The following is a 60948-nucleotide window of genomic DNA, read 5'->3' as shown; positions in this document are numbered from 1 at the left end:
GCATATGTTTATTTATCATATTATTTTCAAGGATTTTGTTGGTATGAAATATTCTCCTGCAGATACATCAGGAAATGAATCTGAGCATATTTTATCTTCTAAATCTATGCCTATTCAAAGCAGAAAAAGGAACAGAAATGATTTCGATGGTGATTGGACCAATGTGGACAAAGTTCATGGCTTAACTGTGTACACAGGAGCTGATGGATTGAAACAAAATGAAGCACTTGATGAATCAAGTGAGCCTTCGTATACTTTCTATTATATCTTTAATCTTACTCTAATAACACCCATTCACTTTGATTTTGGGTTGTGTGTGTCCATCTGCATAGTAAATATAAACAAACTTAATCAGAAACGTTATGTTTGCTTACGTATATAAATACTGGAATTCTTTTTCAATTTTTTACTGCAATAAATACTATTGATTGGAACTGTCATATGTGTATTCAACACTAGCAATACCAAAATTAATCTGTTTAAAGTAGAAAGTCCAATAAACACAAAATATGCTGATATTATATGCAGAAATTATAACTTAAAAGAAAAAAAGATTTTAACCAATCTGCAGGTAACAGCAGCTACTTCTAAGGCCATAAGTGTTAAGCATGAGCACTGAGCCATCTGAAATAAGGAAGTTATATTACTACACATGTAAAGAACCTGAGGTATACTGTGAAGCCATATTATGTCCACCATGCAAATTCTAGATTACCAAAATGATTTTATTGAACAGTAATACCTGAACTAAACATTAATATTGAAGAAAATGGGAAATAGATTTATGAATGCAGCCAAATCACCATGCCATTAGTTTTTAATTTTTGTATAGTACAAAATGTAACAAAATAAAGCAATTACTCAAATTCTGCCTGCATAACATGCCAATAAATTCTACATGTTAATATAGAAAACACCGTATCGCTTGCACATCATTGTCAATTAGTCTTAAATTGACAAAAAACTAGATAGTCCATAGCTACACAATTGAACTATAAATATAATTTCTCTACCTGATAAAACTAAGGATTCAGTGGAATATAACAAAGAAACAGGGGAGGTAGCAATAAAAAATCTCTCATATCTGCTTCAAACTAATAGTACTGGTTGGAGATGATCAATGCATCCAAGTGGTCAAACAAGCATCCAGATCACCACAACTGGACAACAGAGCCTGTTCTCCTGTAAAATACAATGTGCTGGCAACACATTATAGTTAATATAAAGAACTACATTAAAAACAGACAATGTTTTACTCACCTGCACCCAGCTGAGGAGTCTGTATACCCGAGACAACATGTGTTGGTAGAGGTAAGTTGCGAGACAGCATACGGTAGGCCATGATCTGCATCCGTAACTGATACAACTGATTAGTGTTGTATTGGAACTGCTTCTGCTGCTCTTCCTTGAAAGTTATTATTTATATTACACTACTTTACATGTAACTGAGTAAATAACAAAAAGCAATGTCCCAACATACTTAAGCTTTCAGAGTAGAAAAGATAATGATTCTCATTCATCTTTTAAATCCAGTGAGTTTGGTATGGAAACAACATGAAAAATGGAACAACAAAATTGCTATTTCCAAGGCAGATTACAAATACTCAGAACGTAACATTCTTCATGCTGACCATCACTAATGTACAATGTTGTCTACCAATCGTTTTCAAGGTAAACAGAAAGATAAAAATATCATCATCATCATCATCATCATCATCATCAACATCATCATCATCATTTTGGTACCACAAGAACAAAAATGTGACAATAAACATACAGTAAATCACTAAGACATTAAATGTGTTTGCTGCAATTAGATGAGATGAATATACTAACGTATGTGTGAAACAACCTACTTTCAAAATGTCACAAGTCAACCTACTTATCTATCAAATTAATTAAATTTGGTAGTGTGTCAAGCATACAGTGTCTTTCTTCCATTTCCTCATACTTCAGATTATTTCAGCTGGTTGGTTGGTTGGCTGGTTGTTATAGAACTAAAAAGTGAGGTCATCAGTCCTTTGTTCATGGGATAGTACATTGGCAGTATGTGAAATCAACCATAAATATGATCAACTTGTGATAGTACTTACGAGTGATAAAATGAAGACACAGAAAGTAATACTGATGCCAGAGATGAAAACTAACTGCATGAGACATAAGAGTAAATGGGTCGAGCAAATCTGCATGCCAGAGAAAAGGCAGATTGCTCCTTAAAGCTCGCATTCAGCCAAGGCTACAGATTGGAAGCTATACCAAATGCAGAAGATGTCAACAAATAGTGAGTGAGCAACTACTGGTCCGATTGAGGTCAATAGCCTGTTGATACTGATAGGGTAGAGTATAACAGTCAGCATACAGCCCTGAGGGACACTGTTTCCTTTAATCCACGGGGAGCTGAGCAATAAACTAACTCTTCACACTAAACAATTGGAGAGAGAAAAAGCAGTAGGGAGCCTCGAAAGCCCAGTCATGGCGAGTAAGTAAAATGTGATGGCGCCACACAGTATCATATGCCTTATGTTGGCATTTAGAAGAAACCTGCCAGATTTTCAGATTTCTATTTCCAACTTGTGGACAGTTGCTGTGGATTGTCTCTCTCAAAAACTACACATGGGATGAGGTGGGTGGCAATGGGGAGGGGTGGGGGGGATGACCCCACGATTCGAGAACTCGGCATTGTAAAGGGAAAACATCTTCTAGTCAAATATTGCTAAAGATCCTGAATATGAGTTACTATCATATGATGTTAGGATGAACTCCACTTACAGCTGGTAAAATTGTTGTTTATTAATACATGACCAGTAGTTTTGAGCCGCATCATCAGGTGATGCAGTTCACCGTATGATGCAGGGCTTCAAACCAAGAAACCATTCCTGTTTTGATAAATAACAATTTTACCAGCCGTAAGCGTAGTTCTTCCTAACATGCCTTTCAACAGCTGTGGTTCCCAGGAATATAAATCAGTTTGTGATACAATCATATGTTGGGTGTCAAACCGGGGCTTGGGGCCATCGATGCAGCCAGTCAAGAGCCTCGAGCAGTTCCCAGTCAATAAAAGGTTCACTAAATAATTCAAGGTTATGGGGATTAAAGGATAGAGGGAGGTCTTCAACACTTTTGGAAGACAGCTAGGTAAGAAGATGGTTGCCATTACTGTCACAAGGTGTTTAGCGAGAACCGATGCATCAGTAAAAATATCACTACGAAGGAGACGACCTAGAACAGCTATTGATTTTTAGTGGCCCATTAGACTAAGGAGCTTGACCCATACCAGGGATGAAGAGGCATACATTCCAAACAAACTTCTTGCTCCCAGCATGTCTCATGTCTGTCCTATACGTATTCTCTCAGAGCTATCATATGTTAACTAAAAACACCTGAACAGGTGAATTTACAGTACTGTTCTAGAGAATGGCAAATTAGTGATCATACAGTGCTGTGTGTTCGGAAGCTTTTCTCAGTGGTTTTTTTTAACGAAATTTGATTTTATCTGAAATTTCTCTCACATATGGTATGAAGGTGAAATGAGCTTTTTGATTATCATGTGACTTAGCTACAGTAATGCTATCTGTTATTTGGTGGGATTGTAACCATTGCTTTTTGCCATTTATCATAGTGGTTTTAGCTCAGTTGTTACATTATCTTTAGCAAGTGAATATTTTATTAGTCACTCTATGCAAATCTGAAAATATTCTTCCTTATGCATTTCTGGATGGCAAGAACTATTGGGAATTACGCAGCCTGTAGTTCTTTTTCTCTGGAAGATGCTGAATAGTGCACTCATCCACCTGTTTTGATTTCGCACTCTAGAAAGTTTACTTTTTTATGATATTCATGTTTGATTGTAAATGTGATATTTTTGTGTACCTTAATCCACTGTAAGTGGAAATGTGTCCATTTCAGTTTCTGTTCCTTGAAATAAAATTAGTGTATCACCCAAATATCTTCCACAATAACGGAATTTATTTGCCCATTCAGCATGGGTTTTAAAAGAATTGTTCTCAATTTTGTGTTGGAAAATATTAGCTAGTGAGCCAGCAATGCACTGTCCCATTGCCACAGTGTGTTCTTGTATACAGTTATTCAGCTGCACCAACCAATGTCCTTTTATGCAACCCACAATGTTATATCTGTCCTTCAAAAACCACGTGCAAGATTTTCATGTTCTCTTGCTCGCTCTCCAAAAACTGTTACTCCTACAGGAAAAAATGAACAGGGCCTTTTTGTAGGAAATTTAATGTAATTAAATTTTTTACTGCTATACAGTGTCGCTAGAGGTCATGGTTTTCAAGTAAAAGCATACACAAGTGACCTTCAAATGCAACCCCTCTCCCACCTTTGGCCCCCACCAGTAAGGATTTCTAGTATGTTGTTCATGCCACTCCCACCCACCACTGGATAAAAAATTGTGGCTGCACAAATTATTTTCCACATACGACATTTTTCAGTCTGGACTGACTGGCCTTATTATGCCACTGACTTAGTCAAGTACTTACAAATCGTAAAATTGACATTTATGTAAATTTTCGTAACAGTTTTGTGAACTGTAACAGCACAAAACAAACAGTTACATCGTAGTGTTCGTCAGGCCTTCAGACTACGTAACTACTGTGTTGTAAGGTTTAAGTTTGGATCAAATTTTCAACATAATTAATTTTAGCATAATATTTACAAAAGTTGTTTTTCTCTCATTACCCCCAAGGGCACATTTAAATTAATAATGTTAATAAAATAGCCAACTATACTGGTAGTGTAATAGACCAACCAACAGAGACCAAAAAGGTAAAATATCAGTAACTGTTCGTGCAGTCAGAAATTTTTGTGCAGTGGTAAGAGGAGTGCCACAAACAACATACTAGAAGTCTTGCTGGTGCTTTAAGAGTGTGGGAGTGGAGGTGCATTTGAAGTTTATTTTTGTACATTTTTTTGAATAGCAAAAAAGTATCCCAGTACAAAATTTAACTACATTAAATTTCCTACAAAAAGACCCTGTTCATTGTTTCTGTATGTGTGTAGTGAGCGATAGAATATGAAAATCTTGCACATGGTTTTTGAAGGCCAGATATAACATTTTGGGTTGCATAAAAGGAGATTAGTAGGGGCAGCTGGATCACAGGAGGAATGATCAATACTCAGGGATACAACAGAAATGATAATTTGAAGCAAAAAAGTCTTTTAAACATGGCCTCTAGAATATATACCTAAAGAACTATAAGCACTACTTCATTTCCGACACTGTGAAACAAATGTCTTCTACTGCGGGCTTGTTTCCCGTATTTTGGGAGAAGGTACTATGGACCAAAAAAGAAAAAAAAATGTTTAATAAAGATGGGCTCTAAAATGCGCACTTAAGAGGCACTTGTTCAGTCTACTAGAAGTGTGTTTCACAGCAGCAAAGACTGACAAGTTCTCATAGCTCTGAAGGTATCCACTTCTGAGATCATGTTTACCAGATTTTTTCCTTGTTTTGGTCCACACTACCATTTCTCTATATATGGAATACTTTTTAACGTGTGTGCATGTGCGTGTGCGTGTGCGTGTGTGTGTGTGTGTGTGTGAGAGAGCACTTGCGTCCAAGCTACAGAACACTACTTGTTGAAGACATAGGCCGAAAGTGTTAACATTTATAGCCTCACACTGGGGATAAGAAACACGGCATCAGAATGAGATTTTCACTCTGCAGCGGAGTGTGCGCTGATATGAAACTTCCTGGCAGATTAAAGCTGTGTGCTGGGCCGAGACTCGAACTCGGGACCTTTGCCTTTCACGGGCAAGTGCTCTACCAACTGAGCTACCCAAGCACAACTCACGTCCCGTCCTCACAGCTTTACTTCTGCCAGTACCTCGTCTCCTACCTTCCAAACTTAACAGAAGCTCTCCTGCGAATCTCCTGCACCGGTGGTGCCATCTCTCGGACTTTTCAAATGCCCCTCATAGATCAATATACCAACTGTTGGTTGAAAACTTTTCCTGTTAATTTTAGTGTCAACATTTCACTAAGTACTGACACTTATAAAATAAACAGTATGTTTAAAAATGCAGTAGAAGAAAGAAGAATATTGAGAGAGAAAAGAAAGAAAGAGAGAGAGAGAGAGAGAGAGAGAGAGAGAGAGGGAGGGGGGGGGGGGGGGGGGGGGGGAGCCAGCAGTGAAACATCTATATGAATTAAATTATGTGATTCAGATGGCTCCTTAGTGCACTCATGATTTGGGTCCGGCACAAGTGTGTTGCTGAGTAAATGCGCTGAAGTACATGTATGTAATAAGGCAAGTGGCACATTCTCACTTTGGTACAACCATCACTCACTGACTCGGATATTAACACATTTCGGACATTAGAAATGGCACCTAACAGTATAGATCAAACATCTGCAATAATTTCCCTTAAATATTGTCATCAGAGGGACAAAATTAAAATGTTAAATAAATAGTGCAACGGTATGTCTCTATTCGAAAATTTTAAAGTAAGAATTTACCTTTACGGTACCAACAAAATAAAAGATTAATGAGTTGCATTTTACGCATACCTCATAAGTGTCACTACTGTGCATGCTAATTCTGATATGGGGAGTAAACACGTTTGTTATTCAGATAATTACTGGCAAAATTCCTAATATTTAAATGATTTATGAACATGTCTACTAAAACAACTTGTTTCCTTATATTCTATACTTTTCTGACTTCTTCCCTGTAATTATGATTCTACAGCCACCAGAAAAGCAATATGATAGCACCTAAATATATTTATAAATGTGCTAAGTAAATATAAATTGCTATAATTTCTAAAATGGTAAATTATGGTAAAAAAGTTTATAGGAGTGTTATTTACAAGATCGAATATTTATTTTAATCTCCTGGAAATGTGGAAACATTGTCGGTAACATCACATTTCTAGTAAAGGAAATCTTTTTTTGTAGAAATGATTGAAATTTAACTATTCGAAACAATGAAACCTTCAAGTAACATGGAAATAAAGTAATAGGAATTAATTTTTGCGTTAACATTTTAAGTGTACTAAGAAATACAAACGCAAAGGGAACAAACCTGAGAACTGATCTGAACACACATCACCACCCATTTAAGATTGTTATATACTTGTCACAAGAAGTCAAATAAGCAATTATAAATGTAAAGCATTGGATTGTTTGGGGGAAGAGACCAAACAGCGAGGTCATCGGTCTCATCGGATTAGGGAAGGACGGGGAAGGAAGTTGGCCATGCCCTTTCAAAGGAACCATCCCGGCATTTGCCTGGAGTGATTTAGGGAAATCACGGAAAACCTAAATCAGGGTGGCCGGACGTGGGATTGAACCGTCGTCCTCCTGAAAGCAAGTCCAGTGTGCTAACCACTGCACTTCCTCGCTCGGTCTATAAATGTAACAATGGCATTTGCAGTTAACTAAGTAATTTGGATAAGAGATAGAAGTGAGTTTGTAATTCTTCAAGATTTACTATGTTGAGAAAGGAGAGAGGATAAGCAACTTTGTGTTGCACACTGGGCTAGACAATGTCCCAGCAGAAGCAGAAGCATAATGGATGTGTACAGCTGAAGACTGCTATGTATGAAGAAATCTAAAAGAAGCTTTTATCCTGCAGTAGGTGTTAAATGAATGGTGGTGGTGGTGGTGGTGGTGACAATCACTGATACATGCTTTGGTCAAATAATATTTTACTAATAAAAACCAGTAAGTTATACTCAACAGAGTAAGTTCATCAGAAACTGAAGTTATATTATGTTTCTCCTAACAAAGTATAACAGGCCTTCTAATGTTCTACAGGGTTATACCAACACACCTCTGTGGTATCAGAACATGATTGCACAAAAGCTACAACACATTCAGAAAAATGACAATTAAGTGGATAGACCATGTCTCCAATTTCTGATTCACAGTGCATGCTATGGCACTGTTACAGAGAGCAACACTATGGGACAGGTGTGTCCAAATATGTAGACAAATAATGTGCTCTCTATTACCACAGTAAATTAATTCGCACCTTCAGATAGGAAACTCTGTGCACCACCTTGAGGGGTTCACCAACAATGCAGCTGCCTACTGCAAAGTATTGTCATTTGATGACAGTAAGTAAATGAGAAACAGCTTTACAAGAATTTACACTGGGTGTAATGAAGGGATGCTCTCTTTAAGTGTGAACAAATGCAATATAATGCCCATAAAAAGAAAAAGAACATGACAGTATCCAATAATAATATTTAGTGGTCAATTTCTGGAGACTGTCATTTAAATATTTAGTGGTAAAACTAAGAAATGATATGAAATGGGGAAAAAGACAAGAAATAATATGTAGGAGGGAAAATAGAAAACTTCGATCTGTTGGAGGGGCGCTGTGAAAGAGCAGTGCATCTGTAATACAAGACTCTAGAGTAGCCAATTCCACATACTGATCCAGAATTTTGACTCCATTAGACAAATTTTGTGATTCAGTGCTAGAATTGAGAGACATGAACACAACCAATACATAAATGTAACACAGATTGTCATGGAACTTCAATGCAAATCTTTGGAGGAAAGGCAACAGTGTTCTTGCCAAACCCTGTTGGGTAAATTTAAAGAACCTATGAAGATTTGGTGAGATAGGGATCACAAGAATAATACGAGAATGATCAAAGCATGTACCGAGGCACACAGACTGTCATTCCTTCCCTCACTTCATAAACAAGTACAACAGGGCATAAAATTGCTAATAATGGTATGGAGTATCTTCCTCTATGCACTGTACAGTTGTTTGTGGAGTACATATGTGTAGCTGTAGGGCTTGAAACTAGTGTCAGTGTGGTGCAGGTTGAGAACTGTGAATGTAGCAGTCTAGGAGAAAGACATTGCATGCCCTTGAATTGAAAAACAAAACCATCTAAACCAATTAAAGTACTTGATTTTGAACCAATATATTTAAGAAATTAAAAATCATTTTTGACTGGACACATAATGAGATGCAGCTACGGTGATAATTCTTACGTGGAAGGAGCTAAGAAAATTCTATATTAATAATAATTTATTGTGTAGATACCACATATTGTGGCAGGATAATAATAGTTTGTTATGTTATACTGGATAGTCATGTGATTGTGATACCTATGTCACATGTTTATATGTGTAAACATTGTGTACTTTATATGAAGGAGGGGGGAAAGAATTAAATTTTTTATTTATATTCAAGTATTCCCTCTTGTCATTGGAATGAGTCACAACAGTCAGGTATCTACAACCAGCTTACAAAGCTGTTTAAGATCGAACAACCACACAAAAATGGCCATAGTAGCTATGAGGAAAGCAAATACCTAAAAGAAATGCAACATTTATTAACATAGTTTTCATTATTCAGCATAAAAGTGTCAGAGCAATGTTCAACAATGGGAGATGTTGCATCTAAGGTGATATCCATCATGTAAAGGATTACCCTCAAAATCACGGGAGCTCAAATTTTAATTTTATTGAAAGAACCTATTACTTGTAGGTACAGATGCCTCCCACAGCTTATCTACTCCAAGAAAGATGCCAAACATTTTTACATTTAAGTGATTTTGGTGAATAGATAGTCAGGAGACTGATGCACAATTTACAGGACACAAAGAATACTCAACACTGAAGTCATTGCTTCAGCATTAGGATCTCTAATGCACAAGTTAGGTTTCTGGTATACCAGTATCTTCACCCCCCCCCCCCCCCCCCCTCCCCAGCCCAACCACCACCACCACCACCACCACCATTCCTCTCCGCCCCAGTACTCTGGTCAGAGACTAAAGATTTTGGACATCTGTATTTGTCAAATTATCTTTGCAGACACACCAAATGTAACTTCAAAGTTCTGTGACACAGGCGACAGATGTTTGTGGATAGGCGTTACATGCTGGACTTACTCTCCCCAACTGAACCACTCAGTTCGCAATGGTCACCACTATCTTTGTCCTTTCCCCTGCCATGACCCGTGCACAGGAGGTACAGGCCAAATTGATTGTGTGCACTCCATATCACATACCTTCTACCACACAAAATACATGGTGGCTTAAAGATTACTGATGTGGAAGTGGGAATACTAAGTTATCAGCAAATGCATAGCAGTTACTAATGAATCTCTCCCATGTGTGTTCAGGTAGAGCAGAGTTGAAAAATGTTCTCTTGTCCAGCTCCTTCTGATAATCTCCAACACTTCATTAAAGAGTAGAAGGGAGATGCTATCTACCTTAAAATGGAGGCTCAACCACCTTTCACAATACCAAAGCACTAAACCTGAGGCATTTCAAACAAGCAAGCTGTCATCATAAGAATTATTATAAAAGAATCTACTCAAGTAATGAAGGTGTGTGTGTGTGTGTGTGTGTGTGTGTGTGTGTGTGTGTGTGTGTGTGACAAAGATGATGTGACTTACCAAACGAAAGTGCTGGCACGTCGATAGACACACAAACTATTTGTGTTTGTTTGTGTGTCTATTGACCTGCCAGTACTTTCGTTTGGTAAGTCACATCATCTTTGTTTGTAACCATATCTTCTTAAAATGTGCTTCCACGTCATTTGTACAGTAAATAAAATAAACTGACTGGACAAATAATGTGGAACCACATTTTAGGAAGACAATGACAGAAGAGAAGTGAACATGAAATTTTAATATTTTTAGATTTTTATCTTTATTATTTTTACAGGTCCTTGTATAATAATTCCTCAATGAAGCTTTCTCCTTCAAAACAGGTTTATTATAGGGCTTTTGCTTGATGAAAGGTGGTTGAGTCTACATTTTAATACTGAATTTAACAACTACGAACTCTTATCCATTACAAATAAAATCAAAGGGAACCTGTCTATTTGACAAACTCCAACTGGCTTAAATCTTTCTGAGAATGCTCCTCTGAATCAACGTGAGCTTTGGTGTTACACCGATTTGTTGAATACTGCTGTGTGTTTTCTTATACAGACTCAGATCTATTAGAAATCTCACGGCATTATGTCCATCAACAGCAGTACGTTTTCATGATGTTTTCAAAGGTGACAACATACATTTTATTTTTCACTATTTTAACTAGACTTAGGATACACTTGAGATTTAGAATATGATGTGCACCATAATAATTCATTACCACCACCACCACCACCACCACAACCACCATCATATCTGTAACACGGAATCAGTTTTTCACAGAATGACTAGCGTTATTTAACACGCCAAAACAACAAATCAGCTTGAATGTGCATTGTAAAGAACAAAAAACTTTAATAATAAACCAAACATGTCACAACATTATATTTATGCCTGCTGTGACAGTTCATATCATCTGCACATAGTACAAATTTCGTAAGTATTTATACCCATTCTGCGTATCAAATTGCATCACATTGTATGAAATCGTAATATATAACATTCTACATTCTCATTCTATGAAGATTTTCAAATAATTTTTACCAGATCAGGAAATATATGTAATAAGAGAAATTCTTTGTTAGCCAGACATGTATTAAGTAGAGTTCACTAGTAGGAACACTGTTCAACATTCTCATCAAATACTTACACTTATTCTGTCCACCACAAGTTTTTTGAGATCCAATAATTTGCTGTAACGTGCATCATTCTGCAAACTTAGTTCATCCAGTCTTCTGATAGCAACATTTAATCCATCAAGTACCAGTCGCATTTTCTCGATGTATGTCTGTTAAATGACAATAGAGCAGTTATGATTACATAAGGATGTAGAAAATAAAGTATGGTAATACATTAACACTAGAACCAATTTTACACAAATGTAATCAACAGCCACACCTCAAATTAGTAATTCAGAATAATAACAGTTTTGATTTTTCACAAATAAATCTTCCGATCAACTTTTAGAAATTAAAAGTAATTATTTCTCATGGTACTTCCATGACAACCATGGCACAATGGCAACGCACCAGTTAGTAGCTCATAAGAAGTGCTGTTCAGAGTTCACCCTTCTAAAAAAATTCTAAAGCTGCCTTCTCCATATTACTACACATCAAATATATTTCACTCTTCTCTGGAATAACCTGTTCAGGAGTCAAACAAATAACTGAAGGAGTATGACAAAAGTTGCAGAATTTGATTATTTTGATATTACTGTGTTTGTTCCTATTTGGACAATGTACGAAAACATAGACGTAAGAACAATGAGGACAAGCGGAGCAATTGAGAAACATCGCACAGCCTAAGTGAGAAAACCTTTAGCAATAGGTACACAGTTGCCTGCCTAAAAGAACAACTGAACAACTGAAAAACAGAATTATGTATTTGTCTGTTCCACAATCTTGTCTTGTTACAACATGAACTGCATCAACTGATTTACAAAAATAGCACATTTGCTTACTGCCTCCAAAGCTCTGGCCTTCTGGCCAACCCCCCCCCCCCCCCCCCCGCCCCCCCTTCCTCTCCTTCTGCATCCCCCCCCTCTCTATCTCTCTCTCTCATCCAGAAAAACAGCCAACAAGCTACAAAATCCCATACAAGATGCATCCAGAAAGTAATGCACTTACTGTCCAAGTATTTTCTGCATGCTGGAACGCTTGAAACCAGTCTCTGCTGCTATTCTTCAGACAGATTTCCTTAGACTGCACCATTCCAGAAACTGTGGCAACATTTTCAGGAGCAACTACAGTTTGCCTATGGCCAACATTCTCCATTAAATCATAAGCCACACTGCCTGACTTCTAAAATTTGGCAAAAAGCTTGCAAATGGTTTTCGCATAGGGTCCTTTTAGAACATTAAATGTTGCTTGAAAACTGCATCTTGTTGCCACACAGGACTAAGTTCTAATCTGTGGTATTCCAGCTCCATAAAAACATGTTGTTCAATGGAATGTTCCTCCTCTGATACACTAATCTCCTTTCATGTTCCAACAGTGGAAGTGACTGCTCTGAGCTGGGGAGCACTATTTATAGGTATGACATATTGCGATTACAGACCATCTGTCAGCAGCTATGATTCACCCAAATACAAGCATATTACAAGTTCATCCTCTCCATCATGAACAGACCACAATACGAATTTATCCCACTCTTGAGACAATATCGTCAATGCCTTCACAGAAAAATGTTTGCAGCTGCCCATGGAACCATGATTGTACCCTGAAATGCACATCTTTGTACAAAGCAAATCGGTAGCCATGACTGTCTTTCTTCAGGGCTCCATAAATATCGAAAATGTGTGGGCAAGGATGAGGACTGTACAGAGGATGCGTAAGAGCTTCACAGTAAAACTTCTGGTTGTTTCAAGTATGCTGCAGAACTTTTCACTGGGAAGCTCTCACACATATTCTATACAGTAGTGATCTCCCCATGCGATGTCCTGAACAAAGACATTTGTGGCTGTTTATCTACTTTGGACGAAGAAGTGTACGTCTGGGTTCAATCTTGGTTCTGTTGGCAAATAAAAACATTTTTCCATGACAGCACTGACCAATTTGTCTAATAGGGGAAAAACGTATTATCAGTCATGGCAATTACTTTTGAAACAGTAAACAGTTTACTTATAAACAGTTTACTTACTTTTTTTACCATCTGTCTCATTTGCATTTCCGTATAGATTGAAAACATCGAAATGAGAAGACATTGTAGAGAAAACTTGTTGAAGCCTTTTGAGAGCCTTGCTATCAATAGGATCCTTCAATAGCAAGTACACCAAATTATGCCACCATGAAATAATCAAAAGTAAATGAATTTTAGTACACTTATGTATATAACATCAGTATACAGCAACTGGTAATATCAGTATGCTTCTATCATCGTACAGAATCAAACAAACTTATAATGTGTTCCTACAGAATATAATTCCATAAAACTTCTATTTAAGTTCACCCATAGGAAGATTATGACTTAACATCTCATCAATGATATAGTCATCACAGATGAGACATGGGCTCCATGTCTGCACGTCTTTCAGGAAGTGGCTGTACCTTCAGTAGCAATGTAACAGAGAACATGAGTGTTATGCTCACCAGAAGGCAACAGCTGTGAATCAAATGTACAGTAGCTAGCAACAGTCAACCAGTGATTGAAAAGCAAGCCCTTTCTGAGTAAAGGCACAAAACTGATGAACACTGGAGTTTTGGAGGGTCAGCGAAGTTGACAACTATAGAATAATCTCTACCTCAATCTACATCCACATCCATACTCCGCAAGCCACCCGACGGTGTGTGGCGGAGGGTACCCTGAGTACCTCTATCGGTTCTCCCTTCTATTCCAGTCTCGTATTGTTCGTGGAAAGAAGGATTGTCGGTATGCTTCTGTGTGGGCTCTAATCTCTCTGATTTTATCCTCATGGTCTCTTCGCGAGATATACGTAGGAGGGATCAATATACTGCTAGACTCTTCGGTGAAGGTATGTTCTCGAAACTTTAACAAAAGCCCATACCGAGCTACTGAGCGTCTCTCCTGCAGTCTTCCACTGGAGTTTATCTATCATCTCCGTAACGCTTTCGCGATTACTAAATGATCCTGTAACGAAGCGCGCTGCTCTCCGTTGGATCTTCTCTATCTCTTCTATCAACCCTATCTGGTACAGATCCCACACTGCTGAGCAGTATTCAAGCAGTGGGCGAACAAGCGTACTGTAACCTACCTCCTTTGTTTTCGGATTGCATTTCCTTAGGATTCTTCCAATGAATCTCAGTCTGGCATCTGCTTTACCGACGATCAACTTTATATGATAATTCCAGTTTAAATTACTCCTAATGCGTACTCCCAGATAATTTATGGAATTAACTGCTTCCAGTTGCTGACCTGCTATTTTGTAGCTAAATGATAAGGGATCTATCTTTCTATGTATTCGCAGCACATTACACTTGTCTAAATTGAGATTCAATTGCCATTCCCTGCACCATGCGTCAATTCGCTGCAGATCCTCCTGTATTTCAGTACAATTTTCCATTGTTACAACCTCTCGATACACCACAGCATCATCCGCAAAAAGCCTCAGTGAAATTCCGATGTCATCCACAAGGTCATTTATGTATATTGTGAATAGCAACAGTCCTGTGACACTCCCCTGCGGCACACCTGAAATCACTCTCACTTCGGAAGACTTCTCTCCATTGAGAATGACATGCTGCGTTCTGTTACCTAGGAACTCCTTAATCCAATCACACAATTGGTCTGATAGTCCATATGCTCTTACTTTGTTCATTAAACGACTGTGGGGAAATGTATCGAACGCCTTGCGGAAGTCAAGAAACACGGCATCTACCTGTGAACCCGTGTCTATGGCCCTCTGAGTCTCGTGGACGAATAGCGCGAGCTGGGTTTCACACAACCGTCTTTTTCGAAACCCATGCTGATTCCTACAGAGTAGATTTCTAGTCTCCAGAAAAGTCATTATACTCGAACATAATACGTGTTCCAAAACTCTACAACTGATCGATGTTAGAGATATAGGTCTATAGTTCTGCACATCTGTTCGATGTCCCTTCTTGAAAACGGGGATGACCTGTGCCCTTTTCCAATCCTTTGGAACGCTACGTTCTTATAGAGACCTACGGTACACCGCTGCAAGAAGGGGGCCAAGTTCCTTCGCATACTCTGTGTAAAATCGAACTGGTATCCCATCAGGTCCTGCGGCCTTTGCTCTTTTGAGCAATTTTAATTGTTTCTCTATCCCTCTGTCGTCTATTTCTATATCTACCATTTTGTCATCTGTACGACAATCTAGAGAAGGAACTACAGTGCAGTCTTCCTCTGTGAAACAGCTTTGGAAAAAGACATTTAGTATTTCGGCCTTTAGTCTGTCATCCTCTGTTTCAGTACCATTTTGGTCACAGAGTGTCTGGACATTTTGTTTTGATCCACCTACTGCTTTGACATAAGACCAAAATTTCTTAGGATTTTCTGCCAAGTCAGTACATAGAACTTTACTTTCGAATTCATTGAATGCCTCTCGCATAGCCCTCCTCACACTACATTTCGCTTCGCATAAGTTTTGTTTGTCTGCAAGGCTTTGGCTATGTTTATGTCTGCTGTGAAGTTCCCTTTGCTTCCGCAGCAGTTTTCTAACTCGGTTGTTGTACCACGGTGGCTCTTTTCCATCTCTTATGATCTTGCTTGGCACATACTCATCTAACGCATATTGTACGATGGTTTTGAACTTTGTCCACTGATCCTCAACACTATCTGTACTTGAGACAAAACTTTTGTGCTAAGCCGTCAGGTACTCTGTAATCTGCTTTTTGTCACTTTTGCTAAACAGAAAAATCTTCCTACCTTTTTTAATATTTCTATTTACGGCTGAAATCATCAATGCCATAACCGCTTTATGGTCGCTGATTCCCTGTTCAATGAGGTCCATGATGTAACCAGTCAATCTGGCAGAAATGTAACAGCGCAACAAAAGTTGGCATTAGGTTTAGGGTTTGGTCACCTGCAGATACATCATGCAAATGAACTAGTGTTGAAGTGTTGCTTTCTTACAACCTGTTTTACTCCAGTATTGCAACTGATCCAGCTTTCTCTTGAAAACTCAACTTTTTTTTCATCAAATCTCTCACTGCTGTTATATTAGTTGGAGTAATAAACAACTTGTTACACTGCAGTGAAATATTCTGAACGACAAAATAACTTACAATTGCAATAGAAACATAAGTAACTACAAGAAACATACTCATGAGCAATTGAATTAGTGACCTGTACAATCTCTACATGACAGAATAAGAGGGCTGGAGAATATCTGGGGCTTCCACCCTCAAAGATAGTTTTTGAGGTTTATTAAACAGGTCCTTCAAACATGTACTGCATCTTTCTTCAAATGTCTTTCAGTAGACATTTATCAACATTTCAGCAACATTCTCCCACCAGTGAAACATGGTTGTGGCCATTCGCACCACCACAAACTGTAGACTGAAAACTAGAAAATCTGAAAATCTTCCCTCCCCCCCCCCCCCCCCTCTCCCCGCACAGCAGCTTCAACTGCTAACAAATACAAATGTTAATTACATGTTGCACAAATTTATTTGATAGTTACTCATGTTAACTTTTTGCCTTCTAGCAATAACTACCTAAAAACAGCTGTGGCTTGTTTCAAGCACATTTTGCAAAAATAAAATAAATATCTATCTACATCGACTTACTTCTGAGGAGTCTCCACTTTCTGTAGGTTTTGCTGATTCTTGGGGAGATGGTAAAATGGTAATATCTGCACTGGGAGAGTCTGCTTCAACTTGTTGAACTGGAATCTGTGTCACATTTACATCTGCCATATTTTCTTCTAATTCATTTAGTTCACTCATCTTCATGGAACTGAAAAGGGAAATCAAAAAAAAACTTCAAGACAGTTTCCATCACATTTACGACCAAATCTGAATTAAGTCCAAATGTTACACAACCATAAAAAATGGTGCATGTTAAAAATGAAAATGGTGTATAGTTGATCAGTCTATACAAACATTGTGTAAGTAATGCCAAATCCAGCTTAATAAAGAACATTCTGTTTGCATTTCTAAAGTAAAAACCATGCGAAATTCAGCATTAAATAAACTAACGTCCACCAATGAAAATACAGCAACGAAACAAACTATCAGACAAGGAAGGAGTCAAAACTTGATGGATTTCTTTCCAGAAATTAAAATAATTTGGAATTATTATTTTCTCAGAACTGAGAAACTAACTGGTTTGAAAATAAATCAAAGGCATGAAACAAAAACATGCCAACGAAAAAATATTAAATACAATATTATAAGATTTTATACGCCTTTACTTAAAAAAAACTGAAGGCAATATGTTGTTCATCATCCTGTCAACATCAAACTAACTATGAAAGTAGTACAGCTTGGCTTTGCTCAGCATGACGAAAGGGACTGGCCATAGTCTAATTCATTTGTTCATTGAGTTCCACGAAAATCATCATGAAGAATAAGCTACCTAAAAGTGTACATTAACAAAGTGAAGCAGCTGTTACAAACAGTGTTTAAATTGTCATGGAGCTGCCATATTACTTGCAGTTGGTTAAATTATATTACACTGATGTAATAAAAGTCCTGAGATACTTCCTAATATGTCGGACAGCCCACACCACTATTATGCCACCACCAGCTTGCACAGTGCCATGTTAACAACCTAGGTCCGTTGCTTCGTGGGGTCTGCACCACACTCTAACCCTATCATCTGCTTTTACCAACTGAAATTGGGACTCATCTGACCAGACCATGGATTTCCAGTCATCTTGGGTCCAACCAATATTGTCACAAGCCCAGAAGAGGCACTGCAGGTGATGTTCATACTGTTAGCAGAAATACTGAGCCAGGCTGACTCTACAGCTGTTCATAATTGTGAAAGTGTTGGCAGGGCAGGATTTTGTGCACAAACTGACCTCTCAATTATGTCCCATAAACGCTCAATAGTATTCATCCTTGGCAATCTGGGTGGCCAAATCATTCACTCGAATTGCCCTGAATGTTCTTGAAACTAACCCCGAACAATTTGGTCCAGCGACATGTTTCAGGAAGATGGAGCCCAAGAATGGCTGCAAATGTTCTCCAAGTAGCCAAACATTACCATTTCCAGTCAATGATCGGCTCAGTTGAACCAGAGAACCCAGTCCATTCCACACAAACACAGCCCACATCACTATGATGCCACCACCAGCTTGCACAGTGCCCTGTTAATGACCTGGGTCCGTGTCTTCATGGGGTCTGTACCACACTCTAACCCTATCATCTGCTTTTACCAACTGACCAGACCATGGATTTCCAGTCGTCTAGGGTCCAATCAATATTGTCACGAGCCCAGAAGGAGCATTTCAGGTGATGTCATACTGTTAGCAAAGGCACTGTCATTTGTCATCTGCTGCCATAGCTCATTAACACCAAATTTCACCACACTGTTTAAACAGAGACATTTGTCATTTGTCCCACACAAAGTTTTGCAGTTATTTCAAGCAGTGTTGCTTGTCTGTTAGCACAGACAACTCTACATAAACAGTGCTGCTCTCAGGTCATTAAGCAAGGGCCGTCAGCCACTGTTTTGTCCATTATGGGACGTAATGCCTGTAATTTGGTATTCTCAGCACACTCTTCACACTTTGTATCATGGAATGTTGAATTCCCAAATGATTTCCGAAACAGAATGTCCCAGGCTTCTCGCTCCAACTACCATTCCGCATTCAAAGTCCATTAATTCTTGATGTGCAGCCACAATCACATCGAAAACATTTTCATATGAATCACCTGAGAACAAATGACAGCTCTGCCAATGCACTGCCCTTTTATACCTTGTGTACACAAAACTACTGCCATCTGTATGTGTGCATATTGCTATCCCATGACTTGTGTCACCTGTGTGTGCTTCACTGGCTATTGTTCAGTCCATGTGACCAACCATTTTATTTAAATCAAGGGAAAGGATTAATACTTTTTGCATATGAGACATCAGTTGGGTAATAGAAATTTTCATAAAATGCATGTTGGACCATCAGCTGCTTTTTTAAATTTAAAACCCAAACATCAAGTGGTTTCAGTCACAGACCATCTTCACAGATTAGTGTTAAAACAGTTTAAGCCACAACATCACATCTGTCATTAAATAAATAATGGCCATGTCTCATATGTAGAGCATGTCATAAATTTCAGTATATCACTCAGGACTGTCCCCAAGTGACAGCCTTCTCTTTCTCATATCTTTCTTTCATATTGGTTTCCTGGATTTTTTTCAGTGTGCTCTTTTGGGGCAAATTTAACTTTGATGCTGACGAGGTATGGACCCAAGTCAACACTTTTACTACTGCAGATCTGTGCATTATCAACTTCTTTCTAAGAACTGTATATGATAGCATTGTGAAGGATTTGATGCTTTACAAGCAACTTTATGGATTACTTCCATGTTTTTGCTTTCAAAAATGTTTCCCCACGGAAGTCAACACAGTTTTCAAATTCTTTTGTTGAGACAATGCAATGAATTTGGTTCCATTCGTGTTTGTGGATTTCTGTGCTGTAATTTTGCTAACAGTTTTTTTCTATACTTTTTCTCCACCAATTTGGCGATGGTTCATCCAGCAGGATTTTTGTACAGGTTTTTTTATTACACATCACACTAAACCCAATGTTTGGCAGCTCCATAAAAAACAATACTAATTTATTTATTTTTTTATAATTTTTGTGCTACACTAAACTCTCACTAACCTAGCCCTCAGTAGACTGGTCCACATCCAGCCTTAAGTCACACAAAAAGAAATGACTCTTACAGTAATGAATTCTCATGTGCAACAATTTAAAAACAATGCTATGCATGCTCGAAATTGTGGCCTTCTTTATGGTTCAGAACCATGGCTCCTAAAAGGAAACATGTTATGCTAGACTTCAAGCGGAATCTCAAAAATAGACATAGGTTGAATTGAGGTTCTTCGCAGAAAGCCATTGCTGCTCAGTACAATGCTGGACAAGCAACAGTTTATGATTAAAGTTTAACTGACAAAGAGATAATCGAAAGCATACAGGTAAGTTATGATGAAAGTGGTGAAGAAGAGGACATAGCAGGAGACAACATCAAGATATCCCACACTGCTTGTGCTGAAGCTGCACACGTCTTCCTGAAGTACGTTACGCAACAATCAGAAACATACAGTACCAAAGGCCATCGTGTGATAAGGCCACCACATATCATTGATGTGGCAGCTAAAAATATGAGACATGTTTCATAGTGAGTGATGCTACCGTGTATGTACACACTCAAGGACTAAGTTTTCAGGGAAAATCAATGTATCTTTGGATTCAATAAACTATAATGCCTATGTGCTTACACTAAATTTAAGACACCTTCAATAATCTGGCATTTCCACTAATCCAACAGCCGTATGTGCAAGGAATAGCCAGATTAGCGAGTGTCTAGTGTACCAATGGTTCATTTACTACAATGGCACATTTAATTTGCTGTGTATAATATTTTATATAAATAATATTTTTCAATTATAAAAATAAGTAGACTTCGGAGGAAAATGCAGAAATGTAGTTTGATGGCTGGGGATAGAGTGCATTGCAGATTTGGCAATTCTGTCAAGAGTGGAGGATCACCTTAGTATGACTGACTCAATACATGTTATGTATGGCTTCCCATGCATCACACGAGTTCGAACAGATGAAATATTCCAGAATGAGATTTTCACTCTTCAACGGAGTGCGCACTGATATGAAACTTCCTGGCAGATTAAAACTGTGTGCCGAACCAAGACTCGAACTCAGGACCTCTGCCTTTCGCGGGCAAGTGCTCTACCAACTGAGCTACCCAAGCACGACCTCACGCCCCATCCTCACAGCCCTACTTCTGCCAGTGTCTCGTCTCCTACCTACCAAACTTTACAGAAGCTCTCCTGCGAACCTTACAGAACCAACACTCCTGAAAGAAAGGAGTGCTAGTTCTGCAAGGTTCGCAGGAGAGCTTCTGTAAAGTTTGGAAGGTAGGAGAGGAGACACTGGCAGACGTAGGGCTGTGAGGACGGGGCGCGAGTCGTACTTGGGTAGCTCATTTGGTAGAGCACTTGCCCGCGGAAGGCAAAGGTCTCGAGTTCGAGTCTTGGTCCGGCACACAGTTTTAATCTGCCAAGAAGTTTCAGATGAAATATTGTCAGATCTGGTCCAATGCTTTCAGCACAGCTTATAAGTTCAGTACTGTGTATAGAAAATTCATTCAATAGCCCATTCCCACATGAAGGGTGAGAAATGTAAAGTAAGTACAAATTCAGAAATGGAAAACAGAAGTGTCCAGTTTCCTGTGCCTCACTAAATCTAGTCTTATGTTGGTACACAGCAACCATGGGGCTATTTACTACAATGTTGTGTGCATATTAATGTCTACCACAATCCAGTAAATGAATATTTCCTTGGTCCACATCCAAAATCATGCAGTTCATCTTGGAAAATGGACACACTAGCATACTAGCAGTTCACTGGTTGGGAATAAAATTTTAACAATCAAGATCTACTGATACAACAGTTTCTGGTATTCATACATATTATGCTATGCATCTTCACTGAAGAACGAGATAGGTACTGGTAGACTGAGGTTTGGTAATGCGACATGTCTGGACATGGTCAGTAAGAGTGTTTCCTGTTTTCATCTCTGAGCTGGTTGACAATTTTAACGTTACAGGAAGTTTTAACATTCTTCTTGATCTCTGATTCCTCAAGTTTTGTAGTAAATGCAGCTTTTGTCAAAGACAAAGGCTGGGATATTTCTGATTTCATACAAACGACAGAAGGATCTACAGGCATAGATCACCTCAGATACAAAAAACAGACAAATATAAATTGACACACTACCTCCAAGTCATATCATAAACGTTAGCAACGTTAAGAAACACATTCAGCTGGCGTCCATACGATGGCAGCGAAGTAAGCAAAATGGAAGTAATCACATTTGTGAGATTAAAAATGGATCAAAAGCTCTCATGAAAGACACTCTTTCACTAACTCCCCCAAAAGTTGTAAGCTGTTACTTTTATAGTCAGACTGGTATCAAACTTCAGCACCTTCGGTAGTTTTAAGTTGATTTACATCCCTTACTTTAGTTTTTTGATATAATGTGGGGTAATATTATGGCACAACTGAGTGTTTAATCGAAAATCATGACATCCAAGACTGACGTAGTATACTGTATATCTTATAGCGGAAAATCCCCATCACACCCCCTTCGGATTTAGTGGTGAAATGGTCCAATGGATACCATGTCAAAAACTGAACACACATCAAGCATGAAAAGAAGCAAAATATGAACAGTGGACAGTCCAAGCTCAAGATGTGCAACATCGAGCAACTCGCAAGAACCATGGCATCATGGTTGGTCACGGTGCTAAACTCCAAGGCAAGGTGGGAAATCTGTGTTCAGAGCTCCCTCATGTCCCACTCCCCCCTAGAAATTTATAAACTGTCCATCTGGTCACTGACGTATCTGTTCTCCTTCTGTAGCATTAGCAATTATCATACTATACATCAGTTACAGAAAATGAGTCATGAGGTAAGAATATATTACCATCACAAGTAAATGTGATGAATCGCAAGAGCAGGTGAGAAACCTCACAGACCTCTCACAGGAATGAAAACAACAAATAAACAGGGGTGAATTATGTTACAACAAAGGAATTCAAGAGACAAAATTTCCATAACTGAACAGAAGAGGCATAACATGAGATACTCGTGTCGAACAAATAGGAGCTATGTACGTCTGAAGTCCCATTGCTACATGTTGCTGTTGCAAGGAGATGTTACACCTCCATACAGACACAAATTTGAATACAGCAAACAGACACTTCAGACAGGATGGACAGTTCATAATTTGGGAGGGGGGGAGTGAAGCACGAGGGTGATTTGAACCCGGATCTCCCACTTCACCATGATCACATGACCAAAACACCATCATCATTCAAAATCACTACATGTTGCACATGTCGATCTTCGACTGTTCACTGTATCCATTTTGCTTCTTTTCCCACAGTTTAATACATCTTCTTCCCGTTTTCATGCTTGATCTGTGTTCAGTTTCTAACAGGCTGTCCAATGGACCATTTAACCACTAAATCTGAGGTGGGTAGGGGGGGGGGGGGGGTGATGGGGAGTTGTCCTCGTTTGAAGTGTGTTGACAGCTGTGAATATTACCAAACTGTCAATTTACAAAGTCCTGGTTTCAAAGTACTGACACAAATTATTTACAGAAGAATGAAAAAACTGGTAGAAGCCAACTTCAGGGAATATCGTTTGATTTTTGAAGAAATATAAGAACACGCAAGGCTATGCTGACACTGCTTTTTATCTTAGATGATGATTTAAGGAAAGGCAAACCTATGTTTTCAGCAATTGTAGCTCAGGAGAAACCTTCTGATGGTGCTGACTGGAATACATTCTCTGAAATTCTGAAGATAGCAGGGTCACAATACAGGGAGTAAAAGGTTGTCTACAACTACGAGGAGGGGGGAAAAAAAAAAACACACACCTGAAGTTATATGAGTGAAAGGACATGAAAGGAAAGCAATAGTTGAGAGGGACACAAAATTTTAGCCTATCCCTGCTGTTATTAAATCTGTACATTAAGCAATCACTAAACAAAACCAAAGAAAATGTGGATAAGGAATTAAAGAAGTAGAAACTTTGAGGTTTGCCAATGACATTGTAGTTATGTCAGACACAACATAGGACTTGAAAGAACAGTGGAATGGAATGGATAGTGTCTTACCAAGGTGATATAAAACGAACACAAAAGAAAATTAAATCAATAGTTATAGAAGGTAGTCAATTTAAATCAGGCAAATCTGAGGAAATTAGATTAGGAAATGAGACACTAAAAAGAGGTGGATGAGTTTCGTTATACCTGGACACAAAAATAAGTGACAATAGCCAAAGTAGGGAGGATATAAAATACAGACTGCAATAAGCAAGAAAAGCATTTCTGAAAAAGAGAAACTTCTTAACAATGAATATAAATTTAAGTGCTGGAAACCTCTTCTGAAAAACCAACATGTTAACTCTAAGGGACAATTTCTTTTTTTTAGTGTTTTCTGAAGGTATTTGTCTGGTGTGGAGTCTTTTGCAGTAGTGAAACTTGGATAATAGATAAACATTTCAGACAAGAAGAGAATAGATTTTTTCTGAAATATTGTGCTATACAGGAATGCTAAAGACCAGATTGGTAGATTGAATAACTAATGAAGAGGTGCTGAATCAAACTGGGGAAGAAAATTATGGTGCAACCTAACAGGAGTGTGTTGATACGGCACATCCTGAGGCATCAAGGAATCATCAGTTTCGAAATGGAGGGAAGCATGCAGGATAAAAATTGTGTGATGTAAGCCTGCATACAGAAATCAGGTTCAGTTGCATTTAGGTATCAGTAGTATCAGTAGAAGTAGTAGTTGTTGTTGTTGTTGTTGTTGTTGTTGTTGTTATCTTCAGCCCTGAGACTGGTTTGATGCAGCTCTCCATGCTACTCTATCCTGTGCAAGCTTCTTCATCTCCCAGTACTTACTGCAACCTACATCCTTCTGAATCTGCTTAGTGTAATCATCTCTTGGTCTCCCTCTATGATTTTTACCCTCCACACGGCCCTCCAATGCTAAATTTGTGATCCTTGATGCCTCAGAACATGTCCTACTAACCGATCCCTTCTTCAAGTCAAGTTGTGCCACAAACTCCTCTTCTCCCCAGTTCTATTCAATACTTCATCATTAGTTATGTGATCTACCCATCTAATCTTCAGCATTCTTCTGTAGCACCACATTTCGAAAGCTTCTATTCTCTTCTTGTCCAAACTATTTATTGTCCATGTTTCACTTCCATACATGGCTACACTCCATACAAATACTTTCAGAAACGGCTTCCTGACACTTAAATCTATACTCGATGCTAACAAATTTCTCTTCTTCAGAAACGCTTTCCTTCCCATTGACAGTCTACATTTTATATCTTCTCTACTTTAACCATCATCAGTTATTTTGCTCCCCAAATAGCAAAACTCATTTACTACTTTAAGTGTCTCATTTCCTAATCTAATTTCCTCAGCATCACCTGACTTAATTCGACTACATTCCATGATCCTCGTTTTGCTTTTGTTGATGTTCATCTTATATCCTCCTCTCAAGACACTGTCCATTCCGTTCAACTGCTCTTCCAAGTCCTTTGCTGTCTCTGACAGAATTACAATGTCATCGGCAAATCTAAAAGTTTTTATTTCATCTCCATGGATTTTAATACCTACTCCGAATTTTTCTTTTGTTTCCTTTAGTGCTTGCTCAATATACAGATTGAATAACATCGGGGAGAGGCTACAACCCTGTCTCACTCCTTTCCCAACCACTGCTTCCCTTTCATGCCCCTCGACTCTTATACTGCCATCTGGTTTCTGTACAAATTGTAAATAGCCTTTCGCTCCCTGTATTTTACCCCTGCCACCTTCAGAATTTGAAAGAGAGTATTCCAGTCAACATTGTCAAAAGCTTTCTCTAAGTCTACAAATGCTAGAAACATAGGTTTGCCTTTTCTTAATCTTTCTTCTAAGATAAGTCGTAGGGTCAGTATTGCCTCACGTGTTCCCATATTTCTATGGAATCCAAACTGATCTTCCCCGAGGTCAGCTTCTACCAGCTTTTTCCATTCGTCTGTAAAGAATTCGTGTTAGTATTTTCCATCTGTGACTTATTAAACTGATAGTTCGGTAATTTTCACATCTGTCAACACCTGCTTTCTTTGGGATTGGAATAATTATACTCTTCTTGAAGTCTGAGGGTATTTCGCCTGTCTCATACATCTTGCTCACCAGATGGTAGAGTTTTGTCAGGACTGGCTCTCCCAAGGCCATCAGTAGTTCTAATGGAATGTTGTCTACTCCTGGGGCCTTGTTTCGACTCAGGTCTTTCAGTGCTCTGTCAAACTCTTCACGCAGTATCGTATCTCCCATTTGATCTTCATCTTCTTCCATTTCCATAATATTGTCCTCAAGTACAGCGCCCTTATATAGACCCCCTATATACTCCTTCCATGTTTCCGTTTTCCGTTCTTTGCTTAGAACTGGGTTTCCATCTGAGCTCTTGATATTCATACAAGTGGTTCTCTTTTCTCCAAAGGTCTCTTTAATTTTCCTGTAGGCAGTATCTATCTTACCCCTAGTGAGATACGCCTCTACATCGTTACCTTGTCCTCTAGCCATCCCTGCTTAGCCATTTTGCACTTCCTGTCCATCTCATTTTTGAGACGTTTGTATTCCTTTTTGCCTGCTTCATTTATCGCATTTTTATATTTTCTCCTTTCATCAATTAAATTCAATATTTCTTCTGTTACCCAAGGACTTCTACTAGCCCTTGTCTTTTTACCTACTTGATCCTCTGCTGCCTTCACTACTTCATCCCTCAGAGCTACCCATTCTTCTTCTACTGTATTTCTTTCCCCCATTCCTGTCAATTGTTCCCTTATGCTCTCCCTGAAACTCTATATAACCTCTGGTTTAGTCAGTTTATCCAGGTCCCATCCCCTTAAATTCCCACCTTTTTGCAGTTTCTTCAGTTTTAATCTACAGTTCGTAACCAATAGATTATCTGCCCCTAGAAATGTCTTACAATTTAAAACCTGGTTCCTAAATCTCTGTCTTACCATTATATAATCTATCTGATACCTTCTAGTATCTCCAGGATTCTTGCGTGTATACAACCTTATTTCATGATTCTTGAAGCAAGTGTTAGCTATGACTAAGTTATGCTCTGTGCAAAACTCTACCAGGTAGCCTCCTCTCATTTCTTAGCCCCAATCCATATTCACCTGCTATGTTTCCTTCTCTCCCTTTTCCTACTCTCGAATTCCAGTCACCCATGACTATTAAATTTTCATCTCCCTTCACTACCTGAATAATTCCTTTTATCTCATCATACATTTCATCAATTTCTTCATCATCTGCAGAGCTAGTTGGCATATAAACTTGTACTACTGTAGTAGCTGTGGGCTTCGTGTCTATCTTGACCACAATAATGCGTTCACTATGCTGATTGTAGTAGCTTACCCACACTCCTATTTTTTTATTCGTTATTAAACCTACTCCTGCATTACCCCTATTTGATTTTGTACTTATAACCCTGTATTCACCTGACCAAAAGTCTTGTTCCTCCTGCCACCAAACTTCAGTAATTCCCACTATATCTAGCCTTAACCTATCCATTTCCCTTTTTAAATTTTCTAACCTGCCTGACTGATTAAGGGATCTGACATTCCACACTCCAATCTGTAGAACGCCACTTTTCTTTCTCCTGATAACTACGTCCTCTTGAGTAGTCGCCGCCCGGAGATCCGAATGGGGTACTATTTTACCGCCGGAATATTTTACCCATGAGGACGCCATCATCATTTAACCATACAGTAAAGCTGCATGCCCTCGGGAAAAATTACGGCTGTAGTTTCCCCTTGCTTTCAGCCATTCGCAGTACCAGCACAGCAAGGCCGTTTTGGTTAGTGTTACAAGGCCAGATCAGCCAATCATCCAGACTGTTGCTCCTGCAACTACTGAAAAGGCTGCTGCCTCTCTTCAGGAACCACACATTTGTCTGGCCTCTCAACAGATACCCCTCCGTTGTGGTTGCACCTACGGTACGGCCATCTGTATCGCTGAGGCACGCAAGCCTCCCCAGCAACGGCAAGGTCCATGGTTCACGGGGGGGGAGTAGTAGTAGTAGTAGTAGTAGTAGTAGTAGTAGTAGTAATGCAGAAATGAAGAGGCTTGCACAGGACAGACTACTGTGGAGACCTGTATCATAATAGTCTATGGATTGAAGACAACAACAGCAACGACGACAAATGAGTTATATGTAGGGATTCTGCCCCTGCCTTCATTCAGAGAAGCGTTTGTTGTTCTGTAGTACACATTTTCAACAGGCTTATTGAGAAAGAGCACTTTTTAAGCCAAAGTTGTAAAATTCCTACTTTCTGCATGAACTACTAAGTTTCATACAATAAGGATTGTTATTGTATAAAGTGAGTTGCACACATCCAATGCTAAGACCATAGTGTATGAAGACTGGTGCTTTGTAAATAGATAGTAGATGTTATAGAGTGTCCTGGGAAGAAAGTTATGCTGTTGTATGGATAACGGTGCATCACAGTGTATAAACGAACTCGTGGATGTACTCCAAAGTTGAAGTGCACATGACAGTATGATTCTTGTGGTCAAAATATCTAATTCCACACAGATTCACCATGACGTTTCTGGTAGTATGCAGGCCAAATACAATGTCGTATCCAACCATAGTGAATTGGTGTGAACAATTTGACCAAGGAGACATAGACATGGGTGATGCTGATGTGGGAGACCAATTCTTGCACCATGCAAACTGAAAGAACATCTGATCCGGGGTTGGACGGGGGGCATCTTTGTTGGGGTGGAGGCTTTTTCCAATGATGAGCACATTTACACAGTAGTTCTAAATGGCTTCATGACCTAGGAGTGAATTTGTATCATTGAGGAACTGAATGATTGGTAAAACATTCCGACTGTTGTTTACAGAGACATGGTGACAGTTGAAAAATAATGTGATGTATCTGTGTCGCCGAGTGTAGTGTAGCATTCAGAAATAGTTACTCAGCCTGTCATGACAATGCATAAGTTATTTTTTGAAGCCCCCTTGTAAAATGGATGGAATTTTCGATGTCATTTTTTTGCAATGAGAACTCAGGTTTGTTATCTGATCCAGCCATTCGGATTTGGATTTTTCACATTTTTATCAAATTACTCTACAAAAATGCAAGAGGATTCCTATAAACAAGCTCTAGCTGCAAGCTCCTTCATTTCCTGCTATCTGCTAATTGTCAGCAATTTGAAATTAACAGTTTAGACAGTAAGATAATTATTTTCTTCTTTGTCAATCAGGTGTTGTCGGTTCTAGTGATCATCTGATCATCTTTCCTGTAGGTTGATGATTGTCAATTAAGAGTTCTGAATTTAGTTCTGTCCCGTATAACATCCTCTGTAGTGACATTTCCTGAAAATCTTAAACTTCAGGTATCCAGTTGTTCTTGACCATCACTGAAGGGGAAAGTTCATGAATGCCTTTCGTCAGTTAGAAATCATTCATTACGACAATATGGTCATAAAGTTTCAGTCACCTCTTCCTTCCAGCTGGACACCATTTGGGCATACTGGTACAATTCATGCAGAACTTCCCCAGCACAGAGTAGGGAAAAATTATTCTAATGTGGAACATACTACTTAAAGCATAACAACAGTTAAAAAAATATAACATTTTCATTTAGCATTCCATAACTTGTTTCAAGTCTATCCTGCTCATCTTGGATGGTTTTATGCAAATTTAGCTATACTTAATTTTATTTATTTGCACATATCAAGTGTGATTTGTGTGTGTCATTTCCTTTGTGAAAACTAGAAATTAAAATAATGTACTCAAGATATCTCAGTTACTATCAGGCTCTCGATTAGTTACCCAGAATTATATGTAAATAAAGTCCCACAGCAATGGCAGTTATTTAAACAATGGTGAAAGCTTTCCTCTCAAAAAGATCATAAGGAAACAAGAGCACAATTTGCTGTTTGGTGGCGACTGTTACGAAGTTCAAACTTCACATGCTCACTCAAAGTTATTTTACAGCAAAAATATAAACTATTTGTATTTGTATTTCTTTATTGGTCCTGTAAATTGTGTTTAGGTAAATATTTTGCATAAACGATGTAGGACAAGTCAGGTTGGTACAGTGTATACAACATCATACACATTGTTATTTTGAAAGGATAAATAATTAAAAATTATTCAATACATGTTGAATATTGATGACAAATTTAATATAATGAAACAAAATGATAGACTTATTAAGAATTTTTGAGCAGTTACACTACACTTTTCTGGTATTCTAAAAAACTCGGAAACAGAATAGAAGTAGTGGTCAAGCAAGTACTGTTTCAGTTTCACTTTAAACTTTTGTAAATTTTGCATCTGTTTCAAATAGGGTGGCATGTGATTGTGCAGCATTATGCCAGTATGATACACTTCTCTCTTACAAATGTTTGTACTTACTGTATTGACATGCAAGTAATGCTTCTGCCTAGTATCATGAGGGTGGTAATCACAGTTATACAGCAAGGAAGAGGCAGTATACTGAGATTTTTAATATTGGTCTACAGGAGTCTCTGTACTTAGCATGGTTTATTATTCTAACAATCTTTTTCTGTAGCCTAAATGTTTTGTTAGTACCTACGGAGTTCCCCCAAAAGATAATGCTGTACATCAGCAGTGACTGAATACTGCCATGGCACATTGTGATCACAGACACACAGCTTGTATTTTGTGCGAGGATTCTTACTGTGTACGTAAGTGTGTGTAGCTTCTTATTTACATGGTTAAGATGTGTCTCCCATTTTAGCTTTTGTTGAATATGTATGCCTAAAAATTTTGTGTCGTTAACAGATGAGACAGATTTTCCATCAATTTTAAAAATTGGTCTTGCAGGATGTAGCTTCTGTGAATTGTGGAAATTGACTGTCACTGTTTTTCATTATTTATTATTAGCTTGTTTGTTCTGAACCATTGTGTCAAATTTTGTATTATACCTGTAGCTGTTTTCTGTAGGCTTTCTTCATCACGTGATTTGATTAGGATATTTGTGTCATCTGCAAAAAGTACTGTCGTCCCTTTAGTTATTTTTTCCGACAAATCATTAACATAAAGAATGAAAAGAATTGGCCCAAGGACTGACCCTTGAGGAACTCCATATGTAATGTTTTGTGCATTACTGTAAAAATTACAATTTTTATGTCTTTGTATTTTATTTGAGAGACATGTTGACAGTCATGAAGGTAGGAATGTATCCACTTGTTTAGCAGGCCTCATATTCCATAATTACCTAGCTTCTGCAACAGAGTATTATGATCAATTACATCGAAGGCTTTACTAAGGTCAAGAAATATGCCAGACACATGTTGCTTATTATCTACTGCAGTTAGAATTTCATTTAAGAAGGTATAAATAGCTGACTGTGTTGATCTGCCAGTTCTGAATCCGTGTTGCGCATCCCTTATTATGTTTTCTAAGACTGACGCATCCCTTATTATGTTTTCTAAGACTGAAGCACATTAAATTCATTCATTGCCTTTGAGAATGAAATCAATTTCATTATCTTTAGCGCCTAAATTCAGGTGTGACCATTCCACAAGGGCAAAGCAAAAGACTGATAGAGACCATTTTCCTTGCATAAAAAGGCACACTTATTTTGCAACAAATTCAGCTATTACATTAACACAGTTAGTCCAGTTTTCCAGTGAGTATATTAATTCCCTAATGTCTGATTCTGGTAGGTTTGCAAAAAATCTACTTATGGTTGCCACCTTTCCAGTGGAAGGAATGAGGTCATTAACAGACTAAACACAAGCTTGGAATTCAGAAGGATACCATCCATGCCAGTTTTCAAGGAAGCCTTTTGATATTTGCCTTAGGAAACCTAAAGGAGGAGGAAGGGAGGGAGGGAGGGAGGGAGAGAGAGAGGACTACAAAACAACAGAAAACCTCAATCAGGGTAACGATGAGGGAATTTGAATAACCGCCCTCCCAAATGAGAGTCCAGTTTTTTTTACATCTGCGCCAACTCACTCAGTCTTCTCACTAGATTTGAATGTTTTCTACCTACAATTTTTCCTACAAAATTATGTGGCAATTTGTGGAAGTGAAGGACTATCAAATTTTATCTAGCTACAAACAGGCATGAACTTATAGATGTCAGTATATAGACAATGAGTAGTGATCATATCACAGCAACAACGGTTACTAAGACTAATGAATGCAACAACGGTTACTGGGGCTAATGAATCCATCAAGAACGCTAGGAGACTGTTTTTGCTAGAAAGAGCAGATAAGCAGCTCTTAGCATCCCACTTAGACAATGAATGGACATCATTTAGTTCCAGCATGAAGGTTGTAGAGGTATTATGGGCAAACTTGAAACAGATTATAAATCACGCTACGGAGAACTAAGTGGTTGGATTAAGGTCGGTAAAAACAAACCACAGTTTAATAACAAAATCCGAATAATGCTAAGAATGGAGTGACTGTCGCACTTTCATTTCAAAAGAGAATGCACAAAGGACAACAGGGAAAAGTTAGTAGAAATTCTTGTGCCTGTAAAACTATCAATGCACAAAGCATACAACTACCATCATCATATCTCGGCAAACGATCTTGCCGGCAACCCGAGAAAATGCTAGTCCTATGTAAAATTGCTGACCAGTGTGGTGTGACAATAGATGACGCACAACAGGAAAGCTGAAATTTTAAATTTTGTGGTTAGGAAATCACTCACGCAGGAGGATAGTACAAACATGCAGTAATTTGGCCATAGCACATACTCCCGTACGGAGGACATAGCAACAGACATCCTTGACGTACAGAAGCAACTGAAACAGTTGATAAGTAAGTCACCAGATCCAGATGGAATCCCAATTCAGTTTAACAGATAGCACTCTACAGCATTGGCCCATTATATACCTCACATTTAACACGAATCTCTCAACCAGCAAAATGTCCCAAGCAACTGGAAAAAAGTGCAGGTGACTCCCGCATAAAAGAATGGACCAGCAGAATTACAGACCAGTATCCTTAACATCCGTTTGCTGCACAGTCCTTGAACATATCCTCAATTCAAATATAACAAATTTTCGTCTAGGTATGTACTGTCTATGCCACTGATTGAAGGCAGTTTGTTTATTGCCACACACATTTCGCTTATTTTATTTAGGAAGCATCATCATGGCCTGTAATACAGGTTTCCTTTTATACATACAATAAAGGTATTATGTGGTAGATATAATATGCTGCTATATGCTACCACACAATACCTTTATTGTATGTATAAAAGGAAACAGGTCACTGATGATGCTTCCCAAATAAAAGAAGCAAAATGCGTATGGCAATAAACAATTAGTTGCATAGACGGTATGTACCTCCACAAATTTAAAGCAACTAAGGGAAAGACAGAAAACAGAAAAGATGACGATAACAAATTTTCTCAAGGCGGAAAAGCTTCTGTTCACATATCAGCATAGATTCAGAAGCATCACTCTTTGGAAATCCATCTTGCCATCTTCTCACATGGTATCATGTGAACCACGGATGCAGGGCAACAGGAAGATTCCATTATCCTAGATTTCCAGAAAGCATTTGACACGGTGTCCCACAGCAGACGGTTAACGAAGGTACAACTACACAAAATAGGTTCCTAGGTATGTGAGTGGCTCAAAGACTTCTTAAATAATAGAACCCAGTACGCTGTCCTCACCACCGAGTGTTCGTCAAAGACAAGGGGATCATCAGAAGCGCCCCGGGAAAGTGGTATTGGATTGCTATTATTCTCCATATACACGAATGATCTGTCAGACATGGTGAGAAGTAATCTGCAGCTGCTTGCTGATGATGCTGTGGTACATGAGAAAGTGTTGTTACGTAAGACTTTATGAGGATACAACATGACTTATACAAAATTTCTAGTTGTGATGAATGGCAGCTTTCTCTTACTATAGAAAAATGTAACTTAATGCAGATGAGTAGGAACAGCAATCCCATAATACTCAAACTGAGCCTCAGTAGTGTGCTGCACGACACCGTTACATCAATAAAATAGCTAGGCATAACATTGCAAAGTGAAACGAAATTAAGCAAGCACATAAGGACGGTAGTAGGGAACGTGAATGGTCAGTCTCAGTTTATTGGAAGAATTTTAGGAAAGTGTGGTTCATCTGTAAAGGAGACCACATATAGAACACTAGTGCAACCCATTCTTGAGTAATGTTCACGTGTTTGGCATCCCCATCAAACTGGATTAAAGGAAGACACTGAAGCAATTCAGAAACAGTAACAGAATTTGTTACTGGTAGTTTCGATCAACATGAGAGTGTTATGGAGATGCTTTGTGAGCTCAAATGGGAATTGCTGGGGAGCACACAACGTTCATTTTGCAAAACGCTATTGAGAAAACGTAGACACCCGGCATTGGAAGTTGAATGCATGACTATTCGACTGCCACCAATGTACATTTCACATAAGGACCATGAAGATAAGAAAAGAATAATTAGGGACCATGTGGCATATAGAGGGTCATTTTTCTCTTGCTCTGTTTGTGAGTGCAACAGGAATGGAAATGACTATTAGTGGTACAAAGTAATCTCGGCCATAGTGAAATATATATGTAGATGCAGAGATGAAACATCCTTCATGAGCACTTTTTCACGAGAAGTTCAGCTAAGTTTTAATTCAGCTGCACATTTTTTTACACATTGAAACTACCAAGTTTTCTATAAATCTTCAACAACTTTGTTTGAGATGAACCGTATAGAACATTTTTTACCACAGCACTTTATTCTTGTTTATCAATTTGACATAAAAATGACTACTTAAATAACCTATTTAGCAAAACTGCCCTGCATTTCAAATTAATACTTCACTTTCTTTGTTGTGTAAATTGTACAAAAATCATGACGACAACACTCACTGATACAAACACTATCTCTATGCCTCATAACTTTTCCCTTTGCCCTTGTACAACAAGCACATTGTATGTTGGCTGAACTGCTATGTAATATGGTAATAACCAAGAGGGTGAACTTTGCTTCCAAGCTTCCATATGAACATTCCACGAGCTGAATCCAATGAATGTGCAAATTGCTGGCACTGAAAACAGCACACTGAGTTAACATTAATGCAATTCATTCAAGTCATAGACAGCATTGGGCCAGTTCAGTAAGAATCAGCAAAGCAGTATGATTGAGCTCACCATTCACTAGATTCATAACATGATTGAAATTCCATCACAATACTACTTTTCCAGCCAAATTGGAGCTTTGTTGCTTATAACTTGGTTGCATATGACCAGTCCCTTGTAATAGTGGAGCACATTGCACATTTTTTCAGCAACAGAATATCCAAAGTTTTCTGGATTGTAAATGTTTGGGAGCTTTACTTCAGCTCACTATCTCTACAGGCATAGTATCATTCAGTAAACATTTAATAGCTTTTAATTTTCCACCTAAGCCAATTATACATTCTTTGATATCTAATTAGAGCATTTTTTAATATGCCCTCTTCTCTCTTCATAACAATAAAGTCATTAATTAACGAAAGTAGTGTTACACTACTGTTTCTATATTTGATGTCTTCACTTCAAAATAACTACTGATAAAATTACTTTGTTAGTTATTTATATGTTCCATAGGCGATTCTTCTATCAAAATGATATAGTGTGAGTCAGTTTACAAGATGCGTGTTTATTATTAGTATTAACATTAATTAACACATCATGTTTTAGTCCTACTCATGCAACTACACTTAAAAAAAGGCTATCCTTTTCAGGCTACCAGTTTTTAAATACACATTTGTCCATAGAATAGGAGGAGTTTTACAGAAGCAATGATTTTATGTTAGATTTAAAACTTGCTTTGCTACCTGGCACACATTTTTAGTTATTTGGCAGATGATATGAAAATTTGCTGTTACTTATTTTACTCTTGTCTGAGCCACTGACACCTTTAATAATGTATTGTATTGTATTGTATATTTATTGGTCCTGTGAATCATGCACTGTACAGATGTACATAATGATATAGGACAAGTCAAATAATTTGCAATAAAGTTTAAAAGAAAAACCATTGTATCTAGTAATATAACTAACATATGGGAATAACATCTCACAAATACACAAATTAATTTTACACGCACACATTTCATACTTTTGGCCTTGATTAAACACACACACACACACACACACACACACACACACACACACACACACACACACACACACACACACACACACACACGTAATAGACCACATATAATACACAGATAAATCTACATGCACACATTTCTTATTTTGGCCTTAATTGTATAAACTATTTAAGTTTTTCACATATTTACATTGTCGATAAAAATTCATGAACACTATAGTAGAAATTCTGTAGCAAGTAGTCACTCACTGCAGTTTTGAATTTATGCATGCCAGTTATTGCCTTAATTTTTTTAGGTAGTTTGTTATACAGTTTTTTTCCTGCTTGCAAGGGTCCTTTTAGTTTTAGTGTTGTATGTGAAAACTGCATATGTAAATCTTGATTATTCCTTGTATTGTATGAATGGATATTTTGGTTTTTTGGAGCAATCTTGCTATTTTCATCTATGATTTTCCTTATAAACATTATTGTTTCTAGGATATATAGGCATGGTAATGGAAGAATATGAAGCTTTATAAATGAGGGTTTGCATGAAGATCGAGGTGCTGAGCCTTCCATGGCTCTTATAATTCTTTTTTGTGCAATAAAACAGCTTTTGCTGGGTGGTGAATTTCCCCAGCAAATTAAACCACATCTTAGTAGTGATTCTTCTTGGGCATAGTACACATTTTTTTATGGCTTGCATTGATGTGCATCCAGCAAGAATTTTTATACTTAAACAAATGGTATTTAATTTGCTACATAGGTGTTGTGTGTGTTTCTGCCATCTTAGGTCATCTTGGATCCACTGTTTAACACTGTTTTTCTGATTGATAAGAAGTTAAATTTTTTCCTTCTTTGTGCAAGACTTCAACTATTTGGTGTCTGTTTTGTAGATATGGCTTTACCCACTCATCATAGGCTGGGCCTCTGACACCAACATTTTCTAGCTTTCTAAGCAATAGACCATGGTTAATGACGTCAAATGCTTTTGAAAGATTTAGGAATACTGCTGCTGTGTGTTCTTTTTTTATCTAATGCATTTAAAGCTTCATTTAAGAAATCGATAATAGCTGACTCAGTGGATTTACATTTTCGGAAACCATGCTGTGTAGCTGAGAAAAGTTTATTTTTTTCAATGAAATCTACGAGTCTTTTATAAAAGATTTTTTCAATTATTTTAGAAAAAACAGATAGTAGAGAGACTGGCCTATAATTTGTTATATCTGTTTTTTCACCCTTTTTGTACAATGGTTTCACTTAGCTATTTTTAACCTTTCTGGGAAGATTCTCTGAGAAAGCGAACTATTGCATATGTCTACCAGGGCCTAACTACTAATGGTGCACATTTTTTAATGATATGGTCTGGTATGTTGTCAGTACCAGAGGAAAATTTTGATTTTAGCTCCCCAATTGTTTTTAGCATTTCCTGTTCATCTGTTGGGTATAGGAAGAGAGACTTGTTACTAGGGATAGTTTTAATCTGATTTGCAGTGACAGCATATTGAAAGTTTTGCTTCACCAGAATCTCAGCTGCTTCAAAGAAATATGAGTTAAAATTATTTGCTATCTGCTGGGGATCAGATATTACAGAAGTGTTTTCGTTCAGTTTGATATTATGGTATTCTCTCTGTTTTACTCCTGTTTCATGCCTTACAATGTCCCATATGGCTTTCATTTTATTCTGTGCATTTGCTATGAAGGAACTATTTGCCATTCTTTTTGCTTCTTTTATGACCTTAGTTAAAATCTTTTTGTAACTCTTAAACTAGGAATCAAATTCTGGGGATGTGGTGTGCTGTCTAGATATTTCATGAAGTAATCTCTTTTTCTTCGCAGATATTTGTATCCCTGTTGTGACCCATTTTATTTTCAGATCCTTTTTTGTAACTGTCTTTTTATGGAGAGGAAATCAAAGTTCAAAATAATAGCTAAAACTATTTAGGAATTTGTTGAACTTATCATTTGTAATTTTACATTCATAGATGTCTTCCCAAGTTTCTTTACACAGATAGTTAAGGAAATGTTGTATATTCTGATCATTATACTTCCTAGATGTAGTAGTTAGACATTCAGTTGAAATAAATGGTTTTCCTAATCTTATCCTATTTTCTTGGTCTGTGTGGTCCCCAAAGCCTGTATTGTGGATTTGTGTTGAATGTTTCAAGTGCACATTTCGGGACTAGTGTAGCAGGGGATACAACCCGTCGGCTTTGGACAATGACGTCACAAGTCGCCAATCGAGAAGCGATTCTTCTTACTGTTGTAGCTCACTTCAGTGGCTGATAAGTGTTTTTTGGCTTTTTAAAAAAAAAATCTCACGAGATAGAATAAACAGATCCACTTTATTAAGCAATCAGTAAAAAAACGAAACCGAAACATAACAGCAAAAGCGAAAATGGTAAACTGCTCTCTGGCGACTTGTGATGTCATTGTCCAAAGCCGACGGGTTGTATCCCCTGCTACACTAGACCCCACATTTCTAAATATTTGATCAAGGATTGTGGCTGAAGTTTTTGTGGTGTGTGTTGGTGTTTCTATAGTAGCCTTTAAATTGAAAGTTGCTAAGAGGTTCAGTAAAGCCGTTTTCTGATTGGACTCACTTGCAAAATCAATGTTGAAATCCCCACATATAATTAGTTTTCTATTTTTTTTGTGTAGTCGTGTGTAAGATATTATCAAGGTTCTTTAACATGATGTTAATATTGCCAGTTGGCACCCTGTATAGACAAATTATAGCAATTTTTTTTTGTCCGTGATTTCAATTCCATTTACCTCAATATCTTTCTCTATGGATAATTTTTCTACATACAGCATACATTTAAAATTTATGATATTTTTAACATAAATGCAACTACCACCATGTTTATACAATTTCCAACAAAAGTAACTACCCAATACAAAATTTGGAATGCATAGCATATGAAGTTTCTCTTTGTCAAGCCAATGTTCAGTAAAACATAATACAGAGGCGTTTTCCATGTCACTTTCCAACAAAATTTGAAATTCGTTTCCTTTGTTGGATAGTGATTGTACATTTTGATGAAATATCGTCAGGTTTGGAGTTAAACTCGAGTTCTGAAACGTACTATCCTTAGTACTTATATTGGAATTTCTGCCTGGAAGATTTTTTGGGCCGACAGAAGTGTCCGATCCCACGCATCGGCTTTCACCCGTGACGTAAGGGTGTTGTCGTGTGTGACGTCATGACGGCGCGGAGTTTGGTTTGAGTGTGGCTGTCTCCAGTTCTGTTTTATCTTATTTTATTTACTTTTCTGATCTGTTTGTTCTATCTCTTGAGATTTTTTTTTAATTTAAAAACACTTATTACTTATTTTAATTATCTGTTTTCTCCAATTTCTGTTTTAGTTTATTATATTTATCTTTCTGATCTGTTCGTTCTATCCCCTGAGATTTTTTTTAAAAAAAGACAAAAAACACTAATCAGCTACTGAAGCATCTTTATCTTCTATGGATTGCAGGGGTTACGACCCCTGGGGAGGTGGGTGGGTATTCATGAATGGCTGTCTTCACTTACACGCTGTAGCTACGCAAGGCGTCTAAATTTGTTTATATTTAGTTTGCCCCCACCCAAAACACCCCATTTCCCGTGCTTGTCCCGTTAGTGTCATTAGGCTTCTTGTGGAAAGTGTGTGTGTGTTTGTTTCCGCCATATTTGTGACGTCATGGGTCAAATCAGACGGGTGGGATCGGACGCTTCCGTATTTCCGATTTTTTATTTTCAATTTTCACTTTTGATTTTTCATCCCCTCCACACGGTATCAGTTTCCCTTGTTCTTAATGATTTTACGGGTGTCTGTAACCATTTTACTGAGCCTCATTGAGCCTAGTCTGTTTAAATTCATGCCATCCTTGCTTTTATCTCTAGTGTTGTAGGTATTGACTCCAATTGTTCTTCTCAAATTGTGATGGATTATTTATGACTAACTCCATTAGCAAATACACACATCAAAAAAAGTTTTGCATCACCCCAGTTCCAAGAACTCCTGAAGATAGATGTTGACTGGTTATTGTATCACAGACACAGCCCCTTTGACTGTTCAGAGATGTCACTAAACCTGCCCAAAGATGTAAATAACCATGCATGAACAGCACCTATTAGATGGAGGGGGTACGACAGCCAATCAGTACTCCCAAATACATTACTTTTTCAAATATTCTGGAAAAAGATGTCAGTAAAAAAAATTGGACAATAATTTATTAAAGTTTTTCTTGTCGCCTTTTTTATGAAGAGGTTAACAATTGTATATCTTAAACTTTCTGGAAAAATTCCAAACCAGTGAAGCTTACATATATCACCAAGGATTGTACTTATTAATTTAGAGCAACTTTTAAGATTAAGCTTATCCATTATGGATATTTTAGACCCCGTGACTGTCGATTAAAGTGATGTACCAACGGGCCATCAAAATGGAAGCAGACAGATGGGCACTAACAGAAAAAAGCTGTCCATATTGTTGCAAGCCAGCACCCAGCATCATCATAGAAGTAGTGATGTAACTTGCAGAAAACCATCTAAAGATGAACCTGAAAAGGTTCGAAAACCAGTTCATGGAATAATAAATAACTATTCAAAAAAGTGACTGGTTGCAGTTTTATGTATTTACAACTTTTAAGAATTCTGTTTGAAATTTCATCATCATATGATATTTTGTTTTTTAAATTTTTTATAATACTATTAATTTCAGTGGAGGGTATTGGTGTCACTTACAGTTACTTAGTTTTGTAGAACATTTTAATATATTCTCCTGTTTCTTCAACTGAACCATTTAATCCTATTTTTGCTGCTACATTCAGAAAGTGATTGTTGAAAATACTTGTAACTTATGAATTATCAATAACAAGTGTCATTTAGTTTAATTGTTATGATATCTTTTACACTCACTGCCTTTCCTGTCTCCCATTGACAAAATCCCACATAGTTTTGATCTTATTATCCCCATTATTAACTTCCTTGACATTTTAATGACTTTCCATAAAATATTACAGTATTGATTATTTCATTTTATTTATGTAATTTTTTTTTCTGGTAGTATGCAAGTAATATCAGCTCTTTACTTATTCTGGTCTTTATATAATTTCCCTCTTCATCTTACATGCAATTTTAATTCCCTTAGTTATCAATGGCTTACTGGTTTTGTTTTTTAATGCACTTTCTGGATTACTTTTTAGGAAAGCAATTTTTGAAAAGTGACATTATGGAATCAATTGAATTTGTCTTTAGCATCTCTTTCTGTACATATCTCAACCCATACCACCTCTTTCAACTTGCGCTTAGTAGAACACTGCATCCAGTTCTCACTAGTAAGCCTCACAGCCTGCCTCAGGACCAAGAGTTGCTGTATGATTTATTTCCATTAACTGTGTATCATGATCAGACAGTACATTAACAATTTGGTACACACTGTTTCAGCCTGAGCACCGTCCATAAGAATGTTGTCAGTGTCCTATCTTGTTGCACAAGAGTTGCAAAACTTACCAACAAAATTAGAATAAAGCATCCAAATAATGATTCCACTTCACTTTTCATGGTAGTATTTTTTTAAATATCTCCATTCAAGTCTACACTGAAATCACTACAAACTGTTTCTTGTTGCCTGTCAAGTTGCTGTATAATTCATCTAGATTTCTCATGAAAGCACAGAAAAGTTTTGTAGAGGAGATCTGTAGGTTATAACAATTATCAGGTAAGTATTCTGCAGTAACAACTCGCAAGCACATGCTTTTAGGTTCTAGTCTACACAAAAACTATTTGTTTTAAAATTTTGACACTGTGTCCAACTTTTACGTATGTTCCAACTCCTCCTTTTCCATATGGTAATGATTCCAGTTCAATTTTCCTGCTAGTATCTTTAAATAAATCCCCACTGAAAATTCCACAAACTACTAACTATTTCTTGTTTTATGCCAGGTTGCTACATAATGCATCTAGATTGCTCATGAATACAGTAGCAGAAAAGTTTTCTAGAGGGGATCTGTTGATTGTTACAATTATCAGATTAGTATTCTGCAGAAACAACTCAAAACCACGTGCTTCTATGTTCTGATCTACACAAAAACTATTTGTTTCAATATTTCTGACTGTGTGTGCAACTTTTACACATGTTACAAGTGCTCCTTTTTCCACATTAACTTTGTGGAGTGGTTATTAGAATAACTCATTACCGCTTGACCTCTAGCATCTGATGTCTGTTGTATAATACTGTTAATAACCATTCTGAGCCTTAAAGTGAGTTCACATAGAATCTTCACTGTGTGAGTAAGCCTACAGTTGGTGTATACAAATAAGTATTGGGCCATGACACTCATTTATCTACAAAGCATGCTGTACATATAAATGGTGAAAGATTTCTCTAGAGATTTTGACCTTCTACACAGTCTATGTGGTTAAGGAAAGAGGTTGTAATTTAAATTAGATAAAACACATTCCATTAAATTCTGCACTAAGCATGATGTAATTTTATCAACACAACAACCAGGAGCAATTTTAAACTTGTTGGGTCCTCCCACCAATTTACTTGTTCTCTATTTGCCTCCCACATGGGCCATGTCCTACAGTATCTCTGCCTGTTTGGGAGCCACACTGTATTCTGTCTGTAGTACAGTCCTGTATTAACGCATATTTCGTTATCAGTACTTAGAATTGGTGAGCAATAACGCACACACATTGATCATTATAAATTACCCTTTAAAGTGCCACAAAATTCAGCCCATTAAACGCCCAGCAAGATATGAAAGCTACAGCACCTAACATATAAACATACATTTGCCAGCAAAGTGGGCATTATCACCATGAAACATTTTTTTAGAGAGGAAAAAAAAGCAATCTCTTGCTTTTGTCGAGAACTACACAAGCCGCCCCCCCCCCCCCCACCACTCCCAAAGAAAAAAAAAGGAACATCACGATTCTGTAGAGATGAACCAAGATTGCTGAGGGTCACTGAAGTGTAGAAATGAATTTTTCGTGCTTGTGTGGACTGCCAATGAGGGCGAGACAATTCATTCCTGAACCTTCCAAGTTACTTTTAGAGCGTGAAACTACCGTATCGATGTGAGTACGTAGCTACAAAATGTAAACAGAACACTCATGCCACTATATCTATCAAGGTCTTTGTGATTGTCTCACAGTATTTTAATTAAGAAACTTGAAAGCTGTGGAGTAAGGTACACACAGCTAGTACAGAAATCAAATCTAGGCAAAGGAAAAGAATTTTTTTGAAGATTTATTTGAAACTTGAACAGCTTTTGGGTCAACAACTTTTCCTTTGTCCGCTGCAACTATCTGCTTTCAAAAGAATAAATGGCCTTATTTGTAATAATTGTGAAACTAAAAGCATCACATCACTGAATACGTTATACTTGCTTCGGGTGGTTGTTGTGGTCCCATTTGACTTCGTAAGCACGAAATTAGAGATAATAACAAATACATTCCGTGTATTATTCTATAGCACCGCACAAGTTCTGAAACTAAAAGCGTTGACGTTATGCAGTAAAGGAGTTTGTAAACAAATATATCACTTCCATCGGAATTGAAACGTTGTCTCTTACGAAGTCACACGGCACCACTATTCCGAAATAAACGTCAATGCCTTTATTACAGTTTACATAATCAAAGACAAGTATCTTACTTTTGTTTTTCCACTCACATCAAACTCCTTACGTCTCCGTTCCAATTCAAACTCCAACATCCACTCAACAATACACACAACAAACTAAGCCTATACACAAAGCCAAAGCTACAGTTCTTTCCACAGATGACTTGTGTCTAGGGCCAGCAAACGTTGGTGTCGATCGGTTTGCCTCGGTTTTGCAGCTTTTAAGGTGTGTCCAAACGATGCCTCTTTCGTCGTGCGCAATCGCAAACGCACGGGAATAGAAGGGCACGCACACAAATGTGAGCAACAAGCGCATGGACGTTCTCGAGCCCACACTTTACCTCATTGCGCTAGCAGACTACCATGAATCTTCTTCTTTGCTTGGGAGCTTGTGTTGCGTTTATTGTGATGAAAAGGCGACAGAAAACGAAAACGCAAAAGTGGATGTAGATAAAGAAGTATATGAACAACAGAGATACGAGAACTGCAAAGTGATGGCAACCTTTTGTCTGCAGATTTCAGAGGGAGGTCATAACGAGACTTTAGATTTTGTGCTCGGGAAACTGCAGTGATAAGGCTAGCAATAAAATATTGTTGGTTAGCAACTGTCGACTTATAAACTCGTGTGAATGATTTATTCCCCATTTCAAAACAAAACTGCAAAGTGATGGCAACCTTTTGTCTGCAGATTTCAGAGGGAGGTCATAACGAGACTTTAGATTTTGTGCTCGGGAAACTGCAGTGATAAGGCTAGCAATAAAATATTGTTGGTTAGCAACTGTCGACTTATAAACTCGTGTGAATGATTTATTCCCCATTTCAAAACAAAGCGTTTCAATTCTATCACATTTGTAACTTGTAATGTAGAATAATTGTAATTTATTACTTGATTACTTTATAATATTCTGGAAAAGCCTAAGCTTGTAATTATTAGCACATTTTGTTCCTATACACATATTACAATTTGTTTCTATTAGCAGCTATAAGTACCGTCCTCATGTACAATAATGACTCATTCCATACCCTCTCTTGCATACTGAATCAACGGAACACGAATAATAAATAAAAGTGAAATACTTAAGGGAGACTCTTAGCCATTATGTCAAGGTTATTTAACTTTTAGTGCGTCATTTGTATGTAATCATAAAATATGAGATGTAGATTAACATCCTCGGACTCGACAAATTTGGGAATATCATAGACGCCAGAATCCACTAGAACGGAGGTGTTATTTTTCAGTTTTGTATTTTTTTGCATTATCAGTGTGCTTCATTTCTACTTTTAGTAGTTTATTGAGGAGCTACACAAACCCAACATTTCTTTCGTCCAGATGTCAGGCTCATCAGTTGTGCTTTTAAATCACCATAGCGTGAATATTCATCCACGTTTTCACATATACTTTTCATACACGAAACTTATAGTATCCTGTATTTGCAATATACGAATACTTTTAATATCTTCTTCTTTATAGAAATATGATCGGAAGCTTTTCATCTAATACATGGCGTTCAGGGCAACACATCTCGAATTTTTATTAAAATGATATTCAGAAGCAGCATTCTATACGACTTTTTTCTCTGTCTGTAATCATCTACAAACTTAAGCGTGCTTCCTTCGAAGTCAGCAGACATTATTGCACATAAATCGCTTCATAGTATAATCTCAACACACTGCACAAACACATACGATCCCAGCTGCCAGTCGTCTGATAAAAAGCGCAAAGGTTAACACCGAAGGCGGGTAGCAGTGCGCATTACGCACGGCCACCATTTTCCAAGAAATGACGCATGCACAAATGCGCATGCGTAGTTGCACTGTTGGAAATTTATACGCATGCACAAAGTTGACCACAAAAAGGCATCGTGTGGACGCATATGTAGCGCTATCTGGTGGCAGACAGCAAACGCTTACAACAGACTCCCGTGCATTGTAATGTTTTTTGTATTCGTCTCATAGCATACATTTTACAGATCATCTGATCGCACAGTACAGGAGATACATCATTTTATAGTTTATGATCTACATAGTTACATATTTTTTTAACACGCATTTTACCAACACAGGTTTATGTTGAACACATTATTAAACTATGTAATAAAATGGAACGTCTACAGCTGTCCTTACGATGTGATTTATTATATGACTACCAGCTTTGGTGCTTCAGTGCACGATCTTCAGGCCTTAACTGACGCTGAGGGAGTTAATTCCATCTGTATACACGATTGATCAGTGGCCAATATCTATGAACTGCTTTTCGCAGACTACCTGTAACAACGACATTGTGTCTCGAACCATCAACTACCAACTGTACTTCCAAACTTTTTTCTATAGTTTAGGAGAGTGAAAATCATTTTAGAAGCTGATAAATGCAGGTTTCTCTGTAACCTGCCTGACCTTACTGTAGACTACATTTCAAGATCATCTTTCCAGACTTGTAATCTCGAATATCTCATACCTTGCTATCCCACAAAATTATGGAAATAATTATGTTGCCACAACGTTCTTTTTGCCATAGACCAAATGTTAGACTTTTCATGCGTGGAATTCATACAAAATTTCATCAAAATCAAAACTGATAAAACAAAAACAAATATTTATTTAAAGGAGCTGATATACAATGTTTCACTTGCTATATGTGCAATTTAAATAACTCGTTTCTGAGACCTTTATAAGTTTATAAATCGTATCAAAGAAACATACTATCACCTATTTTATCATGTTTCTCACCATAACAAAATGTTCTTAGACGATTTGCTTCACTTTTTTCACTCACTCTCATTAGCACTGATTATTTTCATTTGCTTTTTATTTATCAGCAAAACACTAATGCTAGTCAGATAGCACAGGCAGTTTTTATTCTAAATTCATACCGATGCACTGAAGTTGTCTTAATATCAATAAACCTGAAGTCCTGAAACACATTGTACCTTACAGGCTGTTCCATCATGCGAAACATCTTTAACAAGAGGATTTTCTATGTCACTACTGCTGAGAGTATTTACTATAGAAACAGTTCGCCCGATTTTCCAAATATTTCAAACACTTGTAAAAAGTACATTGGTGTTGTGTAGATCTTGCTCTAATAATAGACTCATTAAGTTAACTAGCTTTTATCACAAAACCCGGCAGCTGTTACTGATTCTCCATCCCAGTCCAGTGCGTTAACAGATACTTTTCCATCTGCAGGCTTATGAAGTATAATTACAGTAGTCTCTGTACTATTGGCAAATACAGTCCGCTGAAAGGGATGTTACATAACAACATATAGCTACTCGTAAACTGCAGTAATTGGATATAAACTTTTAGATAGAACTACATGAAGCTTCACTACTTAAAGATCAAATTCAGCTCTATATTAATGAAGGGAACCAATGTCCATGATATTTATGTAGACATCGGCAATAAACACAGGGTTCAAACCAATCTACCTGGGCAGTCCTCTACATTCAGAAACTTATAGAATTAGTCATTTAAGATAATAAGAACTGGAATACTTTTCTCGTGAAAAAGTACTTGTACTTTGGGAAGAATATAAATTTAAGTATGTTTTTAGTTGTGGGGTATATTCGAGGGCTTTTTTCTTTTCTTTTTAGAGTGAACTATGGGTCCTACACACTGCACAAGCAGCTCTGGCACTTCGGAACATTGCGACAACTTACATGAGATTACAATTACTGTAATGAAACTTGGCGTGTAACGAGAATCCAAAAGGAAACAATCAAAAGGATGCCTTGAGTGCATTTCTACATTGTTAGTATCCCCAGGAGATACGATCTGATGGAAAACTCGTGCGTAAACATCGAGATTTTTACAGCAAACAGGCTGTTTGAGAAAATATGTAGAGGTTTCCAGAATACGACTTTCACAGAGATAAACAGTGTTCACAGAGAGCACTTCACAAGACATGGTCTCCACATGAACGTAAAAGGGAAAAAGATTATTAGTGCCGAAATACTTAAATTTATTAATGAGTCATCTGTAATGGAAGTGTCTCCAATCCCAATTCCGCCAAAACAAGAGTTGTCTGTAACAGTGGAACCATCATTATCTGCAGTACAGCTACTACAAACACCAGTAGCAGCAGCAAAGACTCAGATATTCTCAGCAGCAGTGTCAGATAAACCAATAGCAGCAGAATCATTACAATCATCAGCAGAGCTGTCGTCATCAGCAACAGCATCCAGAACAGCAGACCCCATAATACTACCTCAAGACAATGAAAATTCATGTGAGGAAAACATACAAGGGTCATTAGCCGCAGCAGCTAACAAAGAAGGGCAGTCACCAAGTCGGAGAGCACAGGAGCCACCAGCAACAGCAACCACACAGAAGAGGTACCTGAGGTCTGGGAGATCAACAGCAGAAGCATCTTCCAATCAAGACAGCTGCCTGAGAACTAGGAGACCTGCTACACTAAGTGAGGATTTTTTATTGTACCGAGTAAGCAGAAAGAGAACATGGAAAAAGATGTAAGTAAAGCTGTCCATCTTAAATACCAGTGTGACAATAGTGAGAGGAATATAAACACCGGACAAAGATACGATCCAGGTTTAATGACACAAACTGAAAAAAATCACTGCATAGTACCAGAAGCAAAGGGAGCAAGTGAAGTGCTTAGTACATTACAGGAAGGGGAACTACTACATTTAAAGCCAACTGTTAGAATACTTCACCAAAATGTTCAATACATAAACAATAAAACAGAGGAACTAGAGGTAATATTACAGGAGTATAGGCCAAACATTCTAGTAGTTACAGAACATGGGCTAAAAGAAAATCACATAGGAATGTACAACTTGAAGAATTATGTGAAAGTAGCCAGTTTTTGCAGAACTTCCTATAAAGGTGGTGTGGTTGCCATTTTTTCTAACTATAAATCAACTAAAGCCGTAAATATAACAAAATATACTATAGAATTGAGCTTTGAAGCTACAGCACTGGAAACTAAAATTGCTGGGAATTTATGTTGCGTTTTAGGTTTGTATCGATCACCAAATAGTGTAATTAAAACCTTCTTCGAACAGCTGGAAGATATAATCCAACACCTCTGAAAATCATATGCTTATTTGATCATTATAGGAGATCTGTACATAGACACGAGTAAAAATACAGACAATACTAAGACCCTACTGGACTTATTGTGCATATACAACCTAAAAATACAAATAGATAAACCAACCAGAGTAACAAAGCATAGTGAAACTATAATTGATCATGTAATAACAAATATTCCTACATGCTATTGTGACACACTGGTAATAAACTCCACATTAGCAGACCATTTTGCAATCATGATAGACATAAATATAAAGACTAGTGATTCAGTGCAGAAGATATGGGAGATGAGAAGACAGACGTACCCACATAACATAAATCTGCTAAAAAAGATATTAGAGTCAGAAAACTGGGAAACAATATGTGCAGCTAAAGATGCAAACACCAAATGGAACCAGTTTTTTTCTTTATTCAATTATTATTATGATGTTACATGTCCTGTTAGTAAAAGACTTGCCAAACAGCAACAAAAAAAGAAAAGCAGGGTGACTGGAGAAGTAATCCATGCCAGAAATAATCTGAGAGTGTATTATGACCTCTCCAAACAAAAAAATACTGAGGCCTAGAACACACTGTACAAAATAGAAAAGAAAGAGTACTGTAGTTTTATCAGAGAAACTAAAGCATCATTCATCAGGATGTCTATAGATAAGGGAAAGAACTACTCAAAAGGTTTGTGGTCTTTCATTAATGAAGAGAGAGGAAAAGTAACAAATCGGGCAGAGGACATCTGCCCACTGATGAGTGGGAAAAGCAACGCAAACTCTCTAGAAATAGCCAATACTTTTAACAGATATTATATTACTGTAGCAGACGAATTAATAAGACAAAATAAAACAAATGCAGTAAGTAAATTGTTAAACCCCCACATACAAATCATACTATGGTTTTCATACCTACAACAGATACAGAAGTGTCAAACCTAATAAAACAACTTAAAATTAAACATTCATCTGGCTTGGATGATGTCACATCACATCTCATAAAGGAATGCAGAGAATGTATATTAAAACCATTGACACACATGCTGAATGCTGCGATAGAAGAAGGTATATTTCCGGATTCACTGAAAGTAAGTAAAGTGAAGCCAATATTTAAGAAAGGGAACAGGGATGAATTAGGAAATTACAGGCCAGTATCATTCATCTCAACATTTGCTAAAATCTATGAAAGGATAATAAACAATAGAATTGTAAGTTTTATAACAAAGTACAGTATACTGCATTCACCACAACATGGATCAGAGAAGGGAAGTCAACAAAAGCAGCATCAACAGTTATAATTGAGCAATTTCTTAATTTACTTGACAGGCAACAAAAGACTTGTGGGATTTTTATGGACCTATCTAAGGCATTTGATTGTGTGAACCACTGAAAATTGATGATGAAATTATATGAAATTATATTAGTATGGAATTAGAGGAAAATGCTATGACATACTTAACTCATACATTACAAATAGGAAACAATGCACAGAAATCAGACATACTAGTGGGGGAAATATAACAAACTACAGATCAGAATTACAAACAGTTAAACATGGTGTGCCGCAAGGGTCTGTGCTTGGGCCAATTCTATTTATACTCTACGTAAATGACTTCCCCAGCTATATAAATCGGAAACTTATAATGCATGCTGATGACACAACAATCATTTGCACAGCTGACACAAAGGAGGAGCTTGAGAAGGAAGCACTCCTGAATATCGAAAATGCAAATAAATATTTAACACAAAACAACCTGTTTATGAATCAGTCTAAAACAATGAATGTAGTATTTCAGACCAAGCATGGTGAAAATTATAATATTAATGTTAATATAAATGGAAAGACTATTAAAGAAGTAACCAGCACAAATTTTCTAGGAACTATAATAGACAAACATTTGGTATGGGGGAAGCACATAGATGCACTGTGTAAAAAGATAAACAAACAGATCTTCATCATGCATAAAACAGCTAAGACTGTGGATGATAAAGTCCTCAGATCAATGTATTATGGACTTGTCTTCCCACATTTGTCTTATTCAGTTCATATATGGGGAAGTGCACAAGCTGGCTACCTAAAAAGAATATTCACAATTCAGAAAAGGGCAGTGAGATTCATTGCAAAAATTCCACTGAGACAGACCTGTAGGCAAGCTTTTGTACACTATAATATTATGACAGTATATTCACTGTACATATACCAAAGCATAATTGCGGTAAGGTCAAGTGATAAACACCTCCTAAATAAAGATGTACACAAACACGGTACAAGAGGAAATGAAAATTACTACATGATAAACAGAAATCTAAAACTGTCTATGACTGCCCCAGAAGAAGCAGGCAAAAGGTTTTTTTAATAAACTCCCCAAAATCATTAAAAAAGAAACAGACCTAAATTGTTTTAAAAATCATTTGAAACTATATCTCACAGAGAAATGTATATACAGTTTGGGTGAATACTAAGATGGTGTTTAAATATGTTATATCATTACTGAAATGTACATTTAAAAATTATCTTTTCTGTAAGTTGTTTGGATTTGTGTGTACATGTAATGTGAAACTTGTAATACCTTTCGTATGCTTATGGACTATTTCTGCTTAATTATTTGTTTCATTTATATATAGTGAAATCAAGTTTGATGTTAATAGCCTATTGTATGACACACCCAGTACTCTCAGTTGTATTTTCTGCTGGAGTCCATGGGCAAAGAATAAATAAATAAATAAATAAAAACAAACTTCGGTAATTAAGAATTTTGAATTTCACATGGAATGAATCAAACAGTTCTTTGTCCTGAAGGCAAATGTAAGCTTCCACTGTCTGTCACCAGGATGTGCTATGACTTGCATACCCGATGCCAGCTAAGCATAACTGTTCTACTCACTCGATCGGCACAAAGATTTGCTGTCCCTAGACGCAAGTCCGCAAAAGTGACTGCAACAATGAGGTTAGCATGGAGGTATACTTCCATCTTCATTGAGGTTAGAATCTACCCTCATTGGGTTACAGCCAGCATGCACAATTTTGGGTTTCAGTGTAACATCGATAATATTGTCATGATATTGCCAATAATAGACTTACACAGTAAGATGTTGATGAAAAATCCGTAATTAGACCTGCATGGTAATAAGAGTACTGTGATGGTGTGAACCATCAGCATCAGTCACTTCAACGTACTGCAGCAGCAGTGAAGATTTTTTATGGACTACCATGTCCCGGTCGGTGCCACCAAAATTGTAAACACACGAACGTTAAACTCTTCACCTGTCTCTGTGACAGGATAATTTTAATTGTGCATCTGACTGTGCAATTAATCAGAAAGAAAATAGATGAAAGAGATGTATGTCTAAGCTCAAAGCTATGCCGTGTTTTCATGTGTATACGAATATTGGCTCATATCTGCTGAGAGTGGTTTGTCTATTCCATAATGGCTTATCTATATTTACTGCACCCCAATCTCTTATATTAATCAGTTTATTGATCAAATGGAGACTCTAAATAAGTAACTACTAGAAGAAATACAGGCACCACAAGATAACATTCATGGTAATATTCATATTAACATAACATACAAATCACAACTGTCACCCATTCACCCATTTCCACAACCTGCTAAGATCCAACAACTTGTATTATGTAAATGACAAGTCAACTTGATTTGATGCATGCCTGGATGACACAGTCACCAACTTGATGATACGCTTTTTAATTAAGGTCTCTGAGGTAGAGCCAACCCAAAATGTATATTAAAATAAATTTCTCACGGAATTAGCATCCTTTCCATGAGGATTTAAATAATGCTGATCAATGTTTGTGGAACTGCTGGCACACGATATTTTTCGAACAGGTAGTAGCTAGAAATAAGGCTGCACCTCGAAATTCCTCTTAAGGTTGCGTAGTAGAGGTTTGGGGAAAAGGGGGGGGGTCGCTTCCTCAGAGTACAGCTCTTACGGGCATTCAGAAGGTTCTAATGTTTCAGCCTAATGGTATTCACCAACTGGCACACAATTTTCACATCCCATTGCTTGCATCAAAAGGGAATGAACAGAGTTAGTAGTAGTAGTAGTAGTAGTAGTAGCTTTATTCATCCATAGGTCTCTTTTTACAAGAATATAGGACATGTCAAAGTATTTACAAGTTTAGATCAGCTTAAAATAAGGTAATTCATATACACATATATTTACTGACTTCTAGTTAGAGACAATCATTAGATTTACTCCGGGCATACAATACTTTATTTTTACAAATAACTTATTAAATAATGTAATGCCACACTTTTCACTCGTATCTCACTATCAGTCACTGCACACTATACACACATTGTTTCATAACACTTCACTCACTACACACACAAACACACATCCACACACAAGCACACACACCTAAGACAGAAAGTGGTGAACTCTGGGCCATTTCCTGTACCGCAACTTCCCATTTGCAATCCTGAAAAAAATTGAGTCAGCATCCCTCCATAATGAGTGAGATGTTGAGCTCAAGAAGAGGAAGAGGAGTTAGTATTGTCCTATGCATAGCTTAGGGGTAAGCATTTATAGAAAGGAAAAAAAAGAAAGAAAAAACATAAACTGAAGGTGTTATGTGGAATGTTAGATGTTTTATAATCATTATTTTTATCATTTATTTGTATAACGTTTTTTTACCAAACCCCCACTCTGTTTTGTCTGAGTATTCTTTCAATTGATAAAATGTATTGCATAACAGGTACTTTTTAGCTGACTTTTTAAATAAGTGTATTTTTGCAATTTCTTTACTCTCTTTTAGTAATTTATTGTATAGTTTTATTTCTTGGTAGAAAAAGCTGTTTTGAGATTTAAGTTTATTTTTTTTTTTGTGGTAAATGTAAAATGGTTCAAATGGCTCTGAGCACTATGGGACTTAACTGCTGAGGTCATCAGACCCCTAGAACTTAGAACTACTTAAACCTAACTAACCTAAGGGTATCACACACATCCATGCCTGAGGCAGGATTCGAACCTGCGACATAGCGGTCGCTCGGTTCCAGACTGTAGTGCCTAGAACCGCTCGGCCACTCTGGCTGGCGTGGTAAATGTAAGTTGAGTCTATCTCTGGTTGCAAGGTCATGGACAGTGTTGTTTCTGCAGTAATTACCGATGTTATTTTTGATTTGTACTACTGACTGGTAAATGTGTTAACATGGAGCAGCTAAAATCCCCATTCATTGTTTTGAACAGATCTTTACAATGAGCTCGAGTAGTATTTTTAGTTATTATTCTAATGGCTCTTTTCTGGAGTTTGAAAATTGTGTCCATATTTTGTGCATTTGTTCCCCAAAAAAGAACGCCATAGCTAAGAATTGAGTGTACATATGAATAATATGTAACTAAAACACACTGCATGTTACACACTGAAAATCGGATTCTAAGGGCATAAAATGTGATGACATTCTGTTTGCAAATACCTTTGTGTGTTCACTCCACTTCAATTGAGAATCAATATTCATTCCCAGAAATTTTGCATTTGTTACACACTCTATATAGAGGTGCAATCTACATTTAATTTAACATTGTCATTTTTCCTCTTCTAACTGAAATTCATGGCATTAGTTTTCTTTATGTTCAGTGTCACTTTATTGCTTATTGACCAATGATAAACTTTCTTCAGAGTTTCATTAACTTTCTCTGCAAGGAGTTGTCTTGTTTTCTCATGACTATAATATTTCTGTCATCATCGAAGAGAATTTTTGCACCATGAGTAACACTACTGGGAAAGTCATTGATGTATATTAGGAACATTATTGGTCCTAATATACTACCTTGCAGAATCTCTATATTAACGTATTTTGGTTCTGATAAGTGTTTTACTAAATGTTTGGATATATTTGAAGTATGTGTTATCTCTAATCTTTGTACCCTATCTGTTAGGTATGATCGAAACCAGTCATTAGCTACCCCTCTTATTCGTAATGCTTCTAATTTATTGTCATCAACTGTATCAAACGCCTTAGAAAGCTCCAAAAATATGCCTGTGACACACTCATCTTTATCAAGAGCATCAAGTACAACTTTTGTCAATTCTACTATGGTTGACTCCGTATTTTTGTCACTTTGGTAACCAAACTGTGATTCGCTTAAAAGATTGTATTTATTCAGGTAATTCATTAATCTGTCTTTCATAACTGATTCTATAATTTTTGAGAATGCTGGCAGCAGGGAAATTGGCCAGTACTTTTCTATGTCTTCTGCATTGCCTTCCTTAAGCAAATGTACAACTCTTGCCTGTTTTAACTGCTCTGGAAATGTCCCTGATGTGAAGGATTCATTTATTATATTTGTTAAGGGGCCTTGTATAATCCCTATTCATTGTTTCAGTACACACATTGGTACTTCATCTAAGCCTACTGACTTTTTATTTTTTGAACAGTTTTATTGACTTCATCCCCTGTGGTTGGAACTAACATCATTGTATTTTGTGCAACATTATTTACAGGTATTATATTTGTTTTGGGGTATTTTTGCTGTAACTTCTCTGCAATACTTGAAAACTGTTTGTTTACATAGTTTGCTAAGTGTTGTGGATTAATTATTAACTTATCTCCCTCCCTTAGCAGTATGTTATTCTGCATTTGTTTGCCTTGCCCCGTTTCCTTTTTTATAACATCCCAGACTGCTTTGCTTTTATTCTCTGCATTATATATTATTTTGTCATTAAATGACTTTTTTGCAGCACTCAGCACCTTCCTATAGATCTTTTTGTATCTATGATAGCAATTTAAGAATTCTGGATCATTGCGAATCTTTCTCATGGAACTGAGGTGTATAAGTGTTTAGGAGGACTTCTTAATACTTGTTACCCATTTGTTTTTGTGAGATGTTAATACAGACATGCTTACTTTTGGAAATGCATTTTCTAAGTTCAATTTAAAAAATGCAGAGAATTTAGAGAATTTCATATTCACATTTGTTTCCTAATACAATTCATCCAGCTTTGTTTTTCTAGTTCTTTTGAAAAATCTTATATTTTGATTTCTGATAGCTGTCGTTTGTAGGCTTCCAGTTTAGGGAATGATTCGATGCCAGATTTTACTGTTGTTATTCGACAGAGATGGTCTGATAGTCCAAGATCTTTTACAGCTACATCACATTTTTCCCTGTCCATATTTGTGGCCACATGGTCAATTATTGATGCAGTCATTGTAATAACCTTTGTTGTACTATTGACTAATAGAGACATGCCAAAACTTTGAAGGATATTTATGAAGGCGCTACTAGATTCGTTTATGATATTAGTGTTGATGTTAATGTTCCCACACAGAATTATGTTGACCTTTGAACTTGAGACTTTATCTAGAACCTCTGTTACTTTACTGAAAAAAGTGTCCACACTCCCACTGGGAGATCTACACACACACAAAATGATTAATTTCTTGGTGATATCAAGCCCTGTTAATTCAATACCTGTTAATTGAAAGTGTTTGTCTTTACTTACTGTACTGAGGTCATGCCTTGATTTGAACTGTGTTCCTTTTCTGATATAAATTCATGATCCTCCACCCTTGAAGTTGTTCTGCAGCAAGAGTTTGCCTTTTGAAACTATGATAATACTACATGTTGGATTTCTGTATCTCTACACCTGTGCCCAGTAATACAAACTACTGTGCAGTTCAAAGATTGGAGCACAACTTCTGATAGTTGTATTTCTTTTACTGATTGCATCTTTAGATGGAGGATTGTTAACTCTGTGAAATACCCAACGTTACTCTTTCCAATGGTTTGCTTTTCTTTGTGACATCTGCTATATGTGATATTTAAAGTGTTAAAATCTGTTTTGTGAGTGATTGTTTCAGTATTTTTTAAACTGCTGGAGATACTCTTTATGCAGGGGAACCTGTTGTCTGGATTTATCCTAAAAAAGACCTACTTTTCCTACCTATGACAACAGGTGTTTGACGATGTGTGGCCCGAGATCCACCCCTATTCTTTCATGAATCAGCTCTACCAATCTTCCCTTGCCAGTCCTGTTTAGGTGTAGGCCATGCCTAGAGAAACCCCATCTGTTGATAGTCCTGACGGGCACCAGAGAAACATGCGCAAAGTTGGCTGTCCTCAGAGCCATCCCTAACCCCCCATTGATTTACCTCACAGCTCCATCAAGGTGTGGTCGATCATGACGCCGGAACGACTCAACAAAGTGTACGTTGGTGCCATGAGTCAGGGAAGCTACCTTGTCCAGGTCACCACCTATGTCATATGCCCCATCCCTGTCCAAACTGTTTCCCACCCCACCCACTATCACTACATGGTCCTCTTTTGTAAAATTCTTACTTAAAGACCCTAGGTCCTCTATCACATAACTTAGCCCTGCATTTGGCTTGAAGATACTGGTGGCCTGGTACGCTACCCCTAAACTTTCCTTCCATGTGTTTTTGCTTTTAGGAAGCTTTAATTGTCGAGTGCTATTAATAGTGTTCCATAGATTTCGTGTTTGTTTTGAATACAGTCGAGAGAGTCCCTTTAGTCAGCCACAGTGCCAGTAGTGTCAGTGTCGTCCTAACCGCCGTCTGCTTCACGTCTGCTGTGAAGCGAGCTACCTTAATTTAAGTATTAACTGTATTTTTCTTACTTTTCACTTCTTCTTCCGTGCTTTTAGGAAGCTTTAATTGTCGAGTGCTATTAATAGTGTTCCATAGATTTCGTGTTTGTTTTGAATACAGTCAGAGAGAGTCCCTTTAGTCAGCCATAGTGCCAGTAGTGTCACTATCGTCCTAACCGCCGTCTGCTTCACGTCTGCTGTGCAGCGAGCTACCTTAATTTAAGTATTATCTGTATTTTTCTTACTTGTCACTTCTTCTTCCGTGTGTTTTTGCTTTTAGGAAGCTTTAATTGCCGAGTGCTATTAATAGTGTTCCATAGATTTCGTGTTTGTTTTGAATACTGTCAGAGAGGGTCCCTTTAGTCAACCATTGTGCCAGTAGTGCTAGTATTTGTTTTCAATACAGTCCACAGACAGGTAGTGCTATTTTCATTGTTTTCTACAAGAAGTGGCTAGCAATCGCAGTTTAGTCAATAATCAGCCGCCTTTAGTGAATTAGCAGTCTAGTTAAAAGTTGATTAACTCTCTTCAGTAAATTGATTCCTTAGGATGGATAGGATGTGTGACTGATGTGTACGAACGCAGGAGGAGCTGGCTCGCGAACAGCTGAACGTGTTGATGGCCGTGGGCAGCCGTCTTCAGGCTGCTGCCTCGGAGTATTGCGGCAGTGGGGAGTCTGTTGCGTCGCAAGGTACACCCCAGGTGTTACATGCTTCACCCACTGTCCCTGCTGTCGAGACATCTTCGCGGGTGCCGGGCGCGGTTGGGCCACCCTCTCCCCAAGGGGAATGGCGGGTTCAGCGGCGTTCGCGGCGCACGAGGCGGAGGGTAAATGTGGAGGCTGGCCGTGTGGCATCGCCCGCTCTGCCTGTGAGTGGACATATGGCTGCTCCTTCAGCAAGGTCCGAGCAGGCACACGGGGGGAGGGGTTTATTAGTTATTGGGAGCTCCAACGTTAGGCGGGTGATGGAGCCCCTTAGGGAAATAGCGGAAAGGTCGAGGAAGAAGGCCAGTGTTCACTCTGTCTGCTTGCTGAGGGGTCTCATCCGAGATGTGGAGGAGGCCCTACCGGGTGCACCCGACTGCAAATTGTTGCTCATGTCGGCACCAATGACTCCCGCCGTCTGGGTTCAGAGGTCATCCTCAGTTCGTACAGGCGGTTGACGGAATTGGTGAAGGCGGAAAGCCTCGCTCGCGGGGTGGAATCAGTGTTGTGGGTTGGTAGGAGAGCCAACACCGGGTTACAAGAGGAAGCCGAAAGGCACGCGTTTTTGCTCACGCAGGCTGGCATGAGGTCTGGAACAGGACAAGGAAATTAGAATTTAGAAAAACGGACGTAGCTGGTGAAATACTTAACTTTAATCCATTAATGATGATGAGCGTCGCTCTTGACTGTACATTATTCACAGTATCAATAGTAGCTGGTACTGGCGCCTTGCTAGGTCGTAGCAAATGACGTAGCTGAAGGCTATGCTAACTATCGTCGCGGCAAATGAGAGCGTATTTTGTCAGTGAACCATCGCTAGCAAAGTTGGTTGTACAACTGGGCCGAGTACTAGAAAGTCTCTCTAGACTTGCCGTGTGGCGGCGCTCAGTCTGCAATCACTGATAGTGGCGACACGCGGGTCCGACGTATACTACCGGACCGCGGCCGATTTAAAGGCTACCACCTAGCAAGCGTGGTGTCTGGCGGTGACACCACAATCAGAGCTAACTATTTGTAGTATCGTTCCCAGAACCAATCGCGGTCCTCTGGTTTGGAGCCGAGTGGAAGGCTTAAACTAGAGGCTCAGATTATTCTGCGGAGATCTGGGGTGCAAATTTCTCGACCTCCGCTGTCGGGTGGAGAAATGTAGGGTCCCCCTGAATAGGTCAGGCGTGCACTACACGCCGAAAGCGGCTACAAGGGTAGCGGAGTACGTGTGGACTGCACATGGGGGTTTTTTAGGTTAGAGAATTCCCTCCCTAGGCCCGACAAGACGCCTCCTGAGACGCGGCAAGGTAGGAGTAGGCAAAATGCAACAGGGAATAACAATATTAATGTGCTAATAGTAAACTGCAGGAGCGTCTATAGAAAGGTCCCAGAACTGCTCTCATTAATCAACGGTCACAACGCCCATATAGTACTAGGGACAGAAAGTTGGCTGAAACCAGACGTAAACAGTAATGAAATACTAAACTCAGATTGGAATGTACACCGCAGAGACAGGCTGGACAGTGAAGGGGGAGGCGTGTTTATAGCGACAAGAAGTGCAATAGTATCGAAGGAATTTGACGGAGATTCGAAATGTGAAATGATTTTGGTGAAGGTCATGGTTAAAGCAGGCTCAGACATGGTAATTGCATGTCTCTATAGGCCCCCTGGCTCAGCAGCTGTTGTGGCTGAGCACCTGAAGGATAATGTGGAAAATATTTCGAGTAGATTTCCCCAACATGTTATACTTCTGGGTGGAGATTTTAATTTGCCGGATATAGACTGGGAGACTCAAACGTTCATAACGGGTGACAGGGACAAAGAATCCAGTGAAATTTTTTTAAGAGCTTTATCTGAAAACTACTTTGAGCAGTTAAACAGAGAACCGACTCGTGGCGATAACATATTAGACCTTCTGGTGACAAACATACCCGAACTATTTGAAACAGTTAACGCAGAACAGGGAATCAGCGATCATAAAGCGGTTACGGCATCGATGATTTCAGCTGTAAATACAAATAATAAAAAAGGTAGGAAGATTTTTCTGTTTAGCAAAAGTGACAAAAAGCAGATTACAGAGTACCTGACGGCTCAACACAAAAGTTTTGTCTCAAGTACAGATAGTGTTGAGGATCAGTGGACAAAGTTCAAAACCATGGTACAATATGCGTTAGAAGAGTATGTGCCAAGCAAGATCGTAAGAGATGGAAAAGAGCCACCGTGGTACAACAACCGAGTTAGAAAACTGCTGCGGAAGCAAAGGGAACTTCGAGCAAACATAAACATAGCCAAAGCCTTGCAGATAAACAAAAATTACGCGAAGCGAAATGTAGTGTGAGGAGGAATATGCGAGAGGCGTTCAATGAATTCGAAAGTAAAGTTCTATGTACTGACTTGGCAGAAAATCCTAAGAAATTTTGGTCTTATGTCAAAGCGGTAGGTGGATCAAAACAAAATGTCCAGACACTCTGTGACCAAAATGGTACTGAAACTGAGGATGACAGACTAAAGGCCGAAATACTAAATGTCTTTTTCCAAAGCTGTTTCACAGAGGAAGACTGCACTGTAGTTCCTTCTCTAGATTGTCGCACAGATGACGAAATGGTAGATATCGAAATAGACGACAGAGGGATAGAGAAACAATTAAAATCACTCAAAAGAGGAAAGGCCGCAGGACCTGATGGGATACCAGTTCGATTTTACACAGAGTACGCAAAGGAACTTGCCCCCCTTATTGCAGCGGTGTACCGTAGGTCTCTATAAGAGCGTAGCGTTCCAAAGGATTGGAAAAGGGCACAGGTCATCCCCGTTTTCAAGAAGGGACGTCGAACAGATGTGCAGAACTATAGACCTATATCTCTAACGTCGATCAGTT

At 37.9% G+C, this 60948-nt stretch overlaps 1 protein-coding gene and 1 non-coding gene across 2 annotated transcripts; both read right to left on the bottom strand.

The window, feature by feature from the left end:
* Positions 1-1015: 1015 nt before the first annotated feature.
* Positions 1016-43923, bottom strand: LOC124555270 (ATP-dependent helicase brm-like). The gene is made up of 5 exons (XM_047129139.1): positions 43823-43923; positions 17078-17246; positions 11521-11658; positions 1261-1405; positions 1016-1182 (listed from the first exon to the last, which is right to left on the bottom strand). The coding sequence occupies exons 2-5, from the start codon at positions 17240-17242 to the stop codon at positions 1118-1120; spliced, it is 513 nt and encodes a 170-aa protein (XP_046985095.1). The 5' UTR covers positions 17243-17246; positions 43823-43923; the 3' UTR covers positions 1016-1117.
* Positions 5731-5805, bottom strand: Trnas-uga. Its single transcript has one exon. It is a non-coding gene; the product is annotated as a tRNA-Ser (tRNA).
* Positions 43924-60948: the final 17025 nt, after the last annotated feature.

This window comes from Schistocerca americana, chromosome X, assembly GCF_021461395.2.
Source record: "Schistocerca americana isolate TAMUIC-IGC-003095 chromosome X, iqSchAmer2.1, whole genome shotgun sequence".
NCBI classification, from domain to species: domain Eukaryota; kingdom Metazoa; phylum Arthropoda; class Insecta; order Orthoptera; family Acrididae; genus Schistocerca; species Schistocerca americana.
The sequence above is the reverse complement of the archived record's forward strand: the minus strand, read 5'-3'. Positions and strand labels throughout refer to the sequence as shown.

Bases quoted from the DNA above. Each gene is read 5' to 3' on its own strand.
- LOC124555270 (XM_047129139.1), bottom strand. From the start codon at position 17,242: ATGAAGATGAGTGAACTAAATGAATTAGAAGAAAATATGGCAGATGTA. The intron at 11,659-17,077 runs GTAAGTCGATGT...GTCATTTAACAG, and splicing joins AAAGTGGAGACTCCTCAGAA to ACATACATCGAGAAAATGCG. The intron at 1,406-11,520 runs GTAAGTATTTGA...ATAACTTTCAAG, and splicing joins TTGTGGTGGACAGAATAAGT to GAAGAGCAGCAGAAGCAGTT.